Source organism: Protopterus annectens, chromosome 2.part1, assembly GCF_019279795.1.
Source record: "Protopterus annectens isolate FY-2018-M chromosome 2.part1, PAN1.0, whole genome shotgun sequence".
Lineage (NCBI taxonomy): Eukaryota > Metazoa > Chordata > Ceratodontiformes > Protopteridae > Protopterus > Protopterus annectens.
The window spans coordinates 236,876,961-236,949,049 of NC_056729.1; the positions used below are offsets into that span (position 1 = coordinate 236,876,961).

Below are 72,089 nucleotides of genomic sequence, written 5' to 3' on the forward strand. Positions count from 1 at the left end.
TTTTCAGCCCATATTCTCACTGAAAACTGGGGAAGTTAACTTCTGATGTGCATTATTTTTCTTTCCTTATTCCTTCCATATATTGCAGATTTATTAAAAGTTATTTTGGCAGTAAATATCAAAGTACCCCGTTTAGTATTTATTCCATGTACAAAACAGAATGAAACCCTTTCTCTATCCACATGACTCCAAAAGTTATAGGTACTCTATGAGTTCACCTGTGTTCACATTGCATATAATGTAGTTTATCTTCTATCTCAAGGTGCCAAATACACATACCATAAACATTCATATAGTATCAGCTTATCCATATGTTGATGACAACCATAGGCCTTTTATCTCCTAGAATGAAATCTGTCTAAATTAAAAGTGACCTCTAACTTAATACATATGTACATAAAGACCTTTAACATTTAACATTTAACATCTCAGAATTATATTCTATACCACATAGTGTACATTTCCCAGTCCATATCATATATGACTGCTAGCTTAATAAATATCTATGTAAATTCATTATGACATTTAACTTGTCAGAAGTATATTCTATGCCACATAATATACATATTCCCAGCCCATATCTTCCTATCATTTTTATATCCCTATCCAAATTGAAACAGCAATGAATATAGTTAAACTACCATTAGTAAATTTACTAATAAAGTATACTATATCCTATTAGTACAATGGCAAAGTTCATTTCTTGTTTACTCTTACTAATAATAATTATCCAGAAAGCAATTTCAGACATCACTTGGCACTGATTCTTAAATATTTGCTAGCTTGCACATTTGCTTGAAATTTCATATGCTGAGTGAGTTCTTCATGTAACTGAGGGGTCTATATTAGATCGACAAAATCTCCTTCCATCAATAACTTAGTCATCAATCCCAATCCATCAAAATTAACTTCAGTGAACATCAACATTTTTTACAGGGTAAGTAGCCAATTGGCCACTACCCCACCAATATACACATTGCACTAAATCAAACCCATCACACCTCCCCAACAATATATACCAACTTCAAGACTGCGCTAGTTGGGAAAAGGGCAAAGTCATGGTGTTTGCCAATTGGTTACTTACCGTGTAAAAATGTCAGTGTTTGCTGAAGTTAATTTTGATGGATAGGCATGAATGAATAAGATGCCAATGAAAGAAGATTTCGACAAGCTAATATAGACCCTTAACTTAGTAAACAATAACCCTGGAAGAGGCATATAATAGCAGACAGATTATTACACATTTAAGTATGTTTATAGTCATGTTTCATATCCTTTGAGCACCCTTTGTGGGACACATCCCATCTACTATACTTGACTACTCTGCTTTGGTGTGCAGCAAATCAGGCCAAATAACAGAATAAAGAGACCAGTAATCTTACCTTACTTTACTAATAAATCATGGCAGCCCTTGGGTTATTGCAAAATGTAGCTGGAAATCACTTCACCCTTCTTGGAAATTTACACTGGTGATCCATAGTATGTTCTCATGGTTTATTCCATCTCCATCTTTGACCAGATGTCTTTTAGTCTCAGGATGCATCGTAAGTAAAAACAGAAACAGGAAACCTCCAAATGCTAAGCAGGCATCATCCACTGTCTAGCATCCCATACTTACATTTTATTTTAAGCGCTGAGGCAATGGCTTCTACTGGCAGTCTCATGCCATAGAAATTCATACAATAACCATCTCTTTATGTGCCTGTCTTGCAATATCCATGTCTGAGTTCTCTTCTTTCAGTACAGTACATGGCACCTTACTGGATCTGTTTCCTGGTGAATTCTAGTCATGCCCACACATATATCCCCTACTATATATATATATATATATATATATATATATATATATATATATATATGATAGATTTTGTATAATTTTCTTCATTTCTAGTTCAAATTTGCCAGCACAAAGATAACTCTCTGACCCACTTTCCCCTTCTGCAAGACATATTTCTCATTTCAATCTGTGCTGCTTGTTCTATAATCACTTGATCTATTTCCTCATGATACTCTGTCCTTTCTTCCTCTACAGTTAGTAACACTGAACTTTCACGCCCCCTTACCAAGTATACTTACCACCCACTGCCTTCTTGCATATTATTACACTCTTGCTTTCCCTGGTGGGGAACCTATGCTCTTATACACCCTGATCTACCTTCAAACATGAGCGAAAGATTCCCCGCACTGTGAGCTCTGTTGACTGGACTGTATAGCCAGTTAAATGTATCTGATATTTTAATTTCCTGCTCACTCTTCAATAAATACAACAGCATGTACCTTTGCAAACCTTTCCTATAACCGATAACTTAGATTCTCGCCCCTCATTCAAGCCTCAGGATCTTCTTATCTCTGTTGCACCAAAACCATCCATTACCTCAGCTGCTGAATGTCCTTTCATGGGAATCCAGTGGTAAATTCTATAGGTTTCATGCTTCTCAACCTCATAGTACAAGAAATCTGGACAAAGCCTGACGTAAGGCAGACCAAAAGCCCAAAAATGGGGACCGATTTTAAATATTGTTGTAAACTTAGAAAGTTGATAGAACAACAGGATTTGTCTTTACATTCATTTTTCTAGAGAATATGAAGTCTGAAACTCAAGTGTATGTTATTATTTACTGACTTCATTTCTTAGATCATACCAGTGATTTGCTAGAAAACCACAGATTTTATGAAAAATAGACCAAAAATAGAATAAAAAATCGTGACATTCTGCGAAAATCTGAGCAGTTGAAAGCTATGTTTTGCTTTCTGCTCTGTTTCATATGCCAGCTTTCTAGTGCATCCATTTATACTCTCAGTCTTCACTCCAGCAAGCTCTGGATGCATGACACCCACTTTAGCATTCAGGCCATCTAGACTGCATAGAGCTTGGTATAATTTATCATTCTTAATGCAATATGTTTCATCATCTGACTTTGCTAGCAAAATCCTTGGCAGCTTTACTATCATTAAATAATACTGCTGAGTTAGTTAGCCACCATTTAAAATCATCATAATAATTTTCCTTTTTAGCTGTAAACAGATTGCACACATAAAGTTGCTATTATCAAATACGTTGACAGCAACTCTTGAATACTCCACTCAGTTTTATACTCAGTGAGCTGAGTAGATTATTTAAACATTTAGCCAAGTGTTGGTAGCATAATTAATGGTCTAAAATATTTGAAGTTTGAGGATCTGGCACCTTTTGGAATGAGTTTGATGATGACATGCTTCCATTCTACAGGCAGGCCATTTTTAGTGCAGTAATGTTTGTAGATGAAGGGAAAGGAGATTATAATGTGTTCTTTGCATAGTAATATAAATCAAGGCTGTATACCATCTGATCCTATGGGAAAATCTGAGAGGATGTGATCTGTCAGACTTTCTATTCCTTTACACCATTTTTGATGGTGAGAACATCAGCTTGTTGTAGTTATACATGGAAAGGTAACAACATTTGTTAGGAAGTTTACCAGAGATAGAGTTGTCATGTTGTCAGTGATAATGTCTTTTCCCAGGGGATTTTACATTAGGAGAGTGCAATAGAATACAGCTGAGTAGGTCTCTGAACTGTTTTTCACAACTTTGGAGAGAGGCCTTGCATGTTTATATGCAGCTGGTTTTATTTTTACTTTTTTTATGATATATTTCAATGCAGTAGTATTTCTATTTTCTGTTGTTGGGGAAATTTTTCACTGTTCTTAGGCTGAAGCACTTAAAAAAGTCATTTAGTTCTTTTGTAGGCAAGCTGCTTTGCATATATTTAAAAAAAAGTTTATGATTTTAGAGAAATTGTTGCCTTACAATTAAGGATGGTCTCAATAAGTGCAGGGTGTAGGAGCTACTGCTTCATTAGAAAGTATCATCTGCCACAGTTAGTTGAAGATACTTCATATTTTAGGGCTAAGATTTTTTTTATGTATTTGTCAAATGCTTATCATTATGAAGACTGATTTATTATTTGAAATAGATGGGGATTGGTCATTAAAAGAGTGTAGAAGAATGCAATTATTTGAATTTTTTGAGATACATATGACTGAGAGTAGTGGGATAGAATATTTCTCGGCTGGTCTAGTTGGCACCTGTACGACTTGGATGAAGCCAAGGTCTATCAGAATGCCTTCTACCTCTGTGTTGGGGGTTATAATGATCAACATTGTAAAGGTCTAGATTAATAATATTTTTAAAGGCTTTGAACTGAGCAGTTTTTGACTGATGAGACATCTCAATCTGCTTTTGGTTCTTGGAAGAAAATGGAAAGAAATTAATATTACTTGATAGTTGGAGTTTTTAAGTATCTATTTAGAGTCAGCCAGATTGGCCTGTGATCATTTTGAGGGGTGTTTTGTGGTTTTGTGGAGATATTACTATAATAATAAGAAAAATACCTCCTCATACTCTTACCTGGACTAGTGGGAGAGGTAACTGAACTCAGGAAAATGATTTCTTAGGCTGGGAGTGTACATTTTTACAAAGGATCTGGTTATGCCAGCTATATCTGGGAACTGTGTGAGAAATGAACCAAGGCATTTAGCTTTAACAAGGATGCTTCCTACTTTGCATGGGAATCTTTCAGTTGTGTACTGTTTTCTTGAGGGTAGAGGCTTCAGTTTATGATGAAAGACAATTGTGACCCTGAATTAGTTTCTAGGTAGCTGTATCTCATTGTATATCTGAGAAATTATTGTAAAGAGAAGATGTTATTTTTATAATCTGAGGTGTTGGAAGAGCAGAAAGTTTGCTGTATGGAAGAGTATACCACTTATGTAGTTATTGATAAGAGTGTAAAATGGTAATTATTTCTTAATTTAGAGTTGTGTTTGAGATACAGGAGGTTATTTAGGAACATTTCCTAGATTATAGGTGGGTGTGATTTATAAGAGTTTCTGGAATAGGTATTATAAGAAATTAGTAGGAATGTGCAAAGAAGTGGATTTTCCCATTGTATGGAGAGTAAAGATGCTGGTATTTATGAAAAATAGGGAACAAAGAAAAGATAGACTAGATATTAGCTATGACAAGGAAGGAAGCTGTGGTGTGGTGTGCACCAGTGGAGGATAGTGTGTTGTCTGGACTGGGGTGGACTTATTGCTGAAACAAGAATGAAGAAGGTTTGCAGTATGTGGTAAGGCAAATTAGAAATATACTTTACCCTAAGATATAGAACTATTGATAGTGTTATACATATACATACATACATATATATATATATATATATATATATATATATATATATATATATATATATAGATCTACACACACACACACACACACACACACACACACACACACACACACACACACACACACACACACACACACACACACAGACACACACACACACACACACACACACACATGTGTATATATATATATATATATATATATATATATATATATATATATATATATATATATTTAGATGTAGATATAATTTGATAAATAGATTGCTTGAGAGACTGGTGGATAGATATAGATAGGTATAGATATAGAATAAATATGAATAATGATATTGATAGATAGATAGATAGATAGATAGATAGATAGATAGATAGATAGATAGATAGATATACAGTAGCTTATCAATATTGCTAATGAGAGTTATTGGAGTAATTTTTCTTAGACTTATTTAGAAACAGAGTGAATGTAATTAGGTTCAAAGGTTCATAGCTGCTTAAGTAGCTATTGCTCTATAAGGATTATAAGAAGCTTGGCCTTACCTCCAGTGGTAATTTATAACCCTTATATTGTATGTACATATAACCCAGAGATGGGCAAAACAAGGATATGTTGGGGCATTTACTTGATACACAGGAATTACTGATGCACAAGAAAATAATTTTCTTGGGTGGCAAAAGCCACGGTACCTTTAGGCTGGGCTTGCATAGGCCCCAGGGCCGATAGCCTAGTACTCACCTAGGAAACTATGAACCTGATGAAAAAGTAAACCAATGAAAAAGAAAACAAAATTACTGACTGTACAAATGCAATGAGGAAGTTAGAAGAAGCAGACAAAGTAAAAAAAATTAAATGCAGTTAATAGAATTGCAGTAATTAAAAGCAAAGACGTGCTGGTCATTGCAGTAAGTCAATGCTTATTAAAATATTAACTGGACAGCTTTGGGGATGGAAGAGGCTACTCGGAAACAGACATAGGGAGGTGAAGTAAGGACAAAAAAGCAACGAGTTACAGCAGGTATAGGTTCATAGGTGTGTTCATAGGTGTGTACTAGGCTAATGGTCCTGGAGCCTTTACAAGTTTAGCCCATAGGATTACCCTGGCATTGTGCCACCCGACCTTAGTTCCCAGTGCCTCTGTTGAGTAAAGCCACTGGAGTGATCCCTGGGGTGAATTTTCTATTCCCCATCCACTCATCAAGATTTCTCTTGAAGAGAACCAGTGAGGTGCTCTGTTTGAAATTTATGGAAAGTCTATTCCATAGCATGGGCAGTCTCTAGATTATGAACTTGTTCCTCCAGCATGTTCGGTTGATTGTGGCAATGAGGTTGAGGTCTCTGGAGCATGTGGTGTGGCGGGATTGGGATTTCTTCAGATGTAGCATTTCTAACAGAGCTGGGTCAGACATGAATTTCTAAGTCAAGCAGACATCGCCTCTAAGTAGGCCATATGAGACAGTGAATAGCTGGAGTTTTTTTAGTCTGTCCATATAGGACAAATGTTTAAGGCCTAGGATCCTCTTTGTGAGGTACATTTGTGGCCTCTCTAGTTGTTGCAGGTGTTTAGTTAGGTACATGCCAAATGAGACATTGTACTCAATGACTGGCCTAATGACGGAAGAGTAGAAGGAGACAATGATGTTTTTCTTCCTGGATGCAAAACCCTTAGTAATGAGATGTGCCACATAGAAGGACTTTCTGACCATAGTGGCAATGTGATGGTCAAAAGTGTGGCTGGTGTCAACCTGTGTTCCCAGATCTCTTATAATGCCTACTGTTTTCAGTGGACTATTGGTAATTCATGGGAACCGGGTTTTTCCCAAAGGGGATGACGACACATTTTTTGGCATTGAGCTTAAGGCCATGGTTCTGACACCAGTCGTTGGTCTCAGTGAGGCCTTTCTGTAGGATGTCAATATCACTTTGGGAGTTAATAATAGCTCCCAATTTGCAATTCATCTGCAAACTTTGTCAGCCAGAGTCCCTTCATGTTGGCCTGGACTTCAGGGAAGTAGATACCAAACAGGGGAGGACCCAAGACCAAATCCAGTGGGTCTCCACTCATGACTGGTCACCAGTCTGACTTGGAGTCATCTACTTTCACACTGTGGGTTCTACCTGTGAGCCAATTTGCAATCCACCTAGTGATATAGGGGTCGATGTCTAGCTTACTGAGTTTTTCTATGATCCCTGAGTGGGGAATGGTATCAAAGGTATTAGCCAGATCAAGGTAGGCTGTATGAACCACCTTGCCTTCATCCACATCTCTGGTGACTGACTCAAAGAAGTTGACCAAGTTGAGCAGGCATGATCTACCCTTCACAAAACCAAACTGTGTGGAATCCAGAGTTTGGAGATTCTTTATATCCTTGTTTATTAGGTCCATGATGATGCGTTCCATAGCTTTGCATATCAGACTCGTTAGGCTAATGGGGCGATAGTTCCCAGGGTCTATAGTCACTCCTCCTTTGTGGAAAGGGATGACTGTAGCAGTGCGCCATTCGGTAGGGACAAAGCCTGAGGTGAGGCTGTGACTGAACAGGGCACACAGGTGAATTGCCAGTTCACTCTGCAGTTCATGTAGAACACAGCCAGGGATATTGTCAGGTCCCATAGAAGCTGTATTCTTGGCCTTGGACAGTGCTGGTTTAACCTGTGCAGCAGTAATACTAGGTGCCTGGCAATCTACTGGTATTGTGACTGGTCCCATAGGGGGGAGAGAGAGGTAAAGTTGGCACTGAATCTGACAGCCAGTATATTGGCAATATCTGTTGGCTCAGTATAGGAGGTACCATTGTGCAGTAGCTCAGAGCAAATCTGGGTATTGCCGTGCGATTCTTTACATAACTATAGAAGGCCTTCTGGTTGTCTTTACTATCTGCTGCAATTTTGTTTTCATAGCTAGCTTTAGAGGATTTGATGAGGGATCCCAACTTTTTGTTGAGGCCGATTAGGAAGTTTTTCCAGTCTTGGGACTTCACCTTATTCCGCATCAGTTTCCTCCTTCTGTTGTAGAGTTTGTTTATGGGAAGGCACCACCAGATTGGCTTCCTTTTTTTGGAGGAGAGCATCTTGGCTCAATTGGGTTTGGCGAGATCCATGCATTTGTGTACGTGTCTGTACAGTGCATTGGTGTATGATTCGATGGTCATGCAACTGATCTCCATTTGCATGGGTGCAGTGAAGTTTGCCACCTCTATTTTTAGGAGCCCAAAGTTAGCTTTGGAGAAGTTTTTCATAGTGGTTACCTTTGCAGGGGGATTGGGAGGAATGGGGATTTCCAAGGTGATTAATTTGTGGTCAGATCTAACCAGGGAAGAGTTGACTATTGATGTAGTGCAATGGTCGCCCATGTTAGTAATGACCAGTTCAAGGATGTTGCTACCTCTAGTGGAGGTAAGAACGAGCTGGTCCAGGGCATTGGAATTAATGAATTCCAGGAAATGTTGGGCAAGTGCATTGGTACACGAGTAGTTTTTCCAATTAATGGAGGGGTAGCTGACGTCACCTAGTATAAGAGTGCTAGCTTGGACTTTAATATTCTCCAGTGTGCTTAGGAACTTGGAGTGTGAGTCTTGGGTCATGGTTGGGGACCTATAGCAGGTTATGATCTGAATCACTGTCTTACCCAGTGTTAGCTGCACCTGAAGTATCTCAGATGCATTATGTTGGGATACCAGTCTGGAGGTGTGCGCATCCTTTATGAATATGGAAACACCGCTGCCTTTGGAACTTCTGTCCAAGTTCTGGGGCTGAAAAGTGTGGAATGAGTTACAGCCTGGTAGTGCATGGGTGCTTTCTGCTGCCTTGAACCAGGTCCCTGTTATAGCACAAATGTCGATGTTCTCCATTTTAAGGAGTGCTTTGAGCATGTGCGTTTTGAGATTTAGACTTCTAGCATTGAGCGGCATGACCCTCAGATTGCATTTGTTTGTAGCTGTTACTGGGGTAATTTTGTCTTTGGAACACCACCTAAAAAAGGCACTATAGGGGTGGCAAGATCCTTGGCCAGTATCTGGAAGCCCAGGGATGACAGATGCAAGCCATCCCTGGCAAAGCCTAGAGGTCTGTCAATCATGTCATCCTAGGCAGACAGATACTGATTTCCCTTAGAATTACACCAGAAACAGCCAATTGTTGAAATCAATCATTTTCTGCTTGTACTGTAGTATCATTCTGGTATACAAACTGATCACTAAGTAGCACTGCCCTAAAGAGAACAATTATCCTTCCGATTTACAGCAATTTATCTTTATAGGTATATTAATTAATTACACAGATTATACTGAAGTTAGTCACAAAGAATCTTTTTTTAAATGCTTTTTTGTAAGGCAATCATCTTTAAAATCAAAATTCATTAATTATCATTATCAGACTGTAACTTGTAACAGGCCAATTCCTATTTTTAATTCAGTTATTTAGGTGTCTGTTTTATGCCAATCTTCCTGAAACATGCCAGTAAGACAACAGAATAGCAACATTGCACTTTGGCAAAACCGTATATCAAAGGTGCTTTTTAACAGATGTAGTGACTCTCTTAAGGCTTCAGCAGTACAATGTGTTCAAATGGAGTATACCATACATAATAGAGGATGACAGTTGGATCAAGGAAAGATTTTTTTTAATTGCTTTTGCCTGACAGTTCACCAGTGTGCAGGGTGAAGGTGACCCATTTAGCAGTCGCTTATTCTACAGAATATAAGCATGGGGTTATTAGAAGTACATGCAGGTGGGATGAGTTGAGTTGTACAGCTGAGAGTTTAACACATTAACAATGGCAGCACTCTGCACTAACATGAACATGGCAACAATCATCTGAGACACCATGTATAAAAATAAGTAGAACCTAGACTGACTGGTTGGCAGACATGAAAAACCAGGACTCAGTGCAGTACAGCAGGTAAGGGAAATGCCAGAAAGATCAGAAGTGTAGTTGAAAAAGCAGTACCCGAGCAAATCTTATAGACATGTAGTAGGCAGAATGTGACTAACCACAATAAGCACATGCAGTCAAATGCTCACCAGCTGCATGTTCATCTCTTGATTATAACACACATCAGCATGCTAAAGTCTGCCAAAATTGCAACATACATATCTTTTTCAATTGTATCCCAAATTCACATAGCAAATTATGTTATGTTATGTGAAACAGAAGCAACATTAGCATTTGCAAATGTAATAAATGAAATGAGCTTTTCAGCAAGGATTATATATGGTTAAGCAAATACTGTAATAGAGTAGGACAGAATAAATACGATATGAGCTTGCAGATGAGCAATGCCCTGTGTATATATACCTATAAGCCCTTTCTGCAGTTTCCTTCTGTAAATCCCCTACAGTAGCATACAGAATACAAAAGAAATGTGACTGTGAGGGATCCTTGATTTTTAAGGTTACCATTCAAGGTATAACTTCATTCTATAAACAAAGAGATTTAATTAAACTTAGAGTCTAAATTGCTAATGACAGCCAATCGCCTCAAGAAACAGCAGGCAGCATTAGAGTAAATAGAGTTAATCAAATAGTTCAGGTAATTGCCAACTCCTGGAGTAGAGTACAGTAAGTCTGTGCACACAGTGAGAATTCCAAAGTAGAGTACAGTAAGTCTGTGCACGCAGTGAGTATTCCAAAGTAGAGTACAGTAAGTCTGCACACAGTGAGAATTCCAAAGTAAAGTACAGTAAGTCTGTGCACACAGTGAGAATTCCAAATTAGAGTACAGTGGGTCTGTGTACGCAGTGAGAATTCCAAAGTAGAGTACAGTGAGTCTGTGCACGCAGTGAGAATTCCAAAGTAGAGTACAGTAAGTCTGTGCACGCAGTGAGAATTCCAAAGTAGAGTACAGTAAGTCTGTGCACACAGTGAGAATTCCAAAGTAGAGTACAGTAAGTCTGTGTACACAGTGAGAATTCCAAAGTAGAGTACAGTAAGTCTGTGCACGCAGTGAGAATTCCAAAGTAGAGTACAGTGAGTCTGTGCACGCAGTGAGAATTCCAAATTAGAGTACAGTGAGTCTGTGCACGCAGTGAGAATTCCAAAGTAGAGTACAGTGAGTCTGTGCACACAGTGAGAATTCCAAAGTAGAGTACAGTGAGTCTGTGCACGCAGTGAGAATTCCAAAGTAGAGTACAGTAAGTCTGTGCACGCAGTGAGAATTCCAAAGTAGAGTACAGTAAGTCTGTGCACACAGTGAGAATTCCAAAGTAGAGTACAGTAAGTCTGTGCATACAGTGAGAATTCCAAAGTAGAGTACAGTAAGTCTGTGCACGCAGTGAGAATTCCAGAGTACAGTAAGTCTGTGCACACAGTGAGAATTCCAACGTTGAGTACAGTAAGTCTGTGCACACAGTGAGAATTCCAAAGTTGAGTACAGTAAGTCTGTGCACGCAGTGAGAATTCCAAAGAGGTGCATTATGTACTGATGAAAATCAAGAGTGTCATCTTATGGAAACAAATCACTGTGCCATTTCAAAAATATATTACAGCAGGCTATATTGTTTCACTCACTGTGTGATAATAGTTGATAGTTTTGTTTTGATAAAGGCACGTGTATATGTTCTCAATCCCTTTCTCAACACAAGCGAAAATAATGCTTTATGAATTATATACCATCTTGCATTACATATGTTCTCCATTCCTACCCTAGGTTATTGCAATAACATAGTAAACAGCTTAGAAGTTATCTTGCTGTCCTACTGTACCACGGTTTCACTTCTGCACCTTTCAGCTTAGGTGCTAAGAATCTGTTGTGTTTTTGTATTTGGGTGTACTACCTAATTTTATTAATGCATATTGTGTGAGCAGAATAGTGATTATTTCTCTGAAATGTGTTCATTTTGCATGTACAGCCACAGTTAATGTGCATCCTCTTGCTGTCATCTGTATTGTGCAATTTTCATGAATGCATTCTGCATAACTATATTCTTTCCCAAATATCATTACTGAAGACATACAACAGTGATGCCCCCATTTTTCTATAAGTAAAAGTGAAAGAAGGAAGGAAGAAGGAACCATGAGACAAAATAATTCAAATACTGTAAATCAGTTGACACTGGCCTGGATTCTATGAAGTTTGTGGAATCCTACACATTACACTAATATAAAAGATGTGGATAACAATGGAATATGCAAATATTCCAGTAAGCTCAGAATATTGGAGTATCTCAGTAGTAACAGCAAAATTTAAATCACTCCCAGATAATCTGTAAGTAATGAAAAATCGCTGACAAAGTGTGATGTATATTAACAGTTACAGAAAGAATCTCACAATATAAGCAGCCTAACAGTCATAAACAGATATCTATAACAGAATCTCTGTAGTGTCCTTAAAGACAACTACAGAATTTCAGTGTAAGTCTGTCAGAAACTTTTCTAATGAAAGAATTAATAAAGGCAAAGGGCAATCACAGCCACATAGCCACAGCTAACATTAGCTAACAAAGGGTGTGGGGCTTGAGTAGGAAACACAGCTAATGTACACACCCAAGGAAGGTTAGAGATAGAAAATAAGCTGGGGGATATGGGTAAAGAAAAGAGACACACAAGAGGTATGCTAGAATATAAAATCTGAGGGAAAATCAGAGAGTCATTGACAATATTCTTTTGTGGTGGCATAGGCCCCAGTTTTTTTAAATTTTTTAAGAATAGAAGGAAAGCTAAACATAGGAGAAAAAGAGAAGAAAGCAATCACAGCAGGTATAGCCATAGAACAATTTCACAACACATGACAGACAAAGGTTGCAAAAAAAAATAATTGGGACAAGTAAGTTATACTGAAGAACAATGCACAACATGGGCTATGGGAAGCTTCAAACGGGGTGGGGATGTGAACCAGCCATTGTGAAATGCAGAAAAGCATTATCTGCCTGTGCATTATCACATTGTGACTTGTTGCACACTGTATGGCAGTCATCCCCGGATGTGTATGACCAATGGTAGATGTGTGTGTGTTGTAGCATAATAAGTAAGGATCATAGTACACATTAGATAAATAAACACATATCCAAGTAGTCTGTCAGTGGTATAAGTGTACATCAAACAAAATCACAAAGAGTCTCACACAAGGGATGGGGCTAGGCTTAAATGGCTTCTAAAGGGCAGTTAGCTTAGTACTAACCTATGAACCTATGAACCTATGAAATGAACAAATGCAGATCCAGGAATGTTAGATTATTCCAGCAGAGGAAGAAACAGAACTTCCAAACATACACGTGAAAAGCAAACAAGAAAGCATGATACCAAACAGCAGTACTTCAGCAAAGCTAAATACACAAGAAGGTGTACACAACCCAAACATACACATTCAGATGAAGATCATAGCTGATATGAAACTGAAATTGATGTGTACATCTGCAATCTAAAATATGTTAATTAACATGCAGTCGACATGTGAGTTCTGTTAATAAAAATATGAGACTAAAAGTGTATTAGAATACATTTTGGGTCTTATCTAAAACACAATTCAAGATGAAATGGTGCAAACATTAGCAAGTAGCACAGTTATAATCAACAGATTTGCTGCTAGCAAATAGTTCCTCATGCACACACCTTCCTGTGTTACATTATCTATACTTATACACATGTTCAATAAATTAACTTGTCATTGACATTGTATCCATTAAATAATGTGAGTAACTTAGTCTAGGTCATGCAATGGTGCATAACACAGCTTAACAGTGGAAATAATGATATGACCTGTGCAGCTGTTTATTGCCAACTTTAAGCAAGGCAAGCATATGTAAAGCAACCGCATGTAAGATATCCTGACTTTTGAAGTGAAGTATGCCCTGACACTGCCTCAAGCCATATTAACATAATTATAATTGGGTAGAAGAAAAGCTTGAAAATGACAGCATAACATTACTTTTGGGACCTGCACTATTTAATAATGATGTCTGCCTTAGTAAAATGCCCAGCTGAGTGTCTGACAAAATGTCAGTATTTCCATTCATTTTCCCTTGCATATTTTCCCTGATCACTTATGTTTGTATGTGAATGAAAATTGTAGTCTTTGTACATAGTGAATCATATGAACACCAACCATTTAACACTGTGAAAATGAAGAAAAAGTGAGATGGCAATCACTTGAAAAATACGTAAGCCAGATGGCAAAAAGCTGTGCCAGGCAGCATGGTCATTGGCTGACCCCACATCAATATTAGTAATCCAATACTAACAATTAGAAATAATGCTCACTCATAAACAAAATTACAGCCTGTTATGAGAATCTAGAATATGTTGTACAAACAGTATTGTCTGCCTACAACTGTATACATGGATACCTAAATTTATTAGCAATCCCTTCTTTGCAAAATGCAAACATCCTGATGATGCTTGCTGATTATGAAATGGTGCAAATAAATAGGTTCATAGGTTCATAGGTGATTACTAACCTAATGGCACCAGAGCCTTTACAAGCCTAATCAATTATACCCATGATGCGACAGTATTATATTTTAATTCCCCAGATATGGGATGGGGTAGTTTCAGGGTAGAGGGTCTTTTATTTGTTGGAGCCCTGACAGTACTTATCCAAATTCTTTTTAAAGAGAGTGATAGGCAGGCTTTCTTTTATGAAGATGAGAAGTTTGTTCCATAAACGAGGTAGCCTTTTGGATACGAATCTCTGTCTCCAGTAGATTCTCTTAGAGTCACTAATAACATTCAGTTCCATGGAATGTGTAACATTCATATGATTTTTATTACGAATATGTAACATTTTCATCAGGGCTAGATTAGAGAATGCCTTGTAGGTCAGGCATAAGTCACCTCTCAATAAATTATATGAGACAGAGTAAATGGATATTACCTTTAGTCGGTCTGCATAAGACATGTCTCTTACACTTTGTATTTTTTTAGTGAGAAACCTCTGGCACCACTCCAGTTAGTATAAGTGCCTGGTTATGCACATGCAGAAGGGAGCATTGTACTCAATTAAGGGCCTGATGAGGGCCAAGTTCAATGGCACTATGACTTCATTTGTTCTTGATGCCATTTCTTTACTTATAAGTTGAGCCACACAGAAGGATTTCCTCAGTCAACTTTTAAGGGAGTGCTTTCAATATTATAATTTTCAGGGATATCTAATTTACTGAAGGGTATGATTATGCATTTTTTAACATTTAGTCTCAGACCATGGTTTTGACACTAGTTGTTTGCCATTTTCAGGCCTGTTTGTAGGATATCATCATCATTTGGGGATTCAGTGATTGCTCCCAGCTTACAGTCATCAGCAGACTTGGCGAGGCAGAGGGCCCTGATATTGACCTTCACTTCAGAGACATATAAACCAAACAGGATGGCCCCCAACAGTGAGCCCTGTGGGACACTGCTAGTACCGGGTTTCTTATCAGAAGTGGATTCACCTATCCATGTTATAGGAAGTTATAGGAAGTTACTAGGCTATTGGCCCTGAGGGCCATATAACCCTAGCCAAGAGTTTAGGCCATGTTTAGACAAGTCATCACCAGATGCCCCTGTCCAACAGGGACACAGGTGGAATCCCAGGAGTATATTTTCTGTTTCTGATCCAGTTATCCAGGCTGCGCTTAAAAAGGTGTAAATAGGCACTCTGCTTGATGTAGAGAGAGTCTATTCCACAGATGGGGGAGTGTCTGGGACACAAATCTGTCCTGCCAAGACCTCACAGACCAGGTTGTGGCTGTTCATGTGGATTACTCAAGTGGAGCTTGACTTGTGGATATGCAAAATTGTTACAAATTCCACTGATGTATAGAATGAAGTTGGCAGTTCTTAGGATAATTTGGGAGTTGCCAGTTTACAAAGTTTGTTATATGGAATTATGAGTGTAGTTTGATCAAATTTAGCCCCACATGTTTTGCAGTTCTGGAACCTCCAAACTGCTCTTTTAAGGGGATTATATGCAACTGATTTCTTGTTTTGGTAATAGGTCAATGTTATATTTCTTGTTCAGGACAATGCTTTGTATATACTTTCAAAAGAGTGAAAATGGAACATTGACTGCAGTCTTGATCAAGAGTGTATAATAACAAAAATACAATATCAAAGTCTCACTGCAGGTAATACAGTAATTTTGATGTGTAAAACTGAATAGAAACCTGTGCATTTGAGACTGACAATCCCCAGGGTATGGAATATGCACTGTCCTATGCACCTTCCTCAGTGATTGTGTAATCTCGGAGTTAATATATATAATTAACAGGGGGTGTAGGTGGTGCTGGGGTTCTTGCTCCTCTGCAAAAATAATGTTATCCAGATGAGTTTCTATTCACTTTTGGACAGCAAGAATGCTGTATTTTCTGATGGAAGACATTGCCAAAATTGTGCTTCTCAACATAATATATGCTTGCTCATGGTCAAACATATTTTCTCTTATTTTTGTTGGGTTTTGTTAACTTACTTTATAACTGTATACAAATTAAAAAAATAGCTTAGAAAATTCCTTTACAATTCTATGAAAGGCTGATACTTCACAAAAAAATGAATAATTTTCAAGCTTTGTAGCTAATTAAGTAGTCTATATCCATAACCATTTCTACTGAGTGACATAACCTCTTAAAACTTTCAATATTACAGCATTTCTATGAAATGAGTTTTAAAATAGCTGTACAAATACAAGTTTCAAAATTTTAAGAGAACTTAAGATTACAACAGAACTTAAGTAACAGGCATATACAGTGTAAATGATAATTTTGTAGTTCAACTGCCTTTTTTTTCTGAACATCTGGTACAGTAACAAAATTAAAATAGTTACAAAAAGAGCAATAAAATCACATGCAGGTTAAGCTGAGGCAAAGGTTTCATACCTAAAGAAATCCACAGCAAGACTTAAAAATTAGACATGACAAGTGCTGCTATATTGTTTGTAACAAAACTATTTAATTGGTTCAAATCATGCAAATAAGACTACAGTCCTGACCACCCATGAACATTGTTATTCATTTACAAGCAACTATGGAATACCTGCAATTTTTCTGTTGCTCATTTCTAAAGCTATCTTTTGTAACTAATCTAAATTTAGTGATAGTACCGATCAACAAAACTGACATATTGTGTCTCATTGGCAAATCGCGTGTTGTAAATTCACAGGATAGTAAAACTGTAAAAGAATAACTCTGATACGTCTAATAACATCCGTATTATATGCAAAGCATTGCATTAGTAATTAAATAGTAATAGATAGAAAGAAACATTCTGTGTAATCTAATGCAATGTGTGGATACCTATAGTCACTACTCTTCTATTATCTGTGACTTATTTAATGTTTTACAGGTCTACCACATACTAATGCAGTATGATGTATCATTTATGAGAATGTTGCTTTTTGTCTTACAAAACCTTTAGCAACCATAACTGTTGTATCCAATAATATAAACGGTCAAGGAAAGTACATTTATTTCACACAAGAATAGCATATGGTAAGTTATCCCCCTAATGTTTTGGTCCCTTTGTTATGGATCTAGCATGCTTTAACTTGGTGCAGACTGCAATAAAAAATCCTTAAATGTATTCTTATGGTCTTAAGACAGTTGTGAAACATTTTTGCACACTGTAAAATGAGAAGAGCTGTTCCCTTGTCAAAGTAAATCAGAACTCATTTATAATTGAAGTAAACAGAAAGTGATGAGACTTTAATGAATTCAGTTAACAGCGATGAACATTAGATCCCATAACATCATATGTATGACCACAATAAATACATATAGAAGGAATGCAAAGCCCCTGCGCACAGTCAACCAGGTTGGAAAGAAAATATATTTTCTTACAGAAACAGTGCACATTTTAATGTAGACATACTATGCCAGGAATGAGAAAATAGATATTTTCATACAGAAACAGTTCAACATTTATTGTAGACATGCTACTCCATCAAAATGTGACTTCATCATCAGAAAAATGCAATGGGCTGCACGGCTTAATTAATGGATAAGAAAGCTATAATTACTCATTTCATTTTAGCAGCTTTTGTTTGTTTTGATTCACTCCCAATGAAGAGATAATTGTCACCTTCTGCTTTAAGCTCACTTCCAAGACATCTGAAACATAAACTGGGAAGTTTGTATGATTTATCAATCATTCTCCAACTGCTTTATTCATGAAATGCTGTCATAATCAGAACAAAATGCAGTATGTCAAAGAAATATGATATATGTGGCCAGAGCTCCAAAACTTCTTTCTGTTTAGTTTTCAGTTCTACTGCAAATTACATACAAATATAAAAATCACAGTTTAAAATATTGTTCATCTGTCAAATAATATGTTGCTTGGTGCAAGGGACTAGATTTGTACTTCTTAAGTGTACTTATAGCAGCAATGGACAGTGTACAATTTTTGACAAGTAAACTTTCAGATAGATTCCTTGATGAAAACAAAGATGCTTTTGAATAATGTTTGCACAACATTCTAATATGCAATTTCTTAGAATGTGAACAGAGAAACATCCTGCTGCAAAATTCTGTCAGTAAAATACAGATTGCAAAGCATATAATGTGTGTTTTCACAATTTATTTATGTATTTATTTGTAGTATATATTTAAATTTCTTTAATTGCAAAATGAAATGCTAATTAAAGTTAATGGTCCATGCATAAAAAATACATTCCAAAGGCACCCTATATGTAGCTGCCTACAGTCTGAGAAACCATATTAACAAATACCTATATGCCTGACTACTTGCTTACATGCCTGCATGCGTGTCTGTCCATAATTATCTGTCAGTCTGTCTCTCCATCTGTCATGGTAAGGCATGGCATCAGTGGCAGAAAGCATTATTTATTAGATTGATGTTAATATATTAGGTTAATAAGTCCAAAGGTTCATACTGTATTTATGGCCAAATTATCCATTGAGTACCTTAATCGCACAACCCAAGAATATGAGATTATTCATTTTTCTAGAATTAAAGTTATCACAAATCCCAGGTGTACTTTTATAATCTACCATCCATTCACTGAGCTTGGACTTAAAGGTTACCAGAGAGTTATTTTGTTTAATATGTAAAGGGGTCTATTCCACAGGGAGCAATGCCCTAAGTAAGGTATCCATCATGCCACCAATGATGCTCATTGGAAAGTGCAAGGTATTTAGTGTGGGTGTTTGTAGCATTATTGGTATAATAGCCATGAATGAAATTGAAAATCTCAGGGTCTTTCATAATACAGAAAGCTAGAGAAAGATCTATGAGCAGCAGCCTATATGAAACAAAGATGAAGTAAAAAGTTTCCAATCTTTCAGTATAATGTAGATTCTATGGTCCTATGATTTTCTTAGTGCGGAACCTCTTTGGTCTTTTGTATTGCTGTAAATATATTGAGCGGTACATTTTTAGTTGCTGCTTGTGTTTGTATTGCTGTAAATATATTGAGCTGTACATTTTTAGTTGCTACTTGTGTTCAATGATAGATCTAGTTAGGTATGAGTAAATTGCATTTAATGCTGTTTGGTCATAAAGGAAACACCCCAACAGATGGGTGAGGTAGAAGGACTTTTGAAAATGATTGAGACGTGAGTTCAAAATGCAATACAACTCAACCATGAGATGAGAATCAACATGGTCACTGAGTGACAGCACCTTTAAGGAACCCCAAAATAAAATTAAAATATGATTGTTTTTGAAAAATAAATAAATAACTCGACCGGGAATTGACAAAGAAAATAGCCTATAAAAACAAGACATATTTACAACAGGAAATATTAAAGTTGCAAACAAATATCAAGCAAAAGATGGAATTTTCCTGTCAACATGTCTTTCCTTAGTAATCTGGCTTCTTATGGAGAACTGTCATGAAAAGAGACTTTCAACTCTGTCTTCATTTCAGGAACATAACCTGAAAATGGATAACATTCAAAGCAATATATGTAATCTATAGGACAACTGTTTCTCTTGGATTCTTGTAGCAGTGTTCAAGTCCAAAGGTGCTGAATAACAATGATTTATTAAAAGTGATGTTATATACATCTTTCCCAATCCAAGTATCAAGTTTGGTCTTAAAGGAGGAAAGAGTAGATGATAATTTAATATTAAGAAGTAGGTTATTCCAAATCCTGGAAACCACAATTGTTAAGCATTTGCTGTGCATGCTCTTATGGCAAAATGGTACATTGTTTATGTATGTGTGATCTTAAGTTAGTAGATAAGGAAACGTTGAAAATAGATTGGTGGAACTCATCATTATAAATGTTGTATGTAACAATTGCTCTACCTCTCATGTATATATGACATCATTTTAATTTCTTACCCCTGTCAGTTTAGCTTAGATTTCTCCAGGCATAATTTGTTTAGTATTTTATCTCTGTACTGATTAGTTTGCCTTAGAGTACATGCAGAAACTATTGATATATTCCAAAATTGAATGTATTCATTACTTATATAAAATAAATAGATTATTTTGGTCTCAGAGAGATACTGATTTTATGAATATTCTCATGACTTTAAGAGCTTTTTTTTAAATTGAATTAACATGACTAGAAAAATATGTCTGGAGTAATTAAAATACCCAGGTCTTTACTGACACATATTCCAAGCATAGTTTCTCCATAAGGTATACAAAATGTTTGACACTATATACACCAGCATGCATTATTTTTGAGTCTATATTAGAACATCAAAGTTTCAAAACTTTGAATGCTCTAATATCGAACCCTATTTAGCAAAAGCTGAAAATATCGAAGCAAAAGAAAGCCAAATTTTTTGCTAGGGAAAGAATTTGGTTGTCTGTTTCTGTTGCTTCGGTATTTTCAGTGCTGTGGTGGAAAATTACGGGTCGAGTTCAGGTAAGTGTGCGATTGAGTGTGGGTTAGGGTAGTTATGGTTAGGGTTGTGGGTTAGGTATGTGTGCGATTGTGTGGACGTGAGGGTTAGGGCAGGTTAGGTGAGTTAGGGTTAGGGCACGGGTCAGGTAAGTGTGCAATTGTGTTGATGTGAGGGTTAGGGTGGGGTGGGTGAGTTAGGGTTAGGGCATGGGTGAAGTGAGTGTGCGATAGTGATGGACCTTAGGGTTAGGGTTTGGGTTAAGGTAAATGGGTAGTTAGACATGTGTGTATAGTTTAGTGTAGGGTTAGGTGTAAGATTTTAGGTGTATGTGTGTGGATTGCTTTTTGTTTGGTGTGCTTGTGTTGTGTGTATGTGTTTTGGAACAGCAAATTTTTCCCTAGGAAAAAATTTGCTGTTCTGTATGTTCGATGTTTTCAGCTTTTGCTGAGTAGGGTTCGATATTAGAACATTCGAAGTTTTGAAACTTCGATGTTCTAATATAGACCCTTATTTTCATTTGCTTGGGCTGAACCAAAAGCCTATTCTTCCTTCACAGTTATAGAACTCACCTAGAAACTCAATAATTATTAAGAAACTTTCTGTGATGTTACTTAAAAATATTTTGAGTTGTCTGCATGTTTAGGAATCCAGCAGCCAACATACATGACATATGTGAGGAATATAAACCTGACAATTCCTCATGGGAAGATAGTGAAGAGAGATGAACTGAATGTACCAATGGGAAAAACAACATTAGTAATCATAACATTGCCACCATTAACCAAGTGAACACAGTTAAAATCATACAGAAGGTTTGACATGCAATGCCACTCTTATGAGCACTTGATGAAGTTAACGCAGACTGGCCAAGGAATGGAATAAAGGATGCAGTATTGATGGAGGACAAGAACAGGAGTAACAGCAGTGACAGTATGAAACATAATTAATAACATACGACTGACAGAGTCTTGCTGTAGAGAATGTGGGTTGTACTATGGATCCTGCAGTGGGAAGGTAAAAAGAAAGACAACACAGTCAATTGTGTAGCAAAAGAAATACTGACAGTACAGCACAGTAACAGGGGCTGCAGATACTCAGTGGGAAGATTGCTATACCTATATACCAGGTTGGCCTGTGTTGAAAAATACTGACATAAATGTCATTTGTCACATGTGTACTACACACTGACGCAAGTTATGACAATTTTGTCTTAACATAGCTGGTCTGTCTGAACTTGAACCTGCACAATGCGGGCACTCACTGGTTGAACCTGTAGTGTGCAATGTTAGGGAAATTGCAATATGAAAATAAACAACAATGGCATGAGATGAGGCTGTGGCAATAACAGGTAATCATCATAGTAACAGTATGGAGACACTAACCTGCCATTCCATAGTTTATTCCCAAAGTAGATGGACCTGTAAATATTAATGCAAACAGTGTTACACATATTGTTTGGACTGTTCTGTCTGTATTTCAGTCATATGAATACATCACTAATTTTATATTTATCATCCCCATCCTATGTGTATATGTGTGCACAGCTTATCTCTGCTGCTGTAAATCAAAAATAATACATAAATATGCAAGCTACAGCAATGTGCAGTGATTGTCTCTATACCCTGTCATGTTATGGAAAGAAAGACATACATGTTTGGCCTTGAACTCCAGCTTCAATCCGATCTCTGGGTATGTGTCACTAACCTCTTGCTGTAAGCCGTGAAGCAAGAAATATTGTGATGTCACATCGGGGGAGTTAATGGTGGTCCTCCATCAGTGGCAACCCTCAATCTCTCATAATGTCTTAATCTATGGCTGCAGGAAGGATCGTGTCTGAGCAGTGTCATCTACAGGCATCATGGGATTGATTGTGACCTCCAATTGCATTTATCATGTTTGTAAGGTACATCCAGATTTCATGTCTCCAAACTGTATCACAAGAATGGCCAAGGAGTCTCTGTCCAGATTGCCAGAGGCATCCATTATTATTTCATTTTCCTGTGGGGAGAAGTTGTCATCCCTAGAATGGTTGGCCATATGAATGACAGTGGTATGCACAGGATAATATTCCTGTGAGAGTACATGTATGCAGTTGTTTCTAAAGACAGCATAAGTCAGCATAAACAGTATGCATTCCTTTGCAGTGGAAAGGTCTGTATAACACTGTATATAACAAATACTAACGTGACATATAAAAAGTAATAATGCCTTCATGTATAACATTTATAAAATCAACTTCTGATAAGTTTAGAGATCACATGTGGGAATAGAACCCCTCACACCACATATATGTTTTATTGAGGTTGAAAGACAACAGTATCACACCACAGAAGTCTGCATGCATTTCACATTATTATATTACACAACTTAACAATTGAACAACATATGGAAAGAGTCGGCAAACCTCAAGATGCATAAGCAGGCCACAGACAGTATTGATCCTTTGTATACTGAGCAAGAAGTGACAACAATATCCATAACAGCAACAGCACATTTTAACAATTTTATTAGGAAATATGAATTAAGAAATATCTGTAATATCAACATAACATAGTACATACGGATTGTGTCAGAATGTGTAGGTTTATGTCATTATACCACAGAGTGCAGGTAAGTACCAGTGAGAATTGTGGATATTCCATAAATCTGCCTTTCATATACTGAATTAAAATATCAACACCTGTATGCATAAATGTCAGTCAAACATCAGTCCTGTAACTTTTAACATCTTTTAATGATCATATTTTGAGTGAAAATTAATTTAAACAGTTACCTTTGGAAATGACTGACTTTAACAGATGTAATAATCTCCAAAACAGAAATGTTAACAATTGTCAATGTACCTCTCACTCCAAATGAAGTGCAGCTAATGTACATCCACCTTTAAATACTATTTGTGCCATACATAATTAATGAATTTCATTAAAATTCAAGGTTTTGGAATCTCATTTGTGTACCTCTGTGCAAATTAGCTACATGCACTGTAACACCCAGATGTACTGCGTAAACACCCAATAGGTATCAATAAATGGTATCATGTGTGGCATGTGCCCATTTTCTACCAAAGATGTAATAACATGTCATTAGCACCACTTTCAAATATTGATTTTGATAGATTTACAATCAGAGCATTGCTAACTGTGAACCTCTGTTTTTGCATTTTTCAGGCATTTTTCATTTGATGATCATGATGGCTACTATGAGGAGGCTGAGACATGTCCATCCACCCGACTGGACTGACAAGGAGACTATCTAGATATTGACTTTGTATGCTGGAGAGGAGCATCAAATGAGGGCCAGGCCAATGAACTTTGCCATGATAGATGAATGGAACCAGAGCATGAGGTAGCACTGAAGATGGACAGGTATCTACTGCACTGGAGTGCAGGTTCATCACCGCTATGATTACCTGCATCAGAGGGATGCAAAGGAGCTTCAAAGAAGGGATGACAAGGTGTAGAGGTACCCTATAGATCCCTACAGTAAGTGCCACTTTCCTATATTTACCTGAGAATTCCTATGGAACTTTTAGATATACCTTTGTCACATATATATCAGATACATATTTTTTATAACCAAGTACTTGTGACAATTACCTCATGGGGATAATTAAGTTGGCATAGTAACTGTTGTCCTTATAAGTGTGGGTATGATTCCCATGCAGTTAATTTATTTAATAATGTTTATAATATCCATAATTATGGGTTTACTATTGAAATGTCGAACGGCACTACATCGACTGTACTATAGTGGAACACGGACGTTCGAAAATAGTAATGTCGACGTCAAAAAAACAATCTAGGAATGCTATAGTCGAACACGGAAGTTCGAAAATAGTAATGTCGACGTCAAAAAAACAATCTAGGAATGGTTTTAACATGGGTCGAGGTAGGTGTTCAGTATTATTCAGAACTACAAACATCTCCCCTACCTTGACCCATGTTAAAACACAGTCCTAGATTGTTTTTTTGTCGTCGACATTACTATTTTCGAACTTCCGTGTTCTACTATAGTACAGTCGATGTAGTGCCGTTCGACATTTCAATAGTAAACCATAATTATGACTTTTGTAGATGTACATATGTTTTAGAATGTATAATGACATCATTTCACATAATCACAGTCTTTGAGCATCATGGATGCCTCTAGCATCTAGGCCACAGGTGACTGCGCATTTAGTAGTTTTCCTTTCTAGTACCGCTGTCATGCCTACTACACCATTATACATCAGATTAAATGCTCATACACGACTTCTTTAATTTGTTACTTTTAATAAAGTAAACATTCACATTTATTTAAGTCAAAAGGAAATGCCTGTCCGACTGCTTACACATATATCAGTTATGTGTTGAGAGTTGCTCTACCTGTACAATAAAATGGTCAATAAGTATTTGCAGCTTCTGTATTCATCCATTCTACCGCAGGAATTCAAATAAACATTTGCAGTATCTACTTGCTAACATGGAAGCCCTGCTGCTGTTAGCTCGGCCTATAAGGAAACTGAACAGTATCTGCACATTTTAGCAAGCTGTGGGTTCCACATAGGGGAAATATATCTGAGACTGTTATATTGGTTTTCTTCACCCATAGTATTTCTCCTGAGAAGGATATTGCAGTAATTGATATAATATTTATGCTGTGCATGGTTATGCATAACAGAGCTAATTGTCAAATTCCTACTTATATGACAGGGTGATGGGGAGCTATATCCTAGTCTAGAAAGCCAGGGCCTATCCTGACAGGAATGAGGAATATAAGCCACTTCTGTAGTGGATGCAACCCCCCACCCCCCCACATACACACACACACATGCACCCCATGCTACATACACTATGGGCAAATTGAACCATTGTCATTCCATCTACTTGCATTTAATTGCGAGGTGGGAGAAAACAAAAGACCCCTACAACACCCAGCATAAACTCTAAACAGAAGGAACTAGAGGTGGGAAATGAACTAGTGAGCTGAATACATGGAGGCAGCTACACTAACCACTGTCACTGTTACAGTAAAATCATTGACTTATGAAGGTAAACAGCTGTCTTAAAATCTACTTCTACAAATTAGGGGTTGACATATTAAGTGGGATAACAATTATTTTGCCAAGATACTGAAAATATATAAGTAATGCTTGGACTAATCAGAAGGTTAACATTTGTAAATATCCATACCTAGAGATGCTCTTTCCTTCAAAAAAAAAAGCTTGCTTATAGTCTTGAACTCAGATATGTAACTCATTGCAACTAGAAAATGAACAGCTATGGAAATCAGAAGTGGTTATTTATTTTGTTTCTGGTGGTCTTTCAAACATGTAAGACAAATCAGTAAATCAGTATTATAATGTAGAAACTTAGAAAATGACTCTAGTAGCAACAGAATAAGAGATACCATTATGTATCAAAAACGTTAACACTCTGACAGGTTTGTCTAATCTGAAGAAGGTCTCAAAAATTGTTTAAAACAATAAGTTGAATCCACACACTTTTAATCATAATTGGTTAAATGTTTCCTTCTTCATCAGAAACTGAATAGGCTCTTTGCTTAGCTGACCATTTAGATATAGAGAAATTTACATGTAATCAACACCTATAAGTTGTTATCTGATATTTGGGCAGTGTAATTTATTGACACCTCTCCTTTTTTAAAGTTTTGTGATGTCTGGTGTGTATTCTTTCTTCATTGAAATAAACAATTTTGCATAGACAATTTCTACCTAAATTTTAAAGGGATATGCCAGTTGAGCAGTCACGTGTTTTCCCCATCTCTGTATTACAAAAAGCAGCTATTTTATATATATATATATATATATATATATATATATATATATATATATATATATATGGGTTACCTTCATTTCACTGACAGCTCATTTCACTGACAAGCAAATCAGCAAGACCAATTCATTGAAAGTTCACGTCACTGAAAACTCATTTCATTGAAACTAATTTAATCGCCAGTTATGTATGGCCTGTTCCACGCTGTAGTGTGATCCTGGAGTTAGAATATATAGTAAGGGGGTGTGGGGGTGAAGCCACCCATATATTATAAACATTTTAATTTATACAGATGGATACTTACAAGTGCAATGAATAACTGTTTTGAAGAAAACAATATACAACTAAAGTATGTGGGGGGGGTTATGCCCCCCACACCCCCTTTACTATATATTCTAACTCCAGGATTGCACTACAGTGGGGAGCAGGCCATATATAACTGTCGACAAAATGAGTTTCAGTGAAATGAGTTGTCAGTGAAATGAGTTTTCACTGAAATGAACTTTCAGTGAATTGATCTTGCTGATTTGGTTGTCAGTGAAATGAGCTGTCAGTGAAATGAAGGTAACCCATATATATATATATATATATATATATATATATATATATATCTATATATATATATATATATATATATATATATATATATATATATATATATATATATATTATATGGCCTCCATTCAGAAGATTGACTCAACAGAAAGTTAAACTTCATATGGTTGAGACAATGTATTAGACTTTATGAAAAGTTGAATGAAGAAATACAACATAAATCTACATTTTTGCAGTGATGCAAGTCCCCCTCCAGCCTCCAGCCACCATCTTCCCTGGATATTATATATACCAAGATCGCACTATAGTGGAAAAAAGGGTAAATTCCCCAATCCCCACTGTGCCGCGATCTCTATTCAAAAGCTTTGACATCTCAGGAAGTGTATCATACCATATGAAGTTCAACTTTCCATCGAGCCAATCTTCTGAATGAGACCCTTATGAATACATAAATAAATAAATAAATAAATATGTGTGTGTATATATATATATATATATATATATATATATATATATATATTGCAAACATACATACAGACACACAGACACACACACACACACACACACACACAAACATGTATATATATATATATATATATATATATATATATATATATATATATATATATATATATATATATGGGCTCATATTAGAAGCTCGAAGGTCCTGTTCAGCGAATATGCAACCCATATTGCGTGAACCACGAAAACAGAGAACGTTCAAAATTGGGAAATTCAAAATGTCGATTCGTCATAGTTGGCCCAGCTGCGGTATAACTCCGTAAGGTAAGTGTGTGATAGTTACGGACCTTAGCTCTTAGGTTTAGGGTGCAGGTTAAGGTAAGTGCATAGATAGGTAATGTATGTAAGGTTTAATTTAGAGTTAGAATTAAGGTTTTGTTAAGTGCATGTGTGTGGATTATTTATTTTGTTTGCTTATATCTCTATAGGGTAAGTGTGCGTTAGTTACGGACCTTAGGGTTAGGGTGCTGGTTAAGGTAAGTGCATAGATATAGTGTATGTATGTATGTGGTTTATTTATTTTGTTTGGGTAGGTAGTATGTCGTGGGTGGTGGGGTTGGCCGAGTATGACGATTCGTGATTTTAAATTTCGCAGTTTACAGCGTTCGGTGGTTTGGTAAATTTGTGTTGCTCTTCTTGTATTCCCTGAACAGGACCTTCGAGCTTATAATAAGAACTCAGATATATATATATATATATATATATATATATATATATATATATATATATATGGTTTACTATCAAAAACATGAAAATCATTTACGCGAATGGTGATTTCAGCGACAAATAATGTCGACTCATACATATTAATTAGGTTGTATGGTCGACGCAACAATGTCAACAATTTCTGTTGATATTAATGTGTAAATCTCCCATTGACAAGCATGCTGTAAGTCACTGCCTTGTGAACGTCCTTCTAAATGGATGTACATATGAACATCGACATTCCGACTGTTGTTCCTACCATGTTTGAGGAGGAGGCTGTCGTGCATGTAAATGTAGACGTTTTGACTGTAAACCCTATATATATATATATATATATATATATATATATATATATATATATATATATATATATATATATATATATGTACATACAATTACTTACTTTGGTTGACAAATTAACAATATCGACTGGAAGAATGTTGACCAATAAAGGTCGACAAGTAGCTGTGCATACATGAAGAAATTCCTCACCATGTGCAAAATAACAACAACAAAACAATACCATTGTTTTTTGCAGGGGTCTGCACCCCCTACACACCATGCTAATTATATAGAGTATATACTAACTCTGAGATCACACAATCCCCAAGGAAAGGGAATATTCCCCCAGCTATGGATTGTTAATCTAGTGTACTTGTCGACTACCTGCATATGCCAACATTCCATTTATACTATACACCTAGGTGCATAATTTAACAGCTCTTTCTGCTGGCTATGACCATGTTTAGCTTCCTTGAGCAATCTGGTTCCGTGTCATGATGGAGAGGCTAAGCCATCCTTCATTAGTACAGGAATGCTAACCTTTGAACTCTGCTCATATTACTGCTCACATTTGAAATAACTTATTTTGATGATTGCTGCTAATGGATTGTCCATTAAAGTTAAGGATCAGTCTGGTCATACTGTTAACACAGGCAGCACAGTTGCTCCTTTGAAATTGTTTCAGCTATATTGCTTTAGGTGTCATTTCTCTCCACCGGTCACTGTCTTTGTAAAGTTTATAGTTTTCCTTTGTGTATGTGAAGGGCTTTTCTGTGTACTCCAGTTTCTTCCATATATCACACTGATTAACTGGCATCTATAAATTGCCACAGATATGGCATTTGCTCTTACAGTTTTGGCCTGGGTGGCTAGAAGGGGTGTTCAAAGACCAGCTCTCTAACCCAATTAACAGATAAGTCATATAATGCTGTTTCTCTAGCATCATAAATGTGTATGTAGGAAAGCCTTAGATTTTATATGGAATTGTACATCGTATGCTTACTGTCAGTGTCCTTGCTTTATTTGCAAAACATCTGGAACTTTAGACTTGAGTAAATTTACAATTCCATTCTACTTTACTTAATTTTGTATGTGATGGTTGGTCTTTTAGTAATTAATCCCCTTTAATTCTGCCTTTGTAGAGTTAATAAATGCAACATTATTTGATTGCCTTCAGCTAATTTCTTATTTATGAAAATAAAAAGCTGCAATGAAACTCGCTATGATCATAGTATAATGCGGTGGACAGGAACACTGAATAAGAGGGTAATATTTCGTTACTGCATTAATTTTACGTTTCCATTAAAGCAGCTCAATCTGATGAAAGGCCTAAACTGTCAGGCAGGAGGAAGAGTATTAATATTCAATGGAAATAAAACTGTGCTGTAATAGCAGTGATGTAGTTGACAGATTATTCCAATCATTTAATTAAATGTCTAACATTAGTGTTTCAGGTGTCTTTTAGTTGAAAACATACCTCTGTGATTCTCTAAGAATATCTGCCACTCATACATACCTCCTTTGTCATTCCTCTGTGGCCATGATTATAGATAAGACTGTGTCGTATTGAAATTCACATAACAGAGAACCACTCTTAGGTCACTTCATAGGAATTATACTAGGCAGCTAGCAATACAACAACAATCTGGAACACCTCTATGTTGCTCTTTGTAGCATAATAACTGTTTTAAGTTACAAGCGCATCTATATCCAAAGGTATTTTTTTCTATGTTAATATGTATAAAATGTATTCCTTTATGGATATACCAATGCTTCTTAACTATTTGTAGATTTGATTTTGTGTCTGTAATAAAAGTAAATAATATGGTTGGCATTTGAAATGTTGAGTACCAGCAGACAGAAAAAAAAAAGATCAGAAACTCTGGAGAGGAGCAGATCCCAAACATATCTTTTCTCCTTTAAACTTCTTTTATGCAGGTGGAAAGCCCTTCTGCACCACCGTGGTGGTGGAGGGGGAAAACCAACACAGGCCCAAATTTATATATACCAACACTGAGGTCACAATACCTCAGCGAAAAGGGAATATTCCAAAAAATGGCCATCTTGGACTTTGTATATGTAAGTCTGTTTTATCTATTCAGTCTTCGTGTTTCAGGACTCCCTCTATCAGATCCGAACATTTCAAATGGTTACCAAATAGAATATGTAAAGACTCATTTATACTTATTAGTCATACATTGCCATTCCTTTGAATAGGATGTGTCAGAAGCCATTCATTTCTTAATGTAATAACCACATTCTTTTTATGATCTTTTCAGAGAAACCTCTATGAGAAAAATCTCTCCTCGGGCCCATCATCTGCTTCTCTGCATTTGTTTTATCTTTGATTACCCTAGTCACCCATAGCATCTGTCTCATAGCAATAAAACATGTGTTTGGGTGCATATTCATTATATGTAGGTACATATTTCTCCATACCTGCTTTATCTTGATATGTAATATTAACGCCAAAAAAAGTTAATACTAGCTGCTCAGATTGTTTTCTTACATTTTAAAAAGCAAACAATTCTTTCTCTGAACAATGTAAAATCATCTAAATCTTGTTCACTGCCATCCCACAGTTAAAAAAATATAATCTACAAATTTTTTATAAAGCAAAATACACATTAAAAATGGGTTGGTGTGTTCTAACACATAGTGCATCTGCCATAAAGCCAGTACTAAGTTAGCATATGTATTAGAGATATAAGAAACTATACTATTAGGTGACTTTAACATTGACTGGAACACATGTAAACAAACCTATCCAACTACCCACATCAACCTATATGGTTTCCATCAAACCATAAATTCTACAACTAGAACTAATAAAACCAGCAATAAAGAAACCATACTTGACTGGATCCTAATAAACAATCCCCACCAAAAATACACTTCAGGAACACTACCAGATGACCTTAGTGACCACTCACTAACATACATAATTAGACACAAAACTATTCTAGCCAAACCACCTCTCATCCGTTTTTGTCGTAACAAAAAAATCTTTGATCCCCTTCAGTTTCAAAATGAACTAAGCCTAGTCAACTGGTCTCCTTTGCAAACCCTGCCATTAGATGACGCTGTTAACCACTTCAACCACACCTTCCTTACCATTCTTGATCAGCATGCCCCCATGTGCTCTATACGCATGAAATCTAGAACGGCAAAATGGCTTTCAACAAACACTAAACAACTTATGATTAGTAGAAACAAAGCCTGGACTAAATGGCGAACCACTAGAAACTCACTTGACCACCTTAATTACAAACAAAAAGAAACCTGACTAAACTAGCCATCCTACAAGATAAAAAGGATTTTTACATCCAGCTACAAAATTCCTCCCAACACCAGCCAAAGAAATTCTGGAATACAATAAACTCACTACTATCCCCTGGCAAAATAGAAACTCCTAGCCCAATAGGCTCCCACCCTGACTCGCCCTTAAACACTGCTAATGCCTTTAATAACTTCTTCACCTCTACAATACTCAATCTAGCTAGCCAGCAAAACCCTGACCCTCTTTACTAGACACCTCTAACTGTACCCCACCACCATTTCATCTCAAACCTATACCCACATCATATATACTACGCCTACTTCAAAAACTTAAACCTTCCACTCCCTCAGCCGACAAAATCCCAGCAGAATATCTCCAGCTTGGAGCTAAAGCAGTTGCATATCCAATCTCTTTACTAATTAACAGAACCATTAAAGAAAGTACCATACCTTCACTCTGGAAAATCTCCCACATCATCCCACTCTTCAAAGGTGGGGATTCCTTTGAATACTCAAACTACGCCTATTGCACTTCTTTCTCCCATTGCACAAATAATGGAGAAGTGTATCCATAAACAACTACTCAATCACCTCCTTCAAAATAATCTGCTAGCTAACTGCCAACATGGATTTCGTCCCTACCATAGCACCACCACAGCCTTACTATCCTTTATTGAATCCATTAATCACAACCTAAACAACAATCTACCTTCATCAGCCTTCTTTGTAGACCTATCTAAAGCTTTCGACATGGTGAACCACCAACTACTCCTGCACCGACTTAAATCCATCTCTCTCGATAGTATTGCACTTAACTGGTTTACTTCCTACCTTGAGAATAGGAAACAAGCAGTGCTATGGAACAATAATCTTTCAGAGCTCCTACCATCCTCCCTAGGGGTTCCTCAGGGCTCCATCCTAGGTCCCCTTCTATTTTCCATCTTTATCAATGACCTACACCATGTCACCCCTATCTACTTGCATTCAATACGCTGATGATACTACCATCATTTGTTCTGCCTCCAACCAAGATGACTTACACCTCCTTACCCAAAAAACTTTTTCAACCATAGAACAATGGTTCTCTAATCATTGTTTACTTCTAAACCCTAAGAAAACTAAACTGCTTCTCTTCAAACCTACACACCAATCCCCTATTAACTTTTCTCTTACATCAAACAATGGTACCATTATCTCCCCAGATGAAACGACCAAACTCCTTGGCATAACTATTGACAACCAACTCAAATTTGACTCACATATCAAGTCAACTATAAAAACAACTAATAGAAAACTAGGTTCACTGTATAGAATCAAATCCTTCCTTACTTCTGAGGCAAGAACTACCATAGCCAGAACGCATCTCATCTCTACGCTACTTTATGCTTCCCCTATTTACACAAACCTAACTAAATATAACATCAATAAACTTACATCAGCCTATAATAACATTGCCAGATTTGCCACATCCTCCCCATATAAAACACACCACTGCAAAAACCTCCGCCATCTTGGATGGCTAGAGCTACCTCACCTTATTCTATACTACCAGCTCTCTATAGCCCAGAAAGCCCTGCACCACCCTGGCAACACTCCTATGCTCTCCACCCTTATCCAGCCCTATAACAACCTAAAAAACGCTCTTCGAGCAAAATTCTAATTCAAACCTCTCAATCAAGAAATTCTGCAGGAGAATCTATGTTCTCCAACTCAATTGGTAAAAAATGGAACCTACTTCCTCCCAACCTAACATCCCAAACCTCCATCTCTATATTTAAAACTAAACTAAAACACTACCTAACCAACCACTGGCTTTGCTCTTGTGACTACCCCAGCTGATTATCATGGCTCCCATCTCCTATACACATATCTTTCTTTTTTCCTATTTTATTCTTTTAACAATACCTGTACTACTAAGACATGCCCTCTTTATCTTGTACCTTTTCCCTAATCGACTTGACATTGCCTCTTTTTAATAACCAACTTCTACTATATTACTCTATCCATTCTGTTACTCTATCTACAACACTATCCCTTTTACCTTCCTCTTTCTATCTTATACAAATGTCCTAAGTTCTGTGTTTGCTTGTATATCCATTACACTGTGTACTTTTTCTCCATGCCTATTCCTAAATATTCTGTAACAGACTATCAGTTATGGGTGAATATGTGTTTGTATTTGACAATTTACTGTTAATTATCATGTAGTAGATAGTAGAGCTTTTCCTTGCCTATTCCTAAATATTCTGTATCATACTGTCAGTCATGTGTGAATATGTGTATGTATTTGACAATTTACTGTTAATTATCATGTAGTAGATAGTGGAGCTTTTCTCCTCGGGCCTCCACTGAAAATGGACATGTATCCAGCTGGACCAGCCCGGTTAACAAATGTAAAATAAAATAAATAAATAAATAAAATTAGCAACTGGGGTACCCATTGCCACCCCTTTCTTCTACAAATATAAACATTCATTAAAATAGAATAAATGATTTTCTCAAACTACTATAAATAACTTATATACTGTGTTTATAAAAGCTGCAGACCTTGTTGTCTGTTGCCACAGTATTTTTTAACGCTTACAATGCCATATGCATTCAGTATCACCGTGAAAAGAGAATCAGCATCTAAAATCACTAACAAAAATACCTTCTCCTTATTCATTGAATGCTACATAAACAATTGTTGTAAAAAATCTCTGCTCTCTGTAATATAGCTTGGAGAATCTTATAAAGTCCCATTCAATATCTTTTCCAAGAAGCAGGATATTGGTACTGCCAGCCATCCTCTAGCAGATAATATACATCTCACTGGCGGATTTAAAAGATCTTTATGAATTTTAGGTAACCCATTGTAAATGGGACTAATAGGGCGTGAAACATAAAAAAGTTAAACATATCTAAAGACAATTCATCATGCAGGTATATATCATATACCAGAGTGGTCAGTACATAAGTAGTATGTTCAGCTTTTATCCTATTAATGTTCATAGGTTTCACTGTCAAATAGCAAACCATTTACCCTATCTAAATAAAAATGTTTACCCATTACTATAACAGTCCTTCTTTTGTTGACTGCTTTATTTATGATTTCATCACACATAATTAATGCTTGCAGTGTTTGCTTCTCATTCTTAGTAAGATTATAATATGCATGTCTGTAATTGGCATTACCTCCCATAAAATATTCACATATATATATATATATATATATATATATATATATATATATATATATATATATATGAGAGAGAGAGAGAGATAGAGAGGGAAAAAGAGAGAAAGAGAGAGAGAGAGAGAGAGAGAGAGGTCTTCCTCACAGGATTTTTGAAGGCTAGAAACTAGATGTTTACTTTGGGAATAAATGTAAATTTCCTCTTAAAGGTATTCCTATTAACATTATCTTCACCCATTCTGGGGAAAAAAAAACAATTTCAAATTTAAATCTCTTAAAACAATCAAAGCTCAGAGTCTGTGAAATGTCACCACAACTTGATGGTATAAAAAGTCATTCCCTTATTTAAAACTGAGAGCCCACCTTCTGTAAATAAACAACTAGTGATATTATGGGCAAGGATGTCTCTAGCAGTCTCAAACTTATATATATATATATATATATATATATATATATATATATATATATATATATATATATACATTACACACCACTGATTTTGGAATGACTGTGAGTCACCAGGCCAAAATAGTGCCTGCCTCTACTGTGTCCTCCTTCTATGCATCTGATTCTGCTGTGACTGTGGCTGTGTTGGCCATCTCATTGTTTGGAGGCATCCCGAAGAAGTTATGCAAAAATCCAGAGGCCCAAGAGCCGAAATGAAATTCACATCACTAACAGCAGGAAGAGATACTTGGTGAGGTCCTCCTGACCATTGCATGTCCTGGGTACTACCACCAAAGCCAGAATGGTCACTGAGTGTATATTTTTCTTCTCTGAATATTTTGACTTCAGCCAAGAGAAAATATTACCCAGTTTAAAATTATTAATGTTTGTATTACTTTTTCTCTTCTTAGCTGTACTTAGTTGCTGTTCATCATACTTCTCAACTACACAGCTTTTCACCTCATATTTTTGGTCTGTTTCTCATAAAATTGTGTTTTTCTGTCAAAATTTAGTCAATCATTAAGGATTAAAATCAGAAAATAATGACTGACATCAGAGATTCAGAAAATTTATACTAATGCAAAACCTGCTACTACATCAACTTTCTAAGTTTGTAAGAGCAATATTTAAAAACTGTCCCTATTTTTGGGACTTGTTCCCCCATTATTTATGACTTTGTCCAGATTTCTTGCTCTGAGAGGTTGAGAAGTATGTTGTTCACTTCATAGACAGAGACACGATCAAACATGTTGTCCCGGTCCCCTTCAATAACACACATCACACCAAATGACATTTGACCACCTTTATTAAATTTCCATAACATAGCTTTGATCACCAGTTCATTAATTACAACTATTCATGATATCATTGATTCTAGATACAGCATAACATCCTTGTAATGCTAATCAGGGCAGCATACCTACTCAACCTGCCCCAGTAAGCATCGTCCATGCCTCTGCTCACTTACTTATGAAGCAGTGTCCCATCTCACTTCATCCTCCATTCATTGTAATGTTAATCAGAGCAGCGTACCTACTCACCCTGCCAAATAAGCAGGGTCCATACCTCTGCTCGCTTACTTTACTTATGAAGCAGCATCCCAACTCACTTCATACACCATCCATTGCATTACCTTCCACCAAATAAGCACCATCCTTACCTCAGCTTGCTTATCTATTCAACAAGCTTCCTCCAACTACTCATTTTCTTTCCCCAGATCCTTGAAATGAACATCCAGACATCAGAGAGGGAACAGAAGAGGGCAAGCCTATCCCTCTTCTCTGCCAACCAGCCTGACCAGGCTGTTCCCCCTCCCTTCTCCCCAAAATTGTTCAACCCACTACTTCCCATAAAGGGAACAGTCAAGCCAAACATCATTTGATGTACGCATCATCTGTAAAGCACCTTATAATCCCGTCATAGACCCCTTTGCCATGCATCACTGGCACACCCTAATGAAACTAAATAAAGTAGAATTACCATGACCCGGCTGTAAAACCGGAACATCCACACCAAGAGAACACATAACCTTTTAGCCTGCTGCCTTCAAAGATGAAATCATGGCTCAACCTGAATGTATTGACAGCCTATAACTACAACAAAACCACCAACTATAACCCCTTGAACTCAGGACGGCACCTAGTCAAACAACTAGTAGCAAGTCTCACACCCAAGACCCTGTTAACCGTAGCATATCAGCTAAGCCCACCCACTACCCTGTTTTATATGTGCAACAACTCCATTATCATAGGGAACAGTCTAACTCCAACTTTAATGTCCTACCTTAGCTGGCAGAAAACCAGCACCCCTTGACCTAGTTCCTGAAAACTCGCCTATGCTCAGCAACAAAATACTCTACATGCACAGCCATAAACATCCCCAATTCACTCATTAACAAACCATTTTCAATTCTTGTTTGGCCCTGGCCTTTCCCCTCGAGAGCTCTTTCCTTATATTACCTATACCACTAGTAGATAATTAAGACCTGTCCTACCGCTGCCTTATCCTGCAACCAAGCTTCCTTTAAACCTTCTAACTCCCCTGTCACAACGCACCCAGTTTCTAAAAACTACCCCGACAGTTAACTACCTACCATGCTTCCTAAAACCCTATCTACAGCATTCACCCAAACCCCAAGTGAAATGATCCTTGTGCTATTCTGTAAAACCTTAACCTGGTATGTGACAAACACTACCTACTCAAGGGACAAATCTGTCACCCCAAAGATACCACCTGTTAGGACCAACTCCAGCATCCTGTCAAATACCTCACTGGTCCTTCCCCCACCTACTGCTCAACAAATGGATGATCCCCACACTCCCCATAACCGTCCCCCACCGGTTTTCCCCTTAGCACCCCTACCTACCCCTTCCTTACTTGCCCCCTATACCAACACAATAATCAGCTCTCACTAATTAAACACAGAGCTCTAACATGCCTTACTAAGATGATTACTCAGACCCTCCTTGTGCCCTATTCCAGAGGCAAGAACATCCATCCTATCAAAACATCACCTTTCAAATCCCCTTTTCAATCCACTGCATGATGTCTTCTGCACTTCAGCAATCTGCAAAGAAAAGAAAAACAATAAATCCTATGTGCACACATACCAATAATTAATTAACATGGAGGCACTGACAAGGACCCCTGCCACCTCAACACGAACTCAAATGCCTGTCCTTCTCTGACTAGCAGTGTAAAATCCTCTACCAAACTCAACTTTGCAATCCACTTACTTCCGTCAGTAACTGTTGCCCACTTGTGCACCCCATGTGTAATCTCCTCGCTTGCCACCGCTTCCATCATCTGTAAATTCACTGTGTATTGCCACAACTGCGACTCAACACACCACCATCTAAAAATAAAAGGACAAATTAAACCCTCTAATATGTAAAGAGAAGGCTCCACTTTATATCCTCCTTTTCCAAATTACAGCCACAGCATTCCAAGACTACATCTGCAAGAAAGAAAAAGACATGTAAATCATCCAAAATACATAACACACATTCCACGACATCTTCAAGGACAAGTCTACCTGCCCAACAAAAGGAATGTACTATCGCCACTCACATCTGACAAAACAGCCATAACTACAGCTATGCTTCCAATGACCCTAACTGCCCAAAATAAATTTAAATACCAGATGAGTATGCTAAAACTAAACCCCACACAAAGGGACCTATCAATATCCACCCCCATGCAACCTTGCGATTCCAAACCACATCAATTAGCACCCTGTATATGTCAGACTAGCTTGTAGTGTAAAACCATCTGCCTAGCTCTTAACCTTCCATCTCCAAATGATGCACACTAACCAACATAACGCAAACCAATGGACACCATGCAGCAAACTTAGTAACCATGTAACTGCTCACAAAAATACCATCAGGTAGTATTTAAATATCCCTCTTACAATTTTCTGAATGGTCTGAAGTCCACATCTCAAATGCTTGCCAGTATTTCTGACCACAGCCTAAGGCTTCACTATAACTTCTGCCATAAACAAAAGAATGATTATCCAAACGTTGTGGTACTTTCGCTGAGTCACTTCTAATTCCCTCAACATATCTGACTGCCATTACTCTCACAAAGCTAGCTACTTCAGTACCCTTACATGATAACCAATTAGCCAATGATTGTGCTCTGTAAAGCTGTATAACCACACTCAAGGAGGTACAATTGTTAAGAGTCGAGTAAGTTAAAACTAAACCCCAACCCCATATGGAATAAATGAACACAATGCAGCAAACCTAATAACTGACCAGCAGCTTACAAAATACAATCAAGTAGTATTTAAATATTCCTCTTACAAACTTAAAAGGTTGATAGAACAGGTTGCAGTAGCATGTATATCCAGAATGGTACACACCCATCCAGAAATTATACTCTTTTCATAACCCGAATGAGAGAGACACATTCAATGACACCAAATCATACAGCCTCACTCATGCCACTGCAAGAACTAAGCTTAACAGATCCATACTGTTTAATATAAAATAGAAACAGGTCCTACTTCTCTATACATTTCCCACTTGTGCCAGCAATCATCATACCACTAGATATGCAACGGACAACTGTTCACAAACTAAATTTAAACAGATTATAAACCCATTTGCCCTTCTGTCAAATCACATCATTCACATTGTTCACAAAACACAGATGTCCCCCTGTCAAATCTTCTGACAAATCAAATGACAGATTTGGTCAAAGCCACTACTAAAAATGGCATACATTAGAACTTGGTGCAAAGTAACAAAAAGGCACACCTTTTAAGTATCACTCCTACAACTGTAGAAACTGATTGAATAGCATGTTATGTGTTAGCATGAATTTCTTATGGGGATTAGAAATCTGAAACTAAAATGACTGTCCTGCATTGAACCATCAACAATTTGCCAGTGATTTGACAGCAAACAATAATGGTATAACAGAAATGTGAGGCAGAAATCTTACTTTCACTGCCACACAGCAATGAACCACCGTGATCATCCGCTCCACCCTCAAGCCAGCAGCGATCAATCAACTAAGTTAAAACAATACAAATCTTCCCAACCTAAACCAGAACACGCAATGTAACATCCCAACCCCCTCAGAATTACCACATGCCTCCCCACTCCTCCTTGTCAGCCATGCTGAGAAAAAAAAAAAAAAAAAACGTTCTATATACATTGCACAAGTTGTACAAAATATAGCCTACTGAGGTGCAATAAATCCACAGGGACAAATAATGTAATGCCAAGGAAGTCCATATCGTTAAGACAACTGTTGCCACTACACCGCACATGTGTAGGGAACAACCTTCACTCAGAGATCCCTAGCCCGCAAAATCACCCAGCCTCAGAGAACTGCCCCAGAAGAAAGAAGCCGAAGTAACCGCTTTCAATGAAAATAAAGTCAGACTTTGTCGTAATTAACTAAGCAAATAATGCCATACTGCTATAGAGTGTCCACACAGTACCTCCACTCACCACAGCCGCCATTGCTATAATGCAGCTGAGCGTCCATCACCCATTATTTGACAACAAACTCAAAGCCCGCGAAACATACCTCCACCATTTGGGTACTATCTGAGCTAACAAGGGCACTGCCATCAATACTCACTGACTCATAACACCGCTAAGGCTCTATGCAAACACCCAACTCTCCAGGGGTGCAAACTGAAACACCATTGAGTGAGTTTCTATGTCTGTAAATCATTAGTTTTGTACATACTTAACCAAATAATGCCAATGTGCATAATTAACCAATTAACAGTGTCCTCCTATACATGTTATGATCCCCTCAAGCCATCCCAGCGATGCCAGGACCACAAACTAATTTTTAATATTAACCACTGAATGGGTTGTACGCACACGCTGTGTAACCAATCCTGCCAGCAAGGACCAACAACAAGATGGCAGTTTTACATTTATCATAAATTGAGCTTAAGAAGAAGGAAACTACAAACTGGTTAGTTTCTCAATAGCTCAGTCTAATGAAACACAAACTTGTATTTGTTAATACTGTGATTTTGGTTTAGAGCACCAGAAAACTGCTCCTCACCCAAAGAACAGTCTGACGTGGTTTAGTAGTGAAGTTAACAGACACAAAACCTGGTACCAGGGTGAACACCTCTGTCTCTACCAACGCAAGTCAAAGCAAAGCGCGTCGTGAGCGTCAGTCGCGGCCGTTGCCGGCCAGCTCCAAGCACCCACGAAACCACTCTACTACAGGCAGCAAGACTTGCCCTGCCATTATGTTCCCCAAATTCCTGCCCCCGTTCCTACTATGAAAGCTGGAAGCCATAGAAATAATCCCAACGCAACCACCGCAACATGCGTGCAGACTCCCACAGCAACCTTTCCAACAGCCAGATCAGCAACCATGCCAAACCTCCCAAAATGAAATTTAAGTTTCTTTATTCTCTTTTTTTTTTTTTTTTTATTTAATGGAGTTCCTCCCAACTAGAGGATGCAACCCTCCTAACAGCAATAAAACCCCCGCTACACAGCCAGGGTAAAAGGCAACTACACCGAACCCAATGCAGCCATAACAACTCTGAAAACCCCAACACACCAGCCCCCTAATGATCAGAGTACACCATCAGCAAGAAAATACCGAAATCATTTTTTTTTAATAATATATATATATATATATATATATATATATATATATATATATATATACTATGCAAACTGAAGACACAGCAACCCACCACCCCCCCGTGACTGGACTGAACACAAGTTATCATTACCATCCTCTGTAACTGAGCACCACTCACCTCTTCCATACCCCACCATTCTAAGGCCTACCCGACCACTCTTCGCTTCAGGTCGTCACGGATGAGAGCCTGCTGTAGCTAGCAAGTTTAGGCCAAAATGTGATTGACTGAGCCATCTACACTAGACAAAACCTCTCAAGCCCCTCCCCATCACTATATCATTTCCTCTCAACTATCCCTGCCTCCACTTAACTCTTTCACCTCCCCAATCCACTAAACTCCCCCTAACATCAACCTAACCCCCACCATGAAGATGTCCCGGGACAACTTAGTTTGTTGCCAAACTTCATTTGTTTACTTCCTCATTATTATTAAACAGCTGAAGGTACATTATAGTGCTGTACATACATGGGATGTCAATTCAACTTCTATTAGCTGAATAAAAATCATTTACAAATTACATGTATTCAGCACAATATTTTAAATTAAATAACTACCATTTTCTTAAGAGCTCTGGGTGTTTATCCCCACAAGTGGGCATTTTCAAAATGCAAAGGCCACAAAGCGCTACTTTTAATATATGCCTCAAAGCTGTAGCACTGTCAATGCAGTTTTTTGAACTGTTGTAATTTAAGCTCTAAGTCATGTAAAAGTTTTAAAGTCATTACTTACTTCCATGTACATATTTATCATATTATGGACATTTATTCTGTCACCAAGTAAAGGATTATCATAAAAAATGTGCAGATTTTCTGTTTGTCGATGTGCCAAACCATATGTAGTTTGTTGACTGAATAAAGACTGAGACTTAACATTTCATTCAGTATAAATACTAAAAATAATACCACCAGTAACTCACAAGTTGTGTCTGTAGAAACAAAAGTAATAAAAACAGGAACCAAGAAGAACACAACCACGACAACCAAAGTCTCCAGTATCAGTCTTTACTTAGTGCACAAAGAAACACAAGCGCTTTCACGATAGCTTCATCAAGTGTAATGAAAAAGCACTATCTAAACACACCTTATATACAAAAATAGTATAGTCACATGACAAAAGCAATTACAAATTAAAAGGGTAACAACTATTTGCATATTTGAGACAATTTTAAAAACATACATATACATTTTATATCATAAAACAACTTAGAATAACATGTATAGGACAAAACATACATATATATTTTATATAATAAAACAACTTAGAATAACCTTCATAGTAATGCATGGGTTTACTAAATAAAAACTATCTCCTTAGAGGTCTTGATTTTAACCTCGGTCTAAGTGGTACACTTTCATTTAGCCCACTGCCTGCATTTGCCCTCATCCTGACAATCCAAGTAGACTCGAGTTCCTCTGTTTTATGCCTCACACCTCCTGTTCAAATACTATGAAAACATTCTCCCAATAAATAAAAACTTAAAACTGTGTGCAGAGTCTGTATCACGAATATGTTTAGCCAGGGCATTTACACAATTAGACTTACTTATGTGATAAATGTTGTACAAGTGGCAAAGACAGTAAACTTATACAACTTCTTTTGATCTGGATGGTAAAAACCACCCTCTATGTCCAAAAACTGACAATAATTGTATTTACCACATGGTGTAGTACCTATACCTTCCCTATGACATTCACTAATCCTAGGATAACACAATCTCATTTTCAAAGATTTACCATTCCTAAACATGAATCTCGGTTCAAAGTCCACATATCTGGCAACTTCCTCATTTGTAGTAAGAATATTCCAACGCTTCCTTATTATTCCCATATATTTAGCTACATTAGATGTATAACATAAAGGGACCTACAACTTAGCTCCATGTATACCTCTGTTAATTCCTACTGTCCCTGTACTAGCAGAACCAGTGTTCCTATCAGAGAAATATGGTTGAGCTCTTGTACCCCTCTTTAATCACTGCTGCTACATTGGGTACAATGATATGTTCTTCATAGCCCCTATCACGAAGATGGTCCACCGCTATATTGACATGTTGTTCAACGTCAGTTTCTGTTACATTCAGCTTAGAAACCCTATAAATCTGATTTTGTACAACATTCCTAAAGATGTAGGAAGGATGTGAACTCTCCCTGTGCAGCAGATGATTCACATAACATTCTTTCCTATATAGTTTTGTTATAATTTCACCTGTATATTCCATAGTAACCTTAACATCTAAAAACTCAATATCAGACACAGAATGGTTACAAGTAAAGCGTAGATAGCAGGTAGTGTTATTAAGGTATACAAAAAATTCTTGAAACTGCTCATATGTACCTCCCCATAAGATAAAAAGGTCATCAGCAAACCTTCTAAAGAACAACACAAACTCTTTATAAGGACCCTGGAGTACATAGTTGAGTTCCCATGCTACCATAACTGCATTGGCGTAGCTATTGGCACAGGCTATGCCCATAGCTACGCCATTGCATTGCTTGTAGTATTGTTGGTCAAAAACAAAAACATTATGCTCCAGTACTATTTCTAATAACCTAACAAGCAAATCTTTTTTCTGTTGACTATAATCAGAATGATTCCTCAAAAAATTTTTTACGCTCAAAGTCCTTCATGGTTGGGAATCACCGTAGATAAGGAGGCAACATCTAAAGTTATAAACATACTTTTCAAATTGTTCTTAGATGTATAAACATATAAGTCTCCTAAAAATGTTCTGTGTCCATAAGAATATGTTGTAGATTATCCAATACAGGTCTTAAATGCTTTTCAAGAAAAATGGAAGCTGTCTCAGTGCTCCAATTCCTGCCTGAAACTATTGGCCTTAGAGGTGGATCTTACCTATTCTTATGAAGTTTAGTTAGGCCCTGTATTAAAGGTAGAGTAGGTTTGGCAACTAAAAAAATAAGAAAGCAAATCATCATCAATAAACTCCATTTCATGCAAACATTTCAAATAAATTTCTATATCATACATAATTGTAGTCAGTTGTACAAATGTAATTTTCATATAAAAAGAAGCATCTGCTAACATTTCATTCATTCTTATGACATATGTGTCCCTGTCTAGGACCACAATGGGTCCACATTTATCAGCCAGTCTGATGATATCATTGGATTTATGAATATGAAAAAAGTTTAAAATGCAATCTTTCGAAAATTGTATTAATGGAGACAGAATTAAGAGTCCTAAGTAAAGGACTATCTTTTATACCCTCTGTTGCCTCAGATTATACTGAAGTGATTTTTGACCTAAAGAAATTTACCAGAAACTTGATGTTGAAAAATAATGTATAAAGATCACAGTGATACTAATGTTGATTCCCAGACATCTAGAGGGTTGGAGTTTAAGAAACCAAGCACTTTTGTACCTAGAATGAACTCTTTAATAACTGCTTTTGAAAAACTGTGTGTGCAGGATGTATATGACCTTAATTTTAAAGCCAATGTGAAACATGATATTTTTAAAATGGCTAATTTAACTAGAGATGAAAGGTCAGCATTGAGAGGTCTAGAGATGAATACCAATATTATCATCAGACCGACTGATAAAGGTGGACACATTGTGGTCCTACTATAGGTTTCTTAATGTTTGCTTCAAGAAGATTTTTTAGGGTTCCCCCCTCCTGTATACTATGTTCGGTTTTTCACCAACCCATTCTCAAACATCTTTGCATGATCTAACAATAGCCTGATTTTATGTACAATGTCTGCAATCATTTTACTGGACCTATTATAGGATGTAACCAATGGTGACCTAGAGTATGCTGCTCCTACGGTCTCAGTTTCCACCTCCACACTCACCTTACTAGACCAATGATAGGCATCTACCACTCTAGCATCAGTTACCCCTATGGTCTCAATTAATTCCTCAAACTCATCTCTCTCTGTATATCCATTTAGGTCGTCAATCCCTATAAGTAAATGAGGTTCATTTATATCCTGGTTAAGGATGGCTTTAAAGTGTCCTCTTTCTCTTTTATTTACTACTTCAATAAGTAACTCATTCACTAAAATAATTGGATAACCCCTTTTAACACACATTTCTTTCAATAATTCACATTCTCCAAGGATTTTTTTCAAAACAAGTAATCATGTGGGTAGCTCTTACAAATTGTCCCTTTACGATGGCCTTTTTCCGTTTGTAGAGGTGAGCACTGTTAAAATGCAGAAAGCTATTAGAATATGTTTACTTACGGAAAATTTCAGATTGGAACACACCTAAAGAACTATTCTTTACCAATATAACATTCAAGTATGCAATTTCTCTTACTCCTACAGTGTGGATGAAATATAAAAATTGGGTGAGTTGTTGATATACACTAAAAATCCATTAATCATTCCTTGTGGGCCAACCCAAAACACAAACATTTGTCCAAAAAATGAATGTAAAGTCTACAATATTTATAAAAGACTGATTCTATTAAAAACATTTTCTCCCATTGGAGCATGACTATGTTTGCATACAGGCTACCAGAAGGTGAGCCCATAGCAACCCCCTTTGTTGAAGAAAGTATTCTTTATTGAAAAATATAAAATTATTCCTTAGTACTAGGTTTAAAAGTTGTTCATAAACATTTATTTTTGGTTGAGGAATTCATCTCTGATGTAAGTACTCACAAAACCATTCCACACCTAGATCATGTGGTATCACTGTATATAGGTCTTTCACGTACAAGGTTATAAAAATCCCTGCGTCATTAAATTCCAACTGGTTAATCCCTCCAAAAAATCTGATGAGCCTTTACATAAGGAATTTTCATTTGCTAACAAAGGTTTTAGTTTGATGTCTAAAAGTTTGCTAATGGGTAAGTAATAGAACTTCACCCATCAACAATGGGTCTCATGGGGGGGTCCTGTAAAGATGTATGTATTTTGGTAGTCCAAAAATACAAGGTGTCTTCGGGTCCAATACTGTTAAGAAGTTAAGGTCATCTATGGAAATGGATCCTTCAATAAACAAATAATTGAGCTCATTGCAAATTTGATTATATGCTCCATTCAGTTGGTGAAGTGAACAATTCTCATATGTTCCACTCATCAATACATTTCTCATTCTCTGATTGTAATCCATAATATCCATAGTCACAGCCCCTCCCCTTTATCTGGTTTGATAATTCTGAGACGAGAGTTACATTTCAGTTCCTGTAAACATTCTAATTCATAAGCATTTAAGTTATTACCCCTTCCATCTCTTTTCAGATTCCTTAAATCAGATTCATATAACTTCTCAACCATTTGCAATGTGGGATGCAATGGTGGGGAGGGGTTGTACATGCTAGAAATATGCAAAGGATTACTGATATAACTGATATAATCTACAGATTTAAACAAAATATTCAGGTTCAGCTTTCTTACAAAGTGTCTTAAATCTATTATAGTATTAGCAAGATCACATTCAGTCTCTGGTACAAAAGTCATGCCCCTGGATAGCAGATTACAGGCAAGTTTGTCGATAGGGACTAAGGAATAGCTGAACACATTAAAATCCCCAGCATTTTCTTCATTATAAGACATGGAGGGCATGTGTTTTAAAAGTTCATCTCCTGCCCTGATAACCACCCCTCCAAGTTCCCCCCTCAATTTATTGTCTGTCCCCCTCGACCTCTGTTGGTCATATAAGTCCTTTGAGCTGTGTTCTCCATATTGTACTTCTGTTGGAGCCTCTCAGACTTCCTCAAAGGGGGGTACTGTTCCTCGTCTAAAAAAGTATTTTCATCATTAACCACATTAAACTCATTTCTGGACCCCCAGTTTTTTGATTTGGGTGGTTCAGGGTAAGCAGTGTTCTGATTATACTGTATTCTGTCCCGTTCAAGTTTCTTAAGTTTCCAAGTTTTTATGTTATTAATTTGGTGTTTGATTGACTTGAACACATGATTATAGTCAAATAAATTCTCTGCATGTGCCCTGTCATGCACAATCATTTTATCCAGTTCTGTTTCATCTTTTATTAAGTTATTCAATAAAATATCATTATGTTTGATTACAATCTCCATATATTCATGCCCATGCCTGTCAAACCATATGGCAAATTAGAATGATTGCAACAAGCTGGCAAGGTATAAATGATGCCCTGTCTTTAGTATGTTTCCTCAAATTGAAGGCACTAAATAGATAAATAGGTAAAAAAAGAAGTGTGCATGTGTATATACATATACATACAGTTTATTTTAAATGTTTGATGGTGAATGTTTTTATTGCAACATATTATGCATTTTATGGTTTATAATGAGAGTATTTATTTTTTATTTTTTATACAGTTTCTATACTTTTAAAAAAAGAATTATCCAGCTGTTGAATAATTTATGAATTCAAATTGATGAATGTAACTTACCGGTGGAGAGTAATTAGGGGGTTGTCTTTCACTATTTTAAAAAAGGGACTGTTGACTGTGTGCTTTATCATGAAAAAGTCTCTGAATGAACAGAGATGAAAGCGCTTGATTTATTGCTGATTTATTGCTGCTATTCAACTATATTATTAACTTATTTCATCATTTTATTTTTCCACAAATAAAGTGCTCTTAGACATAACAGAGTTTCTCAGCAGCAACAGCAAACTGTTTATCAGCCACTCTGTAAGTTATGAGAATTGTCTCATAAAGCGTGATGTACATTAACAAAGTTACATAAATACTATCCCAATCAAAGCTGCATTACATTTTTAAATACATATCTATGACAATCTCTCCAGTGAGCTTAGAGACAACTACGTGAATCTCCATAAGTCATTTATACTTGCATTCAATTACAAATTCTAACGCAATCCATAACATTTCTGGTAACAAAATTAATTAAGGCAAAGGGCAAGCATGCCTACATTGCCACAGTTAATAGTAGCTAACAATGAATATGGAACATTTGTGGGGAATGCAGCTGACACACACACACACACACACACACACACACACACACACACACACACACACACACACACACACACACATACACACAAGAACATAGGGAAACAGAATAGCAGAGTTGGGGTATGGAAAATCTTAGGGACTGTCTGAGGAGCGTGGACGATTTTTTAATTTTTTTGTTATGGGGGAATAGTCACCATTTTTAATTTTTTTGGAGAGTACAAGGAAAGTCAAAGACAGTGAAGGAGGAGAAGAAGGACAACACAGCAGGTGTAAACGTATAACAAATATCACAACACATGACAGACAAAGGTTGGAAATAAACATTAAGGAAAGGGAACTTACGTAGATGGCATACTGTACAACATAGGCAAGGGAATGTTAACCAACAGAGTGGGGATGCATGCTAGCCATTGAGAAGTGCAGAAATACATATGTACCTATGCACTATTACTGTATGACATGTTGTAAATTGTGTGGCAGTCAAACCTGGATGTGTATGACTGACAGCAGCTGTGTGTTGTATGATAATTAATAGGCATCACAGTACACATTGAATATTCATCCCAATATCCAAGCAGTCTGTCAGCTGTGCAAGTATAAGCCAAACAAAGCAAAGATGAGCAAATGCAGTCCATGACATTCTGTAGAATACCAACAGAAGACAAAATTAACCCTATGGCCATGCAGATGAAAAGGCAAACAACCAAGCATAATGCCAAACATCAGTACTGAAGCATAGCAGCAAACTGTCTGCTACTTACACATGTAGGTGTACTCAACCTAAACAGATGTGCAATGGAATGCATATGTCACAGACATATGCCATGTCAGAGGAAACACACAAGTATAGGCTTAAATATGTGTTCTTCATTGGCCTAAAAGGAATATATTGGAAAGCAATGTCAGCACACCTACACACATCAAATTACATGTAACATTATATGGCCATGAATCTATGACTGATGCTATACAACCAATATCTGGCTGTGCACATGAATTTCAACAATGTACACTGGTTAATATGTAATACACAAGTATAACAAGAACAAGGATGTATTGCAAGCAGTAGCCATTGACTCGATCACCAAGTTGAATGAACACTAGTAAGAATAAAAAGATCCATGACTCGATAAAACCACAGCTTTGTTGTAAATGTAGCATCACTGACTTAGCACTTTCACTATTAACATTGGGCTTCTTCAGAGGTTTTATCGAGTCACAGGTCTTTTTATTCTTACTAGTAGCCATTAACTCGTATACATATGTCCTGCATCTTTATAATGGCCATAAAGTTGGCACAAGTTGACCTTACAAGACAACTAGGTGGAAATGAACAAGAATTCTAATAAAAGTTAAGATATACCACACATATTTGCAATATATAGGACATACCTACAAAGATGGAAGGGGGTGGACATGGCAGCAAAGCATAGGTAAACAATAAAGCAGGACAACAAAATATAAGTGGATATGTTGCAAATACATGTGTACAGCACATGGGCTGTTGTTGAGGTCAGCTCAAACTACACTGAGGTGAATGGCCAATATATGTCACATGGGCAGATTGCGGTGCCAATGTCAACAACAATGGACATATATAAATCACATGTATAGTATTGGGCAATCACATAACAGCAACAGCTATTGCTGAGCAAGCTCAGAACTGGTACCACATACACATTTATACTGTCATGCCACTGTAACACAACATGTGGAAAATTACCTGTGGTTAGATATTACTGACTGTTGGTATGGCTGAGCAATGGACAGTCTTGTGAGCAACATTACCTCACATTAACACAAAGTCAATGACCGCTCACAGTCCCAAGGTACAATGGTGTTTCTCTATTGAATTGAACATGTGCAAAGGTTTGTATGTAAATCTATGTACACCATCTGCTGAAATCTGCAAATTTATATGAATACAGAATGAATGTGGAAATATAATAGAGGCCAAAGAAGGCATACTGTAATTTTAATCAATAAATTATCATTACCACGGTGTATACATGAATGGTACATTGTCAGTCTATGCATTCAGTAAAGGAGGGCTGCACATATGTAGCAAATACATTTATATGATACAACATGGTATCATCATTGCCAACACATACCACACACAAAGACAGCATGTCAGTGTGACAGCACAAGTGTCATCCAAAACACAGCAAACCCAAATCACATTCATTCCACTGCGGTATATGAGGAATATGGGCAGCATGTTGTTTGTTAGTTGCTGTCAATCACATACATGTATACGGTGGAACTCTTTCAGCAGTAGCAGCACGTTAACTTCTGAAACACACAGACAGCTGAATGTTGAATGAAAGTTTAATGTGGTAAAGTGTGTCATGCACCTGTTGCAACACAATGCTAAATGTCACATGACATCTGCAGTGTACATTTGGCTGTGTATCTCATAAGCATGACACCAAAATGCTATGCATTTGCAAGTGTACCTATACAGTCCAATTGGTTATATAGCAACACCATGGTTGCAGCATTACACAAGTTGATCACACATATAATACTTACTGTCCTCAGCGCCGCCCTGATGGGTATGAACATCATGAATATCTCCTGGGCTGTTTCCCTGAATAACCTGTGCCACATCTTGGAAAAAATTCCCCATCATGTACCTCATAGGTGTCCAAAAGACATCAGCCATCACCTCCGTGATCAGGTCCCGATAATCATCTTGTTGGATGTTGGGCACTGTCTCCTCTGGGGTGCCACAGAGATGCTGGAACATGTAGGTTGAGGTTCATCATCATCATCCTCATCTCCATCATGGTCATCATCATCATCGGAGGATTTGGGCAGTGGTCTGGCATACACTCATCTCTGATATCTGATGTCTGATGAATGAGTATTCACAGGTCCCATACATTCTCAGAATCACAAGGCAAGAAAAAGTACATATGCATACCTGCTACTACATGACTATATAACATCCCCACTGTGACACAATGCTCAGGCAGAAAACAGTCAGTCCGAAACCTTAGAATACAGTATGGCCATAGTCAGGTGCACCACCGTATGCAATGTATGTCAATAATCAAAACCATAACAAATTTAAACAAAATGTCTATCAGACTGCACATTCCTATGAAAATCATAGCTGACATTAAACTGAAACTGATATGGATATCTGCAGTCTAACAGACATTAACTAACATCCCATTGACAAATAAGGTTTGCATATGAGAATAAAGGTATATCAACATTCATTGCAGATGTCATAAAAAACACATTCTCAGAGTAAATGACCAAAATTTATTATGTAGAATAAGTATAATCAACATGGCCAACAATGATTATGCAGAACAAGTATAATAAACAGATTAGCTGCTAGTGTGTGGATCCTCATGCCCACAACACATTCCCTTTGTCCTGTTATCTATACTTATGGATGTTTTCAATAGAGGCCCATGTCAGGGCCACTGCATCCATTACATAATGTAAGCGGCTAACTCCAGGCCATGTTACAGCTTACTAGTAGAAATCCTGACATTACCTGAACACTTGTGTATCAGCCATCATTATGCATGACAAGTGTGCACACAGCCAGCACACTTACATATCCTGACATTTGAAGAGAAACATGCCATAACACTGTGTTTTACAACACACACGAGTCTACCTTGCAAAAGAACATTGCGAAAATGATAACATAAATCTAGCCATGTGACCTGCACTGCTTAAAATGTGTAATGCATGCCTCAGTATATTGGCCAGTGGACTGAGAGAATACTACTATTTCCATGTTTCCTATCTTGTATGTGTGCCATGCAAATCTATGTTGGTGTGTGAATGTCAACTGTAATCCAGGTGTCTATACAAGTAATGAGTCATATGAACAATCACCAAATTAACATATTGGTATAATGAAGATATAGTGAGATGACAATCCAGTGGGAAATATAAAAGCCGTATACAAAATAGTTGAGAAAGGCAACATGGCCATTGGCTGATCTAACATCTATTTTTGGAATGCAACAAAACACACTAGTAATAATGTACAAGCATACATACAATGACAGCCCATGTTATGTGAAAATGTAGTGTGTGTCATATGAATCGTCTTGTCTGTCTATAAATGTATCAGTGCCCTACATACATTTGTTAGTAATCTATGTATTACCCTACAAAATGCAAACAGCATGATGCTGCTTGCTGATTATGTAACAGACAGCTGGAAATGTTGACCAGATAGGTCTATGTGCACAAGTATCCCTAAACACAGGATACTAATGTGCTTTAACCAAACCACCGAAGGTGTTGTAGGCAGATGCAATACCCATGTTGAAATGAAGGGCAGGCCTGGCAAAAACAGTTTGAACACTGACACAGCAGACACCAAATCATTATGTGAATAGGCAGCCGATGCACAACACATCAGTCACTGAAAACCACATACATTACAAATAGCAGGCAAATCAAAAAGCACTGTGACAGTTACATGTAAATATACGTCATCTAGGTTGTGGCCTACAATTCAAAACATTATCTTCAGCAAACACAGCTTGCTGCTAACTCACATTTAAACATATTTTTATGTAATTCATAATTGTAATCACAGGTATTGCCTGACAAATGCTCTTAGCTTACAGATGCATAATGAGTTTTCCTGTATTGTAAGTACTATACATGGTAAAGGCAAAAATAAGATCTTGTAATAATGATCACATTTATTTTAGTAACAAAATCTGACAAAACAATCAACATTCATTTCTCCCTGCACTGCTCCTCCAGCCTCAACATCCACTCACTGCACAGGGTCCTGTTCTGAGTATGCTGTTCATCAACTGCAAAAAGTAAAAAGCATGTATGAAATATGTAAGTATAAAATATCTTTTATATATGTTGTTCAGCTCATGATCTCTAATGTTTAACTTGAAGAACATTACAGAATCTGCACATACGGTTCGGAATGATTCATACCCATATTGGAAGAGATTTGAACATAGACTGAACGACATGAGATTCAGAACTGCAAGAAGTATGACCGTGCACTGATGGAGTAGCAATAGAGAAAATGGATTGCCTTTTTCAAGAAGTACAACATGCTTTTCATTCATGGAAAAAAAAAATTGCAAGCATAAATGCAAGTTAGCACAGTAGTCACAACACAAAAACAAAACTGTAAACTTTAATACCCCAGACAGTGGATCACTATCATGTAACATATAGCTGCTGTTAACAGACAGCTACAAATTTCTGTACATCACATACACAGAAATGTATTTGAGGTGGGAGTGCATAAAATATGCACATTTGTTCCTTGTTAAATTATTAATTATAACTCAAACGTATCCCTGATATCAGGGGATGTCCCTGTTCTACAGTGAAAATATATATCTGGCCAACTCACTCCCTCCAAATAGAAGTATTATTTTTTTATTTTATTTATTTTACATTTGTTGACCAGGCTAGTCCAGCTGGATATATGTCCATTTTCAGTGGAGGCATGGGGAGAAAAGCTCCACAAACAACAACAAAATAGGACAAGACAATGATATTTACAATATAAATTGGTACATTACAAAGCTTTATAACATATTACATATCTAGGATTTTATATTCTGTATTCCAATAGGGAAAAACCTGATGTAAAAAAAACCTAGATACAACAGTAGTTTGAATTAATAATGCAAATTATATCTAAGAGATACTATAGATTCTCAAGTCACACAAAAATATCAAAAGAAAAACACTAGTGTTAAGTAGATAAAGCATACAAAAGCAAAATACAAGGATACAATTATAGTGTTCACTCTCACAAGAGTTGTGGTCTTATATGAAAATGGTTAGTCATTCAATAGTATATACATATTTACATGAGGAAAAATCCTCAGAATGGTCAAGCACACTATTATCGGCGAGTAAACACAAGATAATGTTCATGAGACTAAGAATCAAGGGAGTCTAGAAGTATGAGAAGGATGTTGAATTCAAATTAATAAATAATGACACACTTAAACTTGAAATTCAATTTGTAAACGTTATCATATTCTACATTCTTTTTGCAGAGCTAGCCCAGTATGTTCAAAGCTTTACACATGAAACTGTACTAAAAGAACTGCTGTTGGCAGACCATTAATGATTATGGAGATATTCTTAGAAATCCAAAGAAAAAACACTGAAGTCATAAGCATGTTCAAAATAACCATTAATATGAATAAAAAGGTATGTGTAGTAGCATTTTCAAAACTTTCACACAAACACAACAACATTGATTTGAACCCACTCTTAGCCAAGATATATACAAATTGGCTTCTTACTTTACAGGATGATCCTACCTACATTACACTTTTCTTATTACTAAACTACTATTGTGTGTGTGTGTGTGTGTGTGTGTGTGTGTGTGTGTGTGTGTGTGTGTGTGTGTGTGTGTGTGTGTGTGTGTGTGTGTTTATCTGTATTCCTCCAGATAATGTATGAATACTGAAACATAACACTATAGACTCTCATGCTCAACAAAACTGCCAGATATCAAGCTTTACAAAGCAGAAGATATATTTAGACAGTCAGACATGCAGTGCTCTTGTGTTAAACAAATGGGGAGTTTAATAAAACTGTTTACTTTGTTAAGCAGAACGTACTAAGAAATGTCTGTATGAGTTACTATTCACACATAAACAGAAAGACTTGGCGATACTCTCAAGGTATTAAGGGTAACAGAGAAATATGTGTATGTTGGAAAACAGAAACGTATGAAATGTTTATTAGTATGTACATGATAAATATTATTAAACAAATAAACCCATGGGAATCAAACCCATAATTATTGGAAAAGTAATACTGCCTTCTCAATTTCTTAGATGAGCTAATTATCAGAACAGATACGTAATGGCTTTAATAGGCATATATGTGATATATGAGATAAAGCTACATCTCTGATTCCCTTAGAAATGTCCATGTATATGTAGGATTGTGACACTTACTGTAGGCATCCACCATCTATCTCAACACCTCAGCAACCCTCTGATGAAGATCCTAAGCATCCCTCTGATGCAGGTCATTGTAGCACTGGCAAACCTGCACTCCAGTTCTATAGATTCCAGTATGGTGTCAATGTTCCTTCACCTTCCCCTTCCATATATCGATCATTGCAAAGTTTTGTGGTATGGATCTCGTGCAATGCTCTACTCTAGCGTAGACAGTTAGCATCTCCTACTCAGTCCATTTGGGTGACTGCACAAGTCAAAAGATCCTGGAAGTAGCCATCTCAATGATATGATGATAGGTTGGATAGATGGTAATTCAATAAATTGCTCATTGATGTCCTACACAGTTTGCAGCCAGCAATGGTCAGATCTGCAAATGTATCAAAATCATAACTTAAAAGTGGTGCATATAGCATTCTTCAAAGAAACCTGCTGGACATTTGCAAGGAGCACCTTCCCTGCAGTCTATAGTGCATTTTGTATCATTTTCCTTTAAATGCATTATAAAAATACATGACAGTGAAAAATGTTTTCAGCAAAAGCAAGAGAGTTTGGTGAAAAAAGTTTTCAGCAAAAGCAGGAGAGTTTGGCTATTAATGAAAAAAAATGATACGTGTGTTGTTTTGTTTCATTTAAAAGCTCACTGAAGTTAGTTCAACAGTTTTTGTTTCCTCACTGACACACCCACTGCAGTGAAACTTGTCTGAATTGCAGTTGTGTTTTCCTTCTCTTTCACACTAATCATTCACAGTTGCAAGCCATCATCATCTAACAATGGTGCATAGGCTGCAATGTTTACATATGTTATACAATGTCAAAAGTTTGGTATTCAGCAATTCTAATGAGCTCACACCTCATTTGCATATTCACGGTGCTCAGAGGGTTGAATCTTCACTATAAAAAGGCAATAGTGTAGCTAGGGAACTTGAAGGTGATGAGACTTGCGTATTTGGACAAAACAGAAGTTTGTTATTCATTTGAAGGAGATTTCACAGTAGAGAAGGCTTATAATTTGGCTAAGGTGTGCTTGTATTATTCAGGTACATTCTAAATTTTGAAAAATATTACAAATATATTTATATATCCAGCAATAAACATAACTTTGATGGGTATGCACTTCTTATGCTTCAGTATTAGCAAAGGCATTTTTGGCAGGCACTTATATTTCTGTGTTAGACAGCTTATTTTTTCAGCACAACTATTATTTTTAAAAATTGATTTTACAATATTCTGTGCTAATAGAGAGAAATGTAATGTGCATGTCATTGACACTGGTGTTATGCTTTTGAGATGCCCAAGGTCAACATCTGCGGGTGTGGTGGGCACAGTGAAAAGTGACTGGCATTCATAAATTGACTTTTCTGTTGTAAATGTGTACACATCCTGATAATTGTGTAGAAAGCATATATGCAATTAGTTCTGTGGTATTCCTTTTTTAGAACAAACCTTCATTTGTTTGTTGTTCTGGGTGTGGGGGACACACCTACTATTCTGTGTTCCAAAAGCAAAAGTGTGTTTCAAGTGCTTTTCTGTTGAAAATGTGTAAGCATCCTGATATTTCTGTGGGAAACATAATACATTACATATGTGGTATTCATTGGTTTGTACAAGCTTTGATTTGTGTGGGGGGAGGTGGAACAACTATATAACCTTTAGTTTTACTAAATGAAAAGTGTGTTTGCACAGCTTAATGTTGACAAATGTGTAAGTAAGCAAGACATCAGTTATGTTATATTTATTTGTTTTATCCTTCTTTGTTTTATGTCATGTAAGATTATGGCACCCAAGCCTACAAATCCTTGGAAACCCCCTTTCAGTGACTCAGAAAATGAGGGGTTAATCCAGGCTTTGAGGCACCATGGAGCCTTTCTGGTTGAGAGAGGACATGGGGATATGCCTGCCAGAAAGGAGATTTGGAAACAGTTAATCAATGATGTCAACATAGTAGGAGGCTGCAGCAGGAATTATGATCAATTGTGTCATTGGGCTACTGATATGATTTCATCAGCCCAGAGGAAAGCAGCTGCAGATGCCTGAGAAAAGCTGGCTACAGGGGGTGATACTGCTACCTAGCCGCCACTAACACCAAATGAGAAGTTGCTGTCTCCTTTCAGAGATCTTGATCGCTCAGTGGAAATTGCACACTGTGGGCTTGATGTTGATACTGATGTAGCTGGGAGTACAAGAGTGTCCCAGGAGCAGCTTCCAGGTAAGCTTACATATTGCAAGTGTATTTTTGTATGTATAATAAAATATATCGTTTCACTAATACTTCTTGTGATGTCTTTCTGTATTTCTTGATAAGTAAATAGATTTATACAAGAGAGTTCTTCAGTACACATGGCTGTGGGTGGATGTCTCAGCAACATTTCATTTTCAGCTATTTCTTATAGGACATAATATAGCAGTAACCCAAACCTGGGTGTGGGTAATGCTGGATTTACCCACGGTTGTCGTGGTTTGGTCATGAGGGCGAAGCCCGAGTGACCAAACAAAGCCAACCGTGGGTAAATCCAGCATTACCCACACCCAGAAGTGGGTTATTGCTATTATGCAATGACATTATTTAAGAAAAAAAATAATTAATTTTCTTAAATAATGGCATTGTATAATGCCTCCTTGCTGCCCTTCCCCAGCTGTCTGGTATTCTGTGGCAGTTCTGATGTACTGCGCATGCATATGCCTACGCAGTACATCAGAGCTGTGGGCAAAAGCAATGGAGAAAGCAAGATCTCCGTTGCTTTTTACAAACTGTTTCGCTATGTTAAATGGGTTTAACATAGTGAGACAGCTTTAGAAAAAGCAACGGAGAATGTCCGTTGCTTTTTTAATGCTGTCTCGCTATGTTAAACGAGTTTAACATAGCGAGACAGTGTGAAGCAATGGATATCTTGCGTTCTCCATTGCTGTAAAAAAAAAAAAAAAAGATTTATAGTAATGGAAAAAGTTCTGGCGACCGGACCTTTTTCCATTACTATAACTCTGATTTACAACGTGCACGCTGACCAATCAGCGTGCACGTTTTTTGAATATTAATGGGGGGCGTTGTATAATGGGTGATTGTGAATTCACTCTCCCCTGTGTTGTTCCCATTATGATGGTTAATTGCCATTCTTTCCATGCTTCATTTCTTCCATGGACATCCTCCCTGCAAGGTATGGAGACATCTGCACATGGTAAGCAAATGTTCATTTGTTTATTAATGGCCATTCTTTAGATATATAATTATCTGTATAGGGGAGGAGGGTCTAATGAGTGTCTATTTTGCTGTACCATCAGTAATTGTGTGACCAGTGTTACTGTGTTATCATATAAACTGGTTTGATATTTAGTGTAGTAGCAGTTTCATTCCTGTGTTTGTGGCTTCTTATCACAGGTGATCCTGACAGTGGAAGAGTAGGATTCCTACCACCTGATGTCAGAGTATTGGTAGGCTCCAATGAAGATGGTAGCTAAACAGAGGCACAGTTCGGGTGTGCAGAGGTTGAATCTGACACTGAGGTTGTGATTCACCCATTCTCCATATTTCCTTCAGACACAGTCAGTATACCTATACATACCAATTCCACTGAGCCCGCAGATATTGGACAGGTTCAGGATAACACACTTGGTCTGAGTAGTTTGGTTACTGTGGATCCAGTGCCAGTTGACTCTGGCCATAGCCAAAGTGTGGGTGAAGTGCCACATAAGAGGGTTGGTTCTGGCCTGTTGTCCACCCTCCACATGATACCGGTGTCTCATTATGTGCCACTCGATGCATGTTTATGGCTATCATGGTGGCAGAGGCATGTTCCACTAGGGCCTCTGAGGACATGCTAAGGGTTCTAGATGAGGCACAGGCTAACATGCATGACTACTTCTGCCTTGTAGCTGATTCAATGGATCAGATGGATGACATGATGGGACAGACAATGTCTGTGATGTACCATCTGTAGAGAGGGGCAACACCATCCATGTAGCCAAAGGTCAGCATTATCATCTGTTGTTAGCCATCATGGCCGTGCATGATCCTACTCCTGTAGTGAGTCTACTTCCACTGCTTCTTCAAAGTTGTTCAGGTGTCCACACCCAGATGTGGTAGGTCATGGGATCAAGGATCTAGGCATAGTCATGAGGAGAGCTCATCCATGGATCATGTTCGAGTAGCACCAGCACATCTGACATGGGCATGGACATGCCAGTACAACTCCTGTCAGAGCTAGTTCTTGCGGTCAGGGGTAATGATGATGAACTGATACTTTTTCCATGAGCAACTCACACCTGGCTGACATGTCAAGATATAAAACTAGCACAAAGCTTGACTGTGTGCATGCAGACACTCAAACACACATTTCACATCGAGTGCCCATACAGAGATACACACATGAGACATTCTGGGGGCTTTCAGGTCATTCTATCTCAGTGGCCATTTGATTGTTAGCTACATTTCTACCTGCCTGTTTTTCCTACTCACACATTCTCATTACTTTTGTGTCAGCCTTGGCCTTTTGCCCCCCAAACCCAACCCTGTGCAAATGATGATAACCATGCATTCATCTTGTTTCTATCTTTTGGATTCAGGGATACATATGCATTTTTCTGATGCACGGGGTGCATAACTAACTGAGTGCTTAGTATATATGTGTTGGTGATGCTATTTTGAGACTTTTACTGATTTCTTACAGACTTTTGCTGTTGTTATTGCCACCTTGAAATTGATACATCGGTGAGACTTATTACTCCATTTTTTAAAATGTATGGATAATTAGAGATTTGGACTCCTTTTTGTATTATGTATTTTCAATGCATGAGGCCTGTTAGCTGATAAACATGATAAACATCAGAAATATGCCAACATAGGTAAGTCTTGTCACATATTGATGTATTTGCTGGACAACTCACACACATTCTACTTAGGTACATTTTCAAGTAACAGTGTGCAATTATCAGCCATTCATTTGTGTTCTTACTCTTTTAATTTCCTCCTCAAAGTTCAACATTTATCTTGATGGTCCTTTAGTTACAACTGTTGTAATTCTGGAATGACTCTGTGGGAGCATTGCCTGGCATCGGTTTTACTGTATGTATGTGTATAGGATAAACAATTTACCCCTTAGGTGGTCAGCATGTGTGCTACCCTTTGCCTCTTGCAGGGTTTGGGCATATTGTGCACACCTATGTGTACCTACACCTACAGGTGGTTCCCTCTCTGAGTCCCCACATGCATGTGGCTGTGGTGACATTGGCAGTGGTGGTGAGATGTGAGCTCCTTTACATGTTGCTCCTGTTGCAGCTGCTTTCTCAGGATAATATTGTTTAGGATAGCACTGGCAGTGATAATTTCAGCACAAATACTAGGATCATACTATAGTGCCATCTTGATGTATCTAGGCACCAAAACTGTGACTTCAGCAACCCAGTCGTACAGTCTATGATATTTCTTTCTTCAGTGTGTGCCTCATTATAGCATTCCTCTGTGGTAGTGTGTGTATTTCTGATGGGAGTCATCAGCCATGGTTTGAGTGCATACCCTGCATCCCATAATAAATGACCTTGTGGGATTTCCCTCCTGGGAAACCTGTGGTAAAGCTGTGATTTGTGACATATATAGGAGTTGTGGTAACTGCTGTGGTTGCCAGCACACACATGCAGGATAATTTCCTTAGCTTTTCACATGACCTTTCTGTTTATGTAGACCCTTCCCTTTCCCTAAGTTGTGTTTTGATCTCAATTTGCATGCAGTCCATGTCACCCAAGACTCCAGAGAAGTATACTGTGGGGTTGAAATCCTGCATAGTTGTAGGTCTGTCCCCAGGAGTATGGGAAAATTACATATAGTCCATGGCATGCTGTAGCATAGCATTCAGAAATTGATATAGGATTCTGGATGCTGATGCCTGTGACATCCCCAGCATGTCCCCTGTTGATCATAGGATCATAGGAAGTTAGTAGGCTATTGGCCTGGAGGCTCTTACAAGCCTGGCCAATAATTTAGCCCATAAATTAGTACTAGGCTAGCTATCCTTGGGGGCTACTTGAAGCCTAGCCAATTACCCCTGTGAGAATCAAACACTGTACCTAAGATATATAAGGTAAACATCTTCAGTCTACAAAGGCATGCGTTTGGAGCATTTCTTCCCAGGCCTCCTCTGAAAATTGGCTCGTTCCATGTCGGACTTTTCCGGTTAACAAATGTTAAATATATAAGTAAAATAAAATAAATAAAATCTTAACCATTATGCCAACCTCTACCTTACACATACCTTAGTCTCCACAGGTATTGTTTCCCCTCATTTTGTCCTTGCTCTCAGTTGAGAATGACACAGATTGCAGAGTTCCTGGAGGATGTCTCTATCCACCCTGTAGTGCTCTACTATTTTCACCTCATGCAGACCAGGAAATGTTAAATGGGGTCTAAACACCCTTCTCCTTCTAGGCTGAGGTCCATTAACAGCAGCAACAGCAGCATAGAGTTGAGTCTGTTGCACATACACATGCAGAACAGCAGCAGAAGCCCCTAACATTCTCTCTCTGTGTAGTGTAATTTCCATGGCTGTATTCAAATTGTTTTTGGAATTCGAGGGCAAAACCTACACTCAGTGTACATGATTGCTTTATAGATTGTTGAAGAGCTTTGCCATCTTGGATTGGTTGATTAGCATAATTCAGCTGCTTATGTTGTAATTACCATGCCATAATGTTTACAGTTTTTGCACAAATCTACACACCATGTTGTGCTGTTTATTGAATAAAAATCAGCATGTTACCATGTGCGCATTGCGCCATAACATGCACATGGTTTTAGCGAACCATATAGGGTTTATTGAATCCAATCCATACTGTAAAAATCTGTTATTACTACAGAATTCAAGAAGAAAACCAACTACATGACAACATATTCAGAAAAATTTTCCTTTAGAAACCCATTTCAGTGGACTTATTGGAATAAACAAATGATCTCACCCTGTTGCAATGAATGTAAAACAGTAATTGAAAAGATAAAATCAGTAAAAAATTGAATATTTGGTGGTGTAGTCTGCACAATACATTTAGTACCTTACTGAAGATATGCATACATATGCATATTTAGTTTCATTAATCAATATGCACATGCATAGTTACATATACAATGATGATCATCAATATGCATATTACATGCCTTTGCATGCAACAGTTGTATATTCATCTGATGTCCAGTGAATCTGATAACTGAAGGAAGAGTCAACATAGCTGTGACTTAGGTAAGATGGTTGTAAAATGTACATCTATTGTACCAATGTCTTAGAAAGTTATCACCATCTGGTCTGTGTCACAAAACATATTAATTAGAGTACAGCAAAGTTGAAATCACAGACATAAATTTAACTCAAATACAGCAAAGCAAACAATCAGCAGCTTTTGATCTTTTATTTATTTATTTAATGCCGCTCTCCATTTATCACCAAATTTCCCTGATTTAACTGGACCCTCCTCCAACTCTTTGGGATGTTGACCCCACAGTAACTCATTTATAAGCTTCTGTAGAAGGGATCCTATGGGGAGTTGTGAGCAAGAAGCCAGGAACTATTTTTCATGCAGCAGCCAATCATAGTCCCACACTATGTGGAATGTCTTGTGTAATGCCATCAAGATGTCTTCCACTACTGAACAAGACAACCTGGGACAGATCAGTGTCTTCATTCAGTTCCTCCAAACCTTCCCCATTGGGATATGAGAGCTGGCCAATAGTTTATTCATCCCATTTACCCTAGTTAGCCATACTGGCAGTGCAGATCTGTTCCTGAATGCAAGTCACCAGTGGTCCAGATCCATGCCCTATCTCTGCTCTGTACCTCTTAATCTCATAGTGTAAGAAATCTAGACAAAGCAAAAAATAACGGGGAGACAAAGGCCCAAAATAGGGACAGATTTCAAATACTGCTCTTATAAATTTAGAAAGTTGCTAGAATAATAGATTTTGTTTTAGCATGTATTTTCTGAAGGATGTGAAATCTGATATTCGTATGTCTGTCATTATATAGTGACTTCAATTCCCCAGTGATTTGCCAGAAAATCACAAATTTTATGAAGGACAGACCAACAATATGAGACAAAAATCTGGAATTTCCACTCAAATCTGTACAGTTGAGAGATATGCTCTGTGTCATGGTTCTAACTAGTTTTCATACTTTTATTATCTGATTTCTAGAGCTGTAACTAGGGCAGTATGAATGGGGTGGCAACCCCAGGAGCAGGCTGTTATGGAGTGTGATCGTCAGGTGATGATGGAGTAGCACTGCATTAATGGCATTTGTTTACGAAGCAGTGATGATATCAGGGCTTCATAAATGAATACCAGTACCATTGTTCATTCTTCCTATGGAGCTTAGTGTGTGTTAGTAGTTGTACAATTGTGCAGGCATTTTTTGTGTGTGTGGGAAACAGGACAAGATGCCAAATGATCTAGTTGGTATTAACTCTGTCTGTCTGTCTGCCCGTACATGCAGATTCCTGACCCATGTCTTGTGATGATGTATGTGTAGATTTAAATGGCACATAAACAACAACAACATGTGAGTATACTCCACTGCCATAACAGGAAGCAAAAGGACACAACAACCATGAATTATGCTAATATGCTATCGACACACTTCAATGACAGACACACATATTGGCCAGATGTACCTGTGTAGGGAACAAGGCAACATTAATAGCCTAGATCACATGTGTGCTAAACAGTGCTGTATGATAGCAACCAGATGAACATCCTTACCAGGTCTGTCTGTACAAGCAGCGTCCTTGCCCATGATTGCAATGATGTATATGAAGTTTAAAATGCCACACAAACATCAACATTTGAGTATACTGTCATAACAGGAGGAAGAGGAACACAACAGCTATGGATCACAATAGCAGTATAGGGAGACCTGGGTAATGTGTAGCTGCTGCACAGATTTTGAGGGAACTATACAACTGAAAAACACAGTGCCACACATTGCTGAAAGTGTCATGCATTTTCTGTGTTGGTAAGATAACAGACTATAACACTTAAGCTGTACAGCCACATCAAGTGTGCTTTCACAATCACAGTGCACTTTTGCTGCTGTAACACAAATATGACAATATGGTACTAATTGTGAATTAAAGTCCTTTAATGATAAATGGTGCATGCTGAAGTGTTTGCGAATGCAGGACATACCTGTACATCCTGGAACACCTGCTTCAATACCTTCCTTGGGTATCCAACAATCCCAGATGGTGGTATGATGTGAGGCCAGAAACACAGTTATCTCCTCTGGGAGAGGCAATGGTAGCCCCCTCTAGTGACCCTCCTTGCCTTCTCATAGCAGTGCAGTCTGTTAGCCTCATGAAAGATTACTAACTTGATCTGTTGTCACCACCCACAGCACCAATCGTGTGTGTCAGATATGTCCACACTTGATTCCTCTGTACAGCATTGCCTGCCCATCCAAGAAGGTAGAGAAATTGTCTTCTTTATTTCTGGTCAACATCTGGAAGACAGGTTGATATGCACATCTTAAGATTTTATATTAGGGCTCACATACTGAGATGATAATGTTAAAAGCATATGTCAATTGAATGTCTCACGTCTCATTTACAGAACATAGTTATGCAGAACAATCCATGTCATGTATACAACTGTTATGTACAGATAATCTGAATGAACATGTAATCCATATGAGCTAACAACATCAGCACATCTATCAACTCATTTAACAATTTTGACAAGTCATATGTGCAGAAGTGAGAACTGAACCCATGTCAGTAGATAGTACAAGTCAGGGTCAAACACATAACCACTGAGCCAAAAATCCAGTACTATATCAATGTTTTTGCCACAGTTACATGCGCATCCAAATTCAAATGGCATGTCTACCTCAAGAATGTAGAATGCATTTAATATTGGGGATTCCACTTTTACCAGTAGACCAGTTACCAGTGGCATACCACAAGGATCTGTGCTGGGCCCTCTACTATTTAGACTCTATTTCTCAGAAGTCCAGGCGAAAGTAGACAGCCTGTGGCTTATCAAGTTCGCTGATGATTGCAAACTGGGCACAATCATAGAGTCCGCAAACAATGTTAACATATTACAAAAGGGGATAACACAGACAAATGATTGGTGCCAAAGCCATGTACTAAAACTAAACACAAAAAGTGCATTATTATCCCTTTTGGCAAAGAGGAAGTCCCTGCAAATTACAATATTGACAGCACTCGCCCCCACAAGCTCAAACCCAGTAGTGTGAGATTTGGGAACACAAGTTCGTAGCAATCTTAATTTCGATCACCATGTGTCCACAGTTTTAAGGAAAGCCTTCTATGCCGTGTATCTTATAAGTAAGGGCATCACATCTAAAACTAAGGATGTCATAACTCCAATGTACTTGACACTCATTAGACCACTAATAGAGTACAGTGCTCCCTTTTGCATGTACCTCACAAGACACTCACAATAGCTGAAGAGACCACAGAGGTTTCTCACCAAGAAAATTCAGGGCCTCCAAAACATAACCTACAAGGATGACTGAAAACCCTATCACTGTACTCTGTATCCTATACACTGCTCAGAGGTGACTTGTGCCTGGTCTAGAGAATAGTCTCTGACCCTGCCCTAATGGAAATGCTGCATATCCACAGATCAAAAGGAACAAGAGTCACTCGTTCCAAGGATCTTAACCTAGCCTATGACATTAATAAAACAGATATATCTCTCAGATATTGCTGCTCCTATGAAATAAACTCGCATTTCATATGAAGCAGAGCTCTTCAATAACCATTTTAAAGTGTAACCTAGACAATTGGATAGAGACCATAAATTCATGGCAGGGATGGCACCTATGTCTCTTATGGACATGGACAGTTGGTGCTGATTACAGACTCGGTCTGTGAATAACAACCGTCTAACCAAGGTCAATTAGGAACATGGGTGTAACATGGCTAGGCTTGTAATAGCCCTAGGGCCATTGGCCTAGTGACTATCTATGAATCTATATTATCACAGTCACTGATATACATCATAACAAATGTTACTGTCATTTTATGTTGCACAACATATATACTGGAATTTATACAGAAACAGGAAAGAAAAATGTCACCATATTAAAATTAACTATTATGCAGTTGTGGCTACGTATAACCACAAGAAACAATATAAAGTTAAAGCCATCCTAATGTTGCCTCTATCAGATTGAATATATCCACAAATGCTACTATATTACCAAGCATCAGAGTGTATCTATAAATCAGTTGCTGAACATATGACTTACAGAAATCTCGGTAAGTCGTTAGTCTCCGTAAACATACACTAGACATTTTAAGTTATTCTGCAATAACTATGGATATATGTTAATTCCTTCTGTATCTGTACTTCTTCAGGGCGGGATTCTTTTTTCTATACAACTGCATATGGGTACAATCTCCTTGTTACTGATGGATATTTACCTATATGTATGCATATTGTTTAATTCTAACCCCCTATTTATATAACAGACAGACAGATGGTAATGCAATTTAAAGAAACATATTCATGAAACCATGTTTCACTTGATTTATACAGAAACTTGGTAACATAGATATGTAATTACCATGTGCACCATACATAATTAATGCGGTTCATTACTATTCAATGTTTTGGGACCCAATTTGTGAATGTCTGTGTAAGTTCTTGAAACTTGGTGTGTTAACGAATAGCTTGACATACCTGTAAGGTGCTCATTGCAACTACCCAAAAGGTATAATTAAACAGTGCTATCAATAAAATGTGCCCAATGCCCTCCAATAGTTTGATATCATCCTATATATGCCAACTTTAAAATGTAATATTGATACAGTTCCTGCTGGTACCATTGCTACTTGCGAACTGAGTGGGACCTCAGTTAGCATATTTTGGAAGGCATTTTTCTACAACTGCAATAGTGAAGATGTTGACTGAGTAATGGCTTCAATGGGTCTGGACAACAAACTGAACAGAGGAAGAGATTACCCAGACGCTCACTGTCTGTGCTGGGCATGAGCAAAGGATGTGAGCATGCTCCCGGAACTTCGCAATGATTGGTATAGGGAACTGGACTGTGAGGGAGCACCATATACAGACTAGGATCTACTGGACTAATGTGCAGGTCCACCACCACTATGATGACCTATATAAGAAGAATGCAGAGGATCTCAATTGTAGGGTCACACATGTCCAATGCAAGCCAACAGATACCTACAGTAAGTCCCATAATCCACACCTTAACACCTACTTTATCATACATGTATGTAGTAAGCATGTCTATTTCTTTGAGTCTGTGTTTTAAGTGCATCCTACGGGTACCTGCATTGGTAATATTAATTTATATGGAGGAATTTAAGTTCAGTTCATTACTGTTAATATTTGTCTATTGACAGATTCTAAGTTTTTCTGCAACTATATTGGGCCAGAGTACACATTACGCAGGACTGTTTGTTATGATTATATACTAATACTGGCTTCAGACATATAACTACTACTCCTGTTTCATAATATCTGCTTTTCTAACATGGAGCAAATTGTGAGGCCCCTTAGCTCAGCTTGTTAAGCAGTATGGCAAAATTACTGCTGTTTTCCTAGGAGTGGGTTCAAATCCCAATGTATTTTAATTTTTAAAATATTTGTGGTGATTAATGTAATATTGCACATCACATATGGAAGACATGTTTGTTTGGGCAACTTATACAGTACAGATTTTTACACACCAAGCTTGGCCATGATGCATTGCCCCTATGCATGTAGGCTGCTGATTACTATGCATTTCTTCATTACCCACAAAAGTTCTAGAAATGTTAAACAGTGTACTTCTTTTTTGTGAATGCTGAGTGATATGTACATTAGTAAGCATTAAATAACATATATCACATTATTTTATAATCCTTGTCTGCTTTCATCACTTTAATGAATGTAAGACCAGTGCAGGTCAGCATGGTTGAAATTGCGTGAGTCCTGTAAACACAATGCAAGTATAAGACGTGTTGATCTGTAATCCTTATACTGTCTTATGGCTGTAGGGTTAGCACTGTATGTGGAGATGTGTACTAATGAATTGCACAGTTGTGTAATAATGCCTTCAATGACTATTTCTTTTTCAAAAGTACATTCTAATGCTTTTCTTTGCAAATTAAGGCAGCTAAACTTAGCATGCTAGCATGTTAGTTTTATAAGATGGATAAATGCATATTAGGTCATTGTTCCACAGAGTTTTACAACATTAAAGAAAGTGTGATGTCCATTAGCTCAATGTTTCATCAATAAGCCAGTGTAAATGTTTTTTGAATATGTGTAGGTTCAAATCTCAGTGTGGCATATTTTGAATGATATCTTGACAGTTTGGCATTTCCTGTTTAATAACACATATGGGAGATCTATGCTTGGTTACTAAGTTATGCCATACAGAGTTTTACCCATCTAGTATGGTCATTGTGCATTGGTGCCTGTAGTGCTTAGACCGCAGATGATTTCACATATCTATGCTGTCTTCAAAGTTTCTAGACACATCATGCTTCTGTTAAAAATAATGCATGTGTAAATCCTGGGTAATACATAGTTAACCTACACAGCTTGAATTATACCACATTATGGTGAAATCCATGACTTCTTTTCATTGACTGCCCTCCTACCCAAATTACATGTGTATGTTTTAAATCTCACAGTTGAACAGTAGTCCCTTTAATGTCTATTTATATATTTGAAGTGCAGACAAATATATTGCAAACTGACAGATGGAACTCTAAACTCTTATAGTTGTGGATTATTGCAGTGAGTAATGTGATGACATGCAGTCATGACTGCATAGTTTTGTTATTCAGATCCACAGCACATGGCAGCATGTGTACATTTCTTTTGCTTATCGTGATATATATATATATATATATATATATATATATATACATGCACAAAACTTCACATTTTAATGTGCATCATATTTTCCCCTGCATATTCATAGATATAAGTTATTTAACTTCCATCAGTTCATAAAATTGCAGCTAAGACTGGTTAGCTAGGCAGGTAGGGTTCTGATTTGATAAACATAGGTGACAGTTATATGTTTGAATCTAGGCACCTTCAATTTGTCTACAGTAGTTCTTGTGTGTGCTCAATATTGAGAGTGACACATCAGTGCCCAAAATGAAAAAATGTGATACCGTATTTTATGTCAAAGCTAGATGACATGTAATACTCTTTATTTTTTCATTGCTCTGTTGTTGTACATTGCAGTCATTCTTCACTGACCTGAAGCAATCTTCTGTTGCTATAATACATGTTTGCAGCTGATGAAGGCTACACCTAAAATTGGCAGCTGATGAAAACTGCACCTAAAATTGTGTGCTGTGCAAGTGTATACACAGACTTGAGAAGAAGCAGAGGGAGAAAGGTATATGTCATCATTTTCCATCTTTATTTCTCCATAAATTCTACTAACATAGTGAAATCTTCAGGTTTAAATGCATTTTCTTAGAACATTCAGACATGCTAATGTTTATATCAGGTTTCTCATAATGTACCTGCAAAGTAAGTGTAATAATTACTGATCTATTGTGAATAACATTAACGTGTACATACATTTAAGCAGATTTTTTTTTCTTAGGAGTTCTCTCTAGGATTGCTTGGATAACTTAAGGTCATGTAATGTCTGCTGACAACATAAAAGAAAGACATTATTGTTTAACTGTCAAATTGAGTTTGTTTTGAGTGCTATTTATGTTATTTGCTTTGTTATGACTGTTTGAATATTTGTGCATAGTTTGTCTATTCTGTTATTGAACAGGTATTTGCTGCTGACAGAAAAATTACTGGTGTGTAGTTCTTGACTCCACTTCTCTTGTAATTCTGTATAATTGCACTGGCGTTATTTGTTACACACAGCATTATAAACCATTTTCTGTTTTTGTTGTACTACAATCCACTCATACATTTCTTGTATGTCAGAGGTGTTATACACTGTAGTCATGGTTATCATTATCTTTTTAATGGTGCAGATATGTATTTAAGCAATCAACCACGCCTGGGTGTGGGTAATGCTGGATTTACCCATGGTTGGTGTGGTTCGCCCGAGTGGCCAAACAAAGACAACCATGGGTAAATCCAGCATTACCCACACCCAGAAGTGGGTTATTGCTATTATACAATGAGATTATTTAAGAAAAAAAAGACTTACTTTTCTTAAATAATGGCATTGTATAATGCCTCCTTGCTGCTCTTCTGTAGCTGTCTGGTATTCTGCGGCAGTTCTGATGTACTGCACATGTGTATGCTTATGCAGTACATCAGAGCTGTGTGTGGAAGCAACAGAGAAAGCAAGATCTCCATTGCTTTTTAAAAGGTGTCTCGCTATGTTAAAGGAGTTTAGCATAACGAGATAGCTTTAAAAAAAGCAACAAAGATCTTCCTTTCTCTGTTGCTTTTTTTAAAGCTGTCTCGCTATGTTAAACCTGTTTAACATAGCGAGATTACAGCAACGGTGCTCTTCCATTCTCCATTGCGGTAACAAACAAAAAAGACTTATACTAATGGAAAAAGTCTGGGCGACCGGATCATCTTCCATTAGTATAAGTCTGATTTACAATGGGAACGCTGACCAATCAGCGTGCACGTTTTGGAATATTAATGGGGGGTCATTGTATAATTAAACATAATGCACACATGGGTGGTGGCAGTGATACATTTTTGAGGGACATGTGTCATGGACATTATTTGTAGCTTTTACATGCTGTCACTGTGCTTCTGATTGTGCAATTATTCTAAAGTTTTAAATTATATTCCAATTATATTATATCACCTATTAACCATGTTGTTCTTCTCATCTCATTTGCATATGCATTTTAAGTGTAACATTACTTGTTAATCTTATAAAAAAATTTTGAACACATTTTTAATCACGGGATGTCAACATGACACATTATTTATGACTGTCTGCACATGTAGTTTACTTAGCCCAATTGCTTGTATGTGCTAAAATTCTATGTTAAAGGAAAGGATAGGGGGTTTAAAGGAACGTATCAGAGAGCATGTCTAAATGCTTGTGAGTTATGTATGAATACTGATATGACCCACATTTTTTAGATTCAGAGTCATAGCCCTGTTTGCAGGAGAATATAAGAAGGAGATATCTGCAACAGGACTTCATGGAGTCATAGGTTTATGTATATGTGTTTTATATAGTTACACCTGAGAAGCTAGATGAAAAAAGCTTGTGTTTTGCTTATTTATTTATTTATTTATTTATTTTATTTTACATTTGTTGAACTGGGATTGTCCGACTGAGCTGAAGAGCACTTTTTCAGCAGAGGCCCAGGGAGAAAAGGTCCAACATATTAAACAATTTTCATTATAAATTAGCATTAAACAGCAATGTTACAGGATTATTACAAGGCATTTAGTAGCAATACAATATTATACAATGTCAATAATTATGAGTATAGCAAAACCATTTCAAGATCTATGAAAATAAATATCTCATTAAGATGAATATAGTTTTTGGGGTAAG

The 72,089-nt window shown here is 37.2% G+C and overlaps 1 long non-coding RNA gene across 1 annotated transcript; it reads right to left on the reverse strand.

The window, feature by feature from the left end:
* Nucleotides 1-17,580: 17,580 nt before the first annotated feature.
* Nucleotides 17,581-41,976, reverse strand: LOC122794005. The gene is made up of 3 exons (XR_006363604.1): nt 41,894-41,976; nt 22,278-22,313; nt 17,581-18,191 (listed from the first exon to the last, which is right to left on the reverse strand). It is a non-coding gene; the product is annotated as an uncharacterized LOC122794005 (long non-coding RNA).
* Between the last annotated feature and the right edge of the window lie 30,113 nt (nt 41,977-72,089).